Here is a 72089-nt window from a genome sequence, read left to right on the forward strand (position 1 = left end):
GGTAGGCAGTGGCTGAGTGGTTAGCGTGCGGGCCTAGCATTCACGGTGTCATGGACAACGTCGGTTCGAATCCCCACGCTACCACCTGGTATTTTTCATTCGCTGTCGATTGGCCTAAGACTACCCACATGCTGTCCAGAAGACCACACATCAACCCGGACTCTAGAAGATACCGTCCAAGTGAATCAAGAATGAGTTCAGGGGAGCAGCATGAGCCAAGCATAACTGCTGCCACTATAAAAAATTGCCTGCGCCATGAGGGGCTTGGGATGACCACTAGGCCCAAGAAGAAAGCCTAACGGCGCTACAGGCCGAGATGCAAAAAAAAAAAGTGCTATTTTTTTATTACCTAAATCTTTAACACATCCGCATCCGCATCCATGAGGATGTCATAATTTGATATCCGCATCCGCATCCGCAAACTATATAAATATGATATCCGCATACACATCCGCATCCGCGGACCTCTAAAATTTGACATTCGATACATGACTAACACACACACACACACACACACACACACAGGCCGGATTATTTCCGTTGATCAGGAGTGATTACTGTCCCCCCGTGAGCAAGGGGGATGGAGTGTGTGGTGTGTGAGGTCCTGGCAGTACCCAGAGATCGACAAAATGAGCACTTGCTCACGTCGTGAGGGTACCTGCTGGCGAAAGCGAGTCTAACTCGTGATCAGGCCGTGGTGAATTACACACAACACTCAAACAAGTAAGACATACTTGAGATCAATGATGATTCTTCCTCCTTTTTATCTTTCATTCTTTCGTTTACCTCCGTCACCTCTTATCTGATTTTTTCTGCACAGTTCTCTTCTACTCTCCTTTCTTCCCCCTCTCATCCTTTTTTCTTTACCTTGCCTCGCCTCGCCCCTGCACACCTCCCCATTTGATTCTTTCCTTTTCCCCCTTCCCTTCTTTCCCCATCCTTTCTGACCCTTCACCTTCCTTTCATCCTTCACACACCTCTTTCTCACCTCTGCTCCTCTGGTCATTTCCTCGCCTCCCCTTTCATTTCCTTCATTCAGTTTGTATCCTCTTCCTTCCATTTTTCATTCATTTTTCTATTGTCTTATCTTCCTCTCTCCCACCTTCCCTTCTTTTCCCTTCCCTCTCCTTCCCCTCCACCCTCCCTAAGTGAAGGGCTCACATTCAACAGTACATAACTACAAGTTGTAGCGAGGTGATGACAGTAACAGCGTAGAGCGACGAGAAACAGAGAGAGAGAGAGAGAGAGAGAGAGAGAGAGAGAGAGAGAGAGAGAGAGAGAGAGAGAGAGAGAGATTGTCAACACTAAATTGTATATGATAAACAGCTAGTGACAAACAATTTACTAAAATGTCGGATTACGTAACACTTTGATCAACAGAATAAATTAGATAAATATTTTCGAATATTCCTCGCTCTGACGTGAAGAAGCAGCGTGTTGCGGTGTGTTTCAATGCATGTCTGGCCCTCCGTCTGTTTCCCTGACCGTAGCATAGCATTAAGATACCCAGTACAACACAAGGGCTGTTAACGCTGGTAGTTGGTTGAAAAAGGGAATCGCGGTCCCAAATGTTGCAGTACTTAGGTTTGCATTTCAAGAAGTATTGGGATCGTATCGTTTTATTTATTTATTTATTTATTTTTTAAATGAATTTTTGTATATGAATTGTCAACATATGGGTATGGGAGGGACGATATTATTTCATTGCAAATCGCTTAAGAAATGTCAAATTACAGCAATATATTGTAATACTAGAACTTGTACGTCACAGCACATGCAGTAAATAAGTTTTGTATGCACATGCTATAAGACAAAATAATAATTAACTGGAAGATAATAGAAGGTTATATAAAAATCATGTTTTAATCCAGTAAATTTGACCAGAGAAACGTGGAGGAAAATGACACCAATTGTAAACACAGAGTGATGTGGAGTGAGAGTTGGAAGTAGCAGGATTGATTGTGCTGAGAGGGAGTGCCAGAATAGGGAGAGATGGAGACACTTCTGCCGCAGTCGCCCCCTGGAGGGAAGTTCCCATGAGGGAGCAGGGAGACGTAGATATAGATAGTTAATTGTTTTTTTTTAGGGGGGGTGGGGGTGGGGGAGGGGTTGCAAACCCCTCCCCCAAACCAACCCAGATCAGGGGCTGGTCTGACTGCTTACCATAGGGCAGGGATGCAGGACCCCTAGGAGGATAGATCCCCCTCCTTTCACAATGTATCATGAAAATTGGGTCTGTGTGGGCATGACCACCTCCCGCCCCGCCCTGGGCCGGAACGCCGCCAGAGGCGGACTTTTTCCAAATGGTCAACCTGTCATTGATATCTTTGTTTTAACATTCACTCGCCATCATTCAGTAAATTTTTGTTTAACGTTTCGCAAAATTACGGAGTTCCTTCTTGATTAATACTACACATTCCTAAGAAGCTTCATGAAAATTGGGCAGGCAGTTTCTATGTAATCCTGCAAACCGACAGACAAACAAACAAACAAATAGCCGCAAAAACTCAACCTCCATACTGGAAGTAATAAAAACACGTCTTATGTTGTATGAAAAACAAAATGTAAACTTTCTCAAGTATAGAGTATAATCTATTGTTCACGTCTCGTTAGTCAAAAGGATCAAACTTATGAAACTTATTTTAAAATATTATCAAATATTCTTCATGGCCTATTTATCTACCTTTTGTTAATTCCCAGTGAGATCTGTTTATATACGTGGAAATAACAATTTCTTTGTTGCGATAAAACAAATATTTGCGGAAGTCATAGACGAGTGGCTTTTCATAATTATGAACGTTATAACTAAATCAACAAAGTGTTTCACGGAAAAGCTGAATCATGTGTAGAAAATATGTAAAAAAAAATAAAAATAGGATTCTTAACTTATAACTTTTCCTTCAAGTTTGTAAGAGACAAAACAACACTAACACTTTCATAATGAACATGCTGCCTGAAAAGTATATCCACATATCAGTCTATCAATAAGACTCTTTTTCTATCTATATATACATCCATCGCTTCCTTAATTAGGGCTCCATAGCCAATAACTTTTGGCAGTCTTCACTCAGCTATGCACACTTTTCACTTGCTCCTTGCCACGCTCGCCTCTCTTCTCCACTACTCCTCCGTTTAGCACCTTAAGCTCCGCCTGTTAATCATCATTTACCTCAATCAATCAATCAATCTCTCTCTCTCTCTCTCTCTCTCACACACACACACACACACACACATACACACACACACACACACTACCATATACCAAGGCCGGACCTTTAAATAAACTGCAGGTGATAAGGAAAAATAGCTCATATTAGGAGGAAACACTAATGATGTGGTATAAGATTTCCCAACCTCCTTTCTCTGTGTGTGTGTGTGTGTGTGTGTGTGTGTGTGTGTGTATGTGTTTAATAATAATAATAATAATAATAATAATAATAATAATAATAATAATAATAATAATAATCGGTTTATTAAGTGATTGCAGCTGTTAAGCTGAAAATATACACGTTAATAATACAATGTTGAAATATAATACAAAAAGGGAAAAGCACAATATGAAAGGGTATAGGGGGCCTGTGGTTTACATTGTAGGAAAGTTGTGATGAAATAGAAGAGGGGGGGGGGGGGTGAGGTGGTGGAATACAGTGCGTTGGTGCGGTAGGAGGCGGTGTGGTCTTCCGGGTGGCGGGTCAGGTGATAAGCCCTAGGTCAAAAAGGGTCAGGTCGCAGCTGATGGCGGGGGTGCAGGTAGAGGCGCTATCGGGCATCACTCAGCTTATGGGCTTAGCGTTGAACTGCTAATCCATGCAGCCGGCCTCCTCGCTCGACCCTCCCTCCCACACTTGTTCCTCACCTTCCCTTTCCGCCTCCTCCTCCCACTCCTCGTCCGTTCCTCCCTCACCCTCCTCACCCTTCCTTTCTCCTCCTCCTCCCCAACATCCTCCTCTTCCTCTCCCTCTTCCTTCTCCTCCTCCTCCTCCTCCTCGCCTTCCTCTTCCGTCCCCCCTCTTCCCTCTTCCCACCCCCACTCCTCCTCCGCCTTCTCCTCCTCTCCCTCTTTCTCCTCGTCCTCCGCCTCCTCGTTCGTCCCTCCCTCCCACACCTGTCCCTCACCTTCCCTTTCCCCCTCTTCCTCCTCCCTCTCCTCGTCCGTTCTTCCCTCCCCCCCCTCACCCTCCCTTTCTCTTCCTCCTCCTTCCTCTTCCTCCTCCTTCCTCTTCCTTCTCCTCCTCCTCCTCCTCCCCATCCTATTCCTCCTCCTCCCCAAAAATCCTCCTCTTCCTCTCCCTCTTCCTTCTTCTCCTCCTCCTCCTCCTCCTCCTCCTCCTCTCCACCTTCCACGTCTTCCACAATTTCTCCTCGTTCTTCACAGCAGGTCCCTCCCCTCACTTCCCGCTCTCCCCTCCCACGTTCACCCACCCCTCCTTCTGGCCCCTCTCCTGGTCGCCGGGTGCTTGTCATTGGTGATAGTCAGGTTCGTTATGTTGACAGGTATTTTTGCTCCAAGGATAAGAAGAGGACGAGGGTGTGTTTCCCAGGGGCAGGGGTGAGCCATATATCAGACAGGATAGAGGCGTTTATGGCAAGTGAGGGATCGAACCCCATTGTCTTTCTCAGCTGTGGCGAAAACGACGTTTCCCGTGTGCCAAGCGAGGACCTTCTTCGGCGTTTTAGGGAATTGTTAGGTAGGATAAGAGATGCTGGTGGATCGCCAGCAGTGTGTGGCGTCCTGCCAAGGAGTGGCGTTGGCGATGGATGGCTGTCCAGGACGATAGCAGTGAACAACAGACTTGCTGAGCACTGTCAGCGCAATGGGTGGCTGTTCGTCAACAATTGGGACCTCTTCTTTGGCAACGACGCCCTCTACGCCCGTGACGGGATACACTTGACGTTCAAGGGTGTTGAGGCTCTCTCAGACTCCCTTGAGCGAGCACTTGATACCCTGAGGGATTTTTTAGTATAGGCGAGGGGGGGAGGAGTAATGAGAGAGGACATCTAGCTCATAATACAACCAGGCAACTTAGAAGTAATTATAGGGGAGTAACAGAGGGCGAGCTAAGAATCTTCTATACTAACAGCAGGAGCCTCAGAGACAAAATAAACGTACTAAGGGGTGAAGCTTGTTCAGAAAATTTTGACATACTAGCGATCACTGAGACATGGATAGACACTGCCAATAGAAAGTTTATATCGGAAATTGAAATAACGGGTTATCAGATGTTTCACAAAGACAGAATGGGCAGATAGGGTGGTGGAGTTTCGCTATATGTTAAAGACTCACTTAAATGTTTAGTTAACAATTCAGTCAAAACTAACATGGATTCAGAATCAGTTTGGGTGGACGTTTACAAAGGGAAAGAAAAACTAACTCTAGGAGTTATGTACAGGCCACCCAACCTTAACAGGCGGGACACGAGTATATTACTACAGGAGATTGGCAGGGCGAGGAGGAGTAAAAATATCTGCGTAATGGGGGACTTTGATTATAGGAAAATAGACTGGGAAGACCTAGTGGGTGACCTGGAAGCCGAGGATTTTCTTGAAGTTATACAAGATAATTTCCTTAAGCAGGTAGTTACTGAGCCTACTAGAGGAGATAACATATTATACTTGGTCATAACTAATAATGGAAACTTGGTACATGAGCTGGAGGTAGGCGGAGAGTTAGGAAATAGTGACCACAGAACGGTTCGTTTTAGCTTAGACTGGGCGGTAACCCGCGAACCAAACCCAGTGTTAGTGCCAGATTTTAGAAGAGCAAATTACGAGAGGCTTCGAAGACATCTTGAAGGGGTAAACTGGGATAATTTAGGGATTCATGAGGTCAAGAACTGTGGGTTGGAGAGTCAGGAGAACCAGGTAGAAATGTCTTACAATATTTTAGTTAGAGTAATAGTAGAGGGGCAAGGACAGCATATGCCACAGCGAACACTAAGAAAAGACAACAATGACCCTAAGTGGATGACTCGTGGACTAAAATACAGAAACAATGGGTTCGTTTTCCTCCTCCTCCTTCTTCTTCTCTAGTCAGCCAGTCAGCCTACAAATGGCAGCACGTGAGAACTATTAGTATATGCTTCTCAGGAGAATCAATTTTCTTTTTATAAAACATGCAGGAGAGAGAGAGAGAGAGAGAGAGTGTAGGAAGTTTTTTTTTTCTTACATCAAAGGGCACGGCTCAAGGGCAACAAAAAGAGTACAAAAAAAGCCCGCTACTCGCCGCTCCCATAATAAATTACAGTAAAGAGTAGCCAAAAGAGAGGTCAATTTCGGGTGGAGAGGTGTCTCGATATACTCTTCTTGAAAGAGGTTAAGTCATAGGCAGGAGGAAAAACAGATAATGGAAGGGTGTTCCAGAGTTTACCAGTGAAGGGGATGAACGAATGGAGATGCAGGTTAACTCTTGCATTAGGGGGTTGGACAGTATAGGGATGCGCATGAGTAGAAAGTCGTGTGCAGCGGGGCCGCGGGAGGAGGGGAGGCATGCAGTTAGCAAGTTCAGAAGACCAGTTTGCATGAAAATAACGATAGAAGATAGAAAAAGAAGCAACATAGCGGCGGATTTTAAGAGGTAGAAAACTATCAGTGAGAGGAGGACAGCTGATGAGACAAAGAGCCTTCGACTCCACTCTGTCCAGGAGAGCTGTGTGAGTGGAGCCCGCCCACAAGTGAGATGCATATGTATTCCATACGAGGGCGGACAAGGCCCCTATAAATGGAAAGCATCTGTGCGGGGGAGAAGAACTGGCGGAGAGGATACAGAACGCCCAACCTCGAAGAAGCTGATTTAGTAGGAGAGGAAATGTGAAGTTTCCAGTTGATTTTTTGAGCTGAGGATAGACCGAGGATATTTGTGTTGAAGAAGGTGATAGCTGAGTGTTATCAAAGGATAGGGGATAGGTGTTTGGAAAATTATGTCGAGTTGATAGGTGGAAAAATTGGGTTTTTGAGGCATTGAAGGACACAAGGTTACTTCTACCCCAATCGGAAATGATAGCAAGGTCTGAGGTTAAGTATTATGCAGCCTCCACTCTGGAGTCTTGTAATTCCTGTTGAGAAGGTCTTCTGTTGAAAGAAGTTGAATAATGCAGAGTGGAGTCGTCAGCGTATGAATGAATAGGACAGTGTGTTATGGAAAGAAGATTATTGATGAATAACAGGAAGAGAGTGGGTGATAGGACAGAGCCCTATGGAACACCACTGTTGATAGGTTTAGGGGAAGAACAATGACCATCTGCCACAGCGGAGATAGAACGGCCGGAAAGGAAGCTGGAGATAAAGGTGCAGATGAAATGATAGAAACCGTAAGAGGGTAGTTTAGAAAGCAAAGACTTGTGCCAGACTCTATATCTCTCTATCTCTATCTCTAGCGCAACTGAGAAAGTTTCACCGAAACGGCTATGAGAGGATGGCCAAGAGTCAGTAAGAGAGCAAGAAGATCGCCAGTAGAACGCCCCTTGCGGAACCAATATTGGCGATCAGATAAAAGGTCAGAAGTGGAAAGGTGCTTTTGAATCTTCCGGTTAAGGATTGATTCAAAAGCATTGGATAGACAGGAAAGTAAAGCTATAGGGTGGTAGTTTGAAGGATTGGAGCGGTCAACCTTCTTAGGCACAGGTTGTATGAAAGCGTACTACCAGCAGGAAGGAAAGATAAATGTTGATAGGCAGAGACGAAAGAGTTTGACCAGGCAGGGTGTCAGCACGGAGGCACATTTTTTAAGGACAATAGGAGGCACTCCATCAGGTCCATAAGCCTTCTGAGAGATGAGGCCAGAGAGGGCATAGAAAACATTGTCCTTAAGAATCTTAATAACAGGCATAAAGGAGTCAGAGAGGGGATGAGTAGGAAGAATATGCCCAGAATCGCCCAGAGTGGAGTTTTTATAGAAAGTTTGAGAGAAGAGTTCAGCCTTAGAGATAGATGAGACGGCGGTGCTGCCGTCAGGGTTAAGGAGAGGAAGGAAAAAGGAAGAAGTGAAACTGGAGGATATATTTTTGGCTAGGTGCCAGAAGTCACGGGAAGAATTAGAAAATGCAAGGATTTGACATTTTCTATTTATGAAAGATGTTTTGGTAAGGCTGTGGTACCTTTTGTGTGCTGCCTCAAAGAATGAAAACGGCATGGTCATGGTAAACTAATAACGGTTGAATGTGAAAAGTAATTCAGTGATATGAAGAGAATGACTAGGGAACTGACCCCTGTCGGAAAAAAAAATACATATCTATTACTTGAACTTCTATCATTATTATTATTATTATTATTATTATTATTATTATTATTATTATTATTATTATTATTAATATAAGTAGTAATAGTAGTAGTATTGCATTAGAAAGTGTTATATATCACTAATACTAAAAAAAAATGTAACAATGGATTAAAATTATGTATCACTACAACGATAGCCACAACCAAACAATAATCATGCCAGCAATAACATCCACCACAACACTCACCGCAGTCCTCGCCCTCGTCGTCCCCGTCTAGACAGCCCTCGCTCCTGTTCGAGACACGCCTTCGCCGGGGGAGCCGCAGGGGACCCAGGTGACAGGACACATTCCTAGGGGATGCGATAAGAGGGACGGTGAGGAAGAGGGAGAGGTGAGGAGAGGTGGGAGGAGGAGGAGGTCAAGAAGGGTCATGAAGGATTTTTTTTTTTTTTTTTAACATACACACCAATCTGAAATCAATCCCATTTTTGCTTTGCAAATGATAACATGAATTACCACCACGCACGTTAGCGATATAGAAGAGTATTTTCTGCCCTGTGCTTCGCCAGTTCTCGTCGACAGTCCGACTTGGTCGGCTAGACTACGGTCGGCCAAAAAGAGTCGGTCTGTCGGCACCCTGCTACGGGCCGCCTTCGGCCAAGGCCCGTGCTCCCCTCTATAGGGAGGGAGTAATAAAATAAAATAAAATAATATATATATATATATATATATATATATATATATATATATATATATATATATATATATATATATATATATATATATATATATACTTCGCCAGTTTGAAGCCGCAAGTGAGGCGCTGAAAGTTTTGGTGTAAACAGTTAACTGCCAATGGAGTCTTGGGTGGCCGTGGCCCCGCTAAGTGAAGAAGTAAAGCCCCGTTCACACTGTGCCGACTCTGAGCCACGACAACTCAACGACTTTCCCATTTTACAAGTTGGTTCCCACGCTCCAAGAAGGAAGGGAGGTTGGAGGTTTTATTGGGGTCTTGGTGTCTTGCCGACATGTCGTGGTAACCCTCACGACTCCAGACTCCCGTCACGACGTCGGCGCAGCATTCGGCAACAGTCTCAAGACCTCTTTCAAGACATGCCCGACCCTTTCACATCAGCACCCAAGACCTCGTGTACCCTAGAGTCGTGAGTAGTCGTGGCTCAGAGTCGGCACAGTGAGAACGGGGCTTAACACACACACACACACACACACACACACACACACACACACACACACACACACACACACACGAGAGCCAACAGGGACTATTAAAGCCCCGTTCACACTGTTCCGACTCTGGGCGACGACAACCCAGCGACTTCTGATTTTGACAAGTCGGTTCCCACGCTCCAATAATTTTTTGGCGTCTTGGTGTCGGATACCATGATTGCCGACTGTCTGGGACATTCGGGCAACTAGTTGGCAGAATGTCTACGTCATGCTGCCCCCATGTCTATGACAACCACGAATCTGCCGACCGATTGGCCGACAGTCGCAGACGGTCTTGACAACAGTCTTCCAGATTGTCTGTCAACTGGTTGGCCGAATAGCTGGCCGACAGTTGCCAAGGAGTTGACCGACGGTCTTCCTGACGGTCTTCGCGACTGTCTTGGCGACTGTCTTGGTGGCAGCCTTGCCGTTCCTTAAAATACGGAGTCGCTTTGTATTCGAGAATGAAATGTATTGTTCCGTTTTGAATCAATACGGAACGGCATTTGTTCCGTACGGTATTTCGTTATCTGAATGGTCAGATAAAATTCAGTATCTTAAAAGTGTAGTGAGCGCATTTTTCGGTTAATCACAAAAAAAAAACCAGCTCGTAAAATTTGTCAAAGGTTTGTCCTAAAATACGTGAACGCCCCCCCCCCCCCCTCCCTCTTGCTTCCACCATGCGGCTGTCACTCATTGCATCCTCGAGAAATTTTAGGGTTGCCACCCGTTCCTTTAAATATGGATCCATTCCGTATTGGAGAGTGAGATGTTGCATTCCACATTTTTCTGACCTCACGGTGACAACCCTAGTTGTGTCATTCAACACAAGAGAGATCGAGGCAAAAGGAGTGCGTGGGTACTGTGCGGCTCCCAAGTTTATGCATCCGAACCGTAACCATGCCCATAAGTTGTTATTGTGCTTGTGATTGCAAAATAAATAAAAAAAATATTGATGGCGGCAGTGTTAGCCAATATTTCTGAGCCGACAGTCGTCACGAACGTCCTTCATTAGGCGAAGAATGTCGTCACGACAGTCCCTCAGCATTCTTAAGTAGTCGGCACATACGACTGTGCCGACAGGAAACGGTAATGTGGGGTTCTTGAAAGGTCAGGACTTCCTAAAATCCCGTAAATTCTCAGCAATAAAAAATATAAAATAAAATATCTGAAAATCGAGTTCTCAGACTCACAGCCCCTCTAGTCACTTATTATTATTTATTTGATCAGTCACACTACCATAGGTTAAGAAAAGACCGGATGAACCAGCTCTTAAGTTTATTTAGGCAACAAAGAAACTCGCAACCAGCAACCTAGCTATCTATCTTAAAACATCCTATGCAAATAGATTACTTAACTGGAAATGGGCGAAGCGGGAGCCACACCTGATCTACCTCATGGTCTGGAGCCCTGCCAGCCTGGGCCTGTATCCTCGACAACTATTAATACTAAACTTGGTATTAACTTCCGACTTTAGTATTAACTTCACTCTCAAAGTGTATCCTCAACAACTATTAGCTTAACTTGGCCCGCGTAGAAGCCAGGCATGCTGACCACTAGACCACGGAGGCGTATTGTAGCCCAATCTCAAGTGAACTCACTCACAATGGCACACAATTTTTTTTCTGGTAATTGTGTGCTTTGAATGAATTTGCTAGCCATTTCTGTCGAAAAACAGCAGATATTATTTTTCACCCCTTCCACCCTAACCTCCTCAGTAATAAAAAAAAGTGACAAAATCATAACCTTGAGGCAGTAATATTCAGCCCCAGCATCAAAAAATTATACTGCTGCCCTATGAAAGGCATCTCTTAACTCCGATGAAGTAGGTGGTGACTGTGGTGGAGCAGCTTCATTGTCATCCCTTGCAGTGGCAGGTGTCATTGGGCCAGCAGATGATGAAGCAGTGGCTGGTGTCACAGGGCCAGCATATGTTGAAGCAGTGGCTGTTGCCGGAGCAGCTGATGGTATCTTTTCCACATGTAATGGACAATGTGCTGGGATGGTCTCTAGCAATACAGCAGCGGGGCTGAAAAAAAGCGTCATATATTAGTCATGATTAATGCATGTAATTTAACCCCTTAACTGCGGATTTCCTACAAGAAAACATCACCAAACTACAGAAATGGAACAAATAGTGGCTGCTACAAGTCAGTGAAGAAAATGTAGTCCTACACCTTGGGAGGAGATATCCAGCATATCAATACCACATGGGAAACACTCCACTATCCACCGCAGAGGCAGAGAAAGACCTGGGACTATTATGTTACCAGGCTACCAGTGAAAGCCAAATCCACAATCGTAGCGGATGGGTTAAATAGGTACGTAGTTGAAGTAAAAGGGTCTTAAAGGTGAAATATTTCTTATTAACATAAATATTCCACTATTTGTTATTGGTTGTAAAATAATTGACTGATAAAGTGTGTATCTACAAAGAATATGAACTTAAGAGTGATTAGTAAATTGTTTTAATGAGAATATAAAAGTTTTTGCCAAAAACATATCTGTGGGTCAGAGAAAAAAAACGCCAACTACACTTTTCGAAGATTTTCAGATTTCGTTGCCGCCATGTTCTCCAACGTTTTCGCAGACTGTATAACCGTCAGTGGCGTTTCAGAAGCGGAAGGGGAAGGCTGTGTCGCATTTATGCTGAAACGCCAACTTCGCATGTTCAGGGAAATCTTTGGTTTGAAAAAAGCCAACTACGTTTAATGAGGTGAGTTCGGTTCGATTTTATATGAAAAACGCCAACTACCTAATAAATAAAAGTCTTTTGCTTTGAAAAGCGCCAACTGCGCCAAAGCTTTGTGAATCCGGAGAAAGATGCACAATGTTTTAGTGATTAGGACTACAACCACTGTCCAATCGAATTCCCATCAAACATTATCATTCTTTATTTCTTTTATTTCAGCCCTCATCCTTCCACTCAGTCAAACAATCCGACAACTAGCGGAATCCTACTCCAGCTTTGCTAGCTCTGCCAAAGGAGAAGTAAGAACTCTAGCTTTCGTAACGTTCTATCTACTATGGTCGTAAAAATACATAGATATTTCTGAATGTTCTGCTCTTTGAAAAAATGCTGAATGAAATAACATTAAAAGATTAATTATCTAACAAAAATTGGGTCTATTCCATTTCATGGCAAGCACTATTTTAAGCATTATTTTTTTTTCCCAACTCTCTTTCATTTCTCCACAACATGAATGTTATATTCTTGTTTAGCACAAAAATCTGCATTTCTGGCGAAAATTTGGTGCAAAAATAGTGCTTGCCATGAAACGGAAAAGATCCCCAAAATTCATATGCTTGATTGTTTTTTTCCAGTGTGATCATCCTCTCAAACTTTTTCTCCTCTCATCTAGGCTCCACATGACTTCCCGAGCTCACAAGATGGTGGCCCTAGCTCGGGCCAAGATCAAAGAAGGAGCAGTCCCCTGGTCATCTACTACGAACCCTGAGTCTTCCAACATGGATGACGTTCCTGGGACATGTCACCTATTCCTCCACCACCATCAGCAACTGAAGCAATCGAAGAAGACCTTGCGTTTGATGCTAACCCTGCTTTAGAAATTGCAGTCCTGGAAACGATGGAACCGAAGACTGGTCCGGAACTTGCATCCCAGTCTTCCAACATGGATGACGTTCCCTGGGACATGTCACCTATTCCTCCACCACCATCAGCAACTGAAGCAATCGAAGAAGACCTTGCGTTTGATGCTAACCCTGCTTTAGAAATTGCAGTCCTGGAAACGATGGAACCGAAGACTGGTCCGGAACTTGCATCCCAACGACTGGAAGCAGAGCCCCTTCCTCATCAACAGCATGCTGTTAGCACATCCAGCATCCCAGCGGAGACCTTGAACGACGTTCCAGGAGCGGATCAAAACAAGGAATCGTCAGAAAGCTTAAGAAGTGAATCGGCATCGGGCAGCGATTCTTCATCCGAAAGCAGCTCGAGCAGTGGTTCGTCAACCAGCAGGAGCCCCTCGTCATTGTCTTCCAGCTCATCGTCAGAATCATCCGACGATGACAATGCTGATTCTGCTACCGGAACGACCAAAGGTGGAAGCGTTTACGTAGGCAGGAAAAGGTCAAAACCAAAGCCACATCAATGGAAGAAGGAGAAATTGAAGAAACTAGTTCGAAGTGGGAAATCCCACAAAACAAGGGGTGGAAACGTCATTCAGAAGAACGTCCCACGTCCGGCAGCCTGTGACAAATGTCGGATGAAGTGCCAAGATCGGTTTTCCGAGAAAGACCGTCGACAGATCAACGCCACCTTTTGGGCTCTTGGTAACACTACCACACAAAAGCAATACATCAAAGGTTCAGTTGAACTTCATACTCCAAATCGCCAAGAAGGAGCAGAAAAGCGGCGAACCTTCAGTCGAAAGTACTTTTTAAAGAAAGGCTCCGAAAACCTTCCGGTTTGCAGGGATTTTTTCCTGCGAACCCTTCATGTAAGCAACACGTTCGTGGACATGAGTTTGTCTCCCGTACTCCATGGAGCAGTCGACCCAACAGAAAAGCGTGGCTGGCAGGCGGGAAAAGCCAAAAAGTACGGTGCTGATGTGGTGGAAAACATCAAGCGTCATATCGAGAGCTTCCCGGTGACTGAATCTCACTACAACAGAGAGCGCGGACATCGAGACCTGGATTCCAACTTGTCAATGCACCAGATGTACCTGATGTATCTCGATCTACCTGACGACGTAATCAAGGCAAAGGAATGGAAATATCGCGAAGTATTCGACACCTACAAAATCAAGTTCGGTCTTCCTACCATTGACACCTGTGATACGTGCGCTGTTCTACAGGGGGGTGAGAAAGAAGCCCACGAAAAAGCTTTTAAGGAAGCCATCACTACAATGCAAAAAGACATCGAGCTTGCAAAAAACAACCCAGATGTGATGACGGTTACTTTTGACCTCCAGCAAGTCCTTCCTTGTCCTCTCTATCCATCCAAGGAGTGGTTCTACAAGCGGAAGCTGAACGTTTACAACCTCACGGTATACCCAGCAAGGGGTCAATGCCGATGCTACACATGGCACGAAGGACAAGCAAGACGAGGAGCGTTGGAGGTAGCCAGTGCATTGCGGCTCTTCATCAAAGACCACCCAGCAGTAAAGCGATGGATTCTGTGGTCTGATAGCTGTGGGGGACAAAACCGAAATCGGTTTTTCGTGGCCGCAATGCTGCATTTATTCTCTTTGGGTGGGATCTCCAGCATCGAGCTGAAGTACCTGATACCTGGCCACACGATGATGGACGCTGACAAGGCCCACGCTCGAATCGAAAGAGCCAAGAGGAAAGACATGATCATTCTCTACCCAACAGACTGGAACATGTTCATCCGGTCTGTTCCCTCACGGCGAGAGTCGACGAGGCTCGTCGTTGTACCCATGAACAAAGAGGACATCCACGACGTTAAGGGACTCTTCGAGACGAAAGGACCTCTGGTTCACCGTAAAAAAAACCCAAAAGCTCGACAGAAATCAACTGGCTGGAAACACGCTGGATCTTCATTCGAAACACCACCTCCTTCAGCTTCAAATACGATTTCGATGAAGGGCCAATGAACCAGATGAGCTGGGAGCGCCGAGGAGTTACGGCATTCCCAACGGCTCTGCCCGTCGCTTACCCCGAAGGCAATCCGATTTCTTCAGCAAAGAAACACGACATTCTTTCTCTGTGCCAACGATTTGGAAGTGACGTTCGTGCCTTCTACATGAACCTCAAAACCAACGATGCGGAGGATTTAGATACTGATGAATAGGATTGAAAAAGTGCTTGTTTGAGTCCCGGTTGGTATTACTCATTAAGTTTCTGTTCCATAAAGTTCAAAATATGCTTTTCTCTTTGGTTCTGGTGTGTACCTATTTTAAATTCTTGTGTTTGATGAATATACTGAAGCTTTCTAGGTATAAGTTCAGGAAGTTTCCAATTTACGAGAAACTAGCTTTCAGTGTGTGTCATGATTTTTTTTTTCTTGGGATTATATTTTTCGAGGAAAACAATAAAAATTATAGGATTTAGAAAATACATTTCTGTTCCATAAAGTTTAATAAAAGATGCTTTTCTCTTTGGTTCCGGTGTTTACTTCAAATTCCTTGTGTTCGATGAATATACTGAAGCTTTCCAGAAATAAGTTCAGGAAGTTTCCGTCTTTCAGAGTCGTCTAGTCAGGTCTTTGAGTCGCGGTTGAGATTGCTCGCTACGTTTCTCGAGCAGTAATCCAAGTTGGCGCATTTCTTAGCAGATAAAGTTATGCTCACTGGCGAATTCTGCAGTTAACGTTTTTCATACCAAAGGAAAAAAAACGCCAACTACAAAACTTTTCGTAACTTAAATATGCTTTAATTTTTTGAATAAAAAACTATCGTATCATGCAAGATAGACTTTATACCAACTTCAGAAACCGTCGGTAGACAGAAATAACTATTCAGACTAGATTAAGTTCGGATTTAAGACAAACGAAAAAAATAATCGACCTGCATTAAGCTAATATAAGATTTTGGCATGTTAGTTTCTCACTAGATATCAATAAAAATCATAAAATCCCATTCATTTTAACTATTCCTTATATAAAGACTATCGCGGTGGTAGTTTAATTTTTTATCTTGACGCCCGAAAAAATGCGGGAGAGGGGGGGTGGGGGGGGTCGCAGATGTGTCCCGCCGAATACCATTCCACAGCTTTCACAGAGTTTTTCTGCATTGTTAGCTCGTGGTGAAGAACACTCATGGACGGAAGGAGAGATGTGAAACGTCTCCCACAATGTTTAAACAATGTAATAATAATAATAATAATAATAATAATAATAAACGGTTTATTTCATGAAGTACCAGGCAGCCCTAGAGCTGAAAATATACATCAATGGAAGATGAAATGAAATGAATGAGACAGATGAACAAAGTAGTATGATCGAAAATAAAAAGGAAAATAGAAATAACAATAATAGCAATAATCATAGTAAAGATAATAATAATAATCACGATAATAATAATGATAATAATAATAGTAATCATAATAATAATAATAATAATCATAATAACAACAACAATAAGTCCTAATGAAAAATATTTACAAAACATACAAATTGTGCTGCTCTTAGTTTGCATTGTTGATATATTTGACCATCACGGGCACTGCGCTGTTCTTATAGCGGTCAGTCCGTGCCCGTATCGGGGCAATAATGTTGTGGTGTCGCACTGATTGCTGAGGGCGGTTCACTGCGGGTGGGAGGATGTGTCTGTGTCTGGGCTGGTTGAGAAGCTTGGTTGCGAACCGGTGTAGTAGGGTCTCGTGACGGTGTTGTAGGCTGGTGAGATGGAGGGAGTCGAGGGCGTCCTGATAGCTGGTGTAGTGAGGGCCCAGGATGATTTTGCAGGCTCGCTTCTGGACGCGTTCAAGTTGGCGGCTCTGCGTGATGTTGATGGAGGAAGACCACGCTGGGGACGCGTATGTCAGTTTGGGGAGGATGAACGAGGAGTACACGCTCGCCAGCGCACACTCAGGGGCCCCCAGCGTTTTGAGTCTCCTCAGCAGGTACAGTTTATAGGTGGCAGATCTGGTGAGCTGGGAGACGTGCTCCTTCCATGTGAGTTTGTTGTCCAGGGTGACTCCAAGTAGTTTTGCTGATGTAACTACCCGGAGGGGAGTGTCGTTGATGGACACCACTGGGGGGGCAACAGGGGCAGAGGAGGTGTTGATGTGTAGGAGTGTAGTTTTGGTGTCGTTGATGGTGACCATGTTTTGTGTTGTCCATGTGTGTAGGTTGTGTAGTGTTTCCTGGAGGTGGGAATAATCTGGGTTGCTGTTGTCAACTGTTACTGCCACTGTGGTGTCGTCCACGTACTTCCAGCGGTGGGGTGTGTGGCTCAGGGCGTCATTAATTAGGATAAGGAAGCACAAAGGGCCCATTTTGGACCCCTGAGGTACCCCGCAAGTAAGGTGTAGAGGAGGGGAGGCCACTCCCTGAAATCTCACCACCTGTTTACGCTGGTGCAGGAAATCAGCCAGCCAGGAGACCAGGTTAGGGTGAAGCCCTAGGTTTATTGCTTTGTTGATGACTGTGGTGTGGTGAACTAGGTCAAAAGCCTTTCGGAAATCAATAAAAGCGAGAGAAACTGATGTTTTGCGTTTTTCAAGATTTCTGTAGGCAAAGTCCAGGAGATTAATTAGGCAGTGTGTGGTGGAGGTTGACTTGATATTGCCGTACTGTTGTGGGTCTATGAGGGGAGCAAGATGAGTGTAAGTCCACTTGAAAATGAAGGCTTCACACAGGAGGCTGGGAATGGGGGTGATAGAAATAGGCCTCAAGTCACTCGGTGATTGAGGGGTGGTGGTCTTGGGAATCGGAGTGACATATGCTGTTTTCCAGTCAGCAGGACACTGACTTTGACGGAAGGAAGCGTTAAAAATAGAGGCGAGGGTGGCCAGCCTGGGGCAAACTCCTGGTACAGTTTGATGGGGAGATCAGTGGGCGTGGTGGACCGCTTTGTTTTAAGTTGTCTTAGTGACCTGGCGACCTCATAGGCCTCAACCGTGGGGAGTGGTGATGGGGCGGGCAGGTAAGCTGGGAGTGAGGTCAGGTCCAGGCTGGGGAGGGACTGACAGATTGCCGAGAAGTGGAGATTGATGGCCTCGGCTGCTTCAGGTGGCGGGAGGTGAGATACGCCCGGGATGGAGGGGGCGCTGTTGTTGAGGCCACACAAGGCCTTAATTTTTGAAAACCATTTCCCAATGTTAGCTTGCTTAAGGCTGTGGATCTTTTGGGGGTAGTATGTGGCCTTGGCTCGTTTGATTTCCCGGATAACTTTGTTGCGGAGGGGCTTGTAGAGTGTAGGGTTGGTGTGGAAGGCGTCATTTCTCTGTGTCATCTCCACAGCGGTCACTGTCGACACACGACCGACACGATCCACTAAACGACTTTCGTCTCCCACACTGTTTAGACAGAGCATTGCTTCTCATTCTCACGAGAAATATACCATCATCCCGCAACAGAGACGAGTCAACACCGTGACGTTAAGCCATTCCCCACCAGGGGTCAGCTTTGTTCGCCTAACGAGGGAGAGTGGGGTGTGGGGGTGGGTGGGGGGTACAGGTGTGTTTTGTCCAATGACTTTTTTGCAGGCCGGGAGAGGAAACTGGGAATGGGGGGGGGGGGGGGAAGCGGGTGTGTAACGAGTTTTACGTAACGACTTTCCCATCATCGCCATCTTCCATAGTATATTTCCAACTGTGATAGTGTTTGCGCGTGCTACAAAAAAGTCAACACCCCGTCATTCATATACTGTATAATTTATCCTTCTTCCTTTCTCTTTGTCCTTTTTCATCTTCGTCTTCTCTCTCTCTCTCTCTCTCTCTCTCTCTCTCTCTCTCTCTCTCTCTCTCTCTCTCTCCTTTTCTTCTCTTCCTTTCCTTTTCTCCTCGCTCTTCCTCTCCTTTTCTCTTCTCTTTCTCTCTCTCCTTTTCTCTTCTCTTTCTCTCTCTCCTTTTCTTCTCTTCCTTTCTTTTTCTCCTCTCTCTTCCTCTCCTTTTCTCCTCTCTCTTCCTCTCCTTTTCTCCTCTTTTTCTCTCTCTCCCTTCCTCTTCTCTTTCTCTCTCTCCTTTTATCCTCTCTTTCTCCTTTTCTCTTCTCTTTCTCCTTTTCTCTTCTCTCTTCCTCTCCTTTTCTCCTCTTTTTCTCTCTCTCCTTTTCTTCTCTTCCTTTCCTTTTCTCCTCTTCCTTTCCTTTTCTCCTCACTCTTCCTCTCCTTTTCTCTTCTCATTCTCTCTCTCCTTTTCTCTTCTCTTTCTCTCTCTTCTTTTCTTCTCTTCCTTTCTTTTTCTCCTCTTTCTTCCTCTCCTTTTCTCCTCTCTCTTCCTCTCCTTTCCTCCTCTTTTTCTCTCTCTCCCTTCCTCTTTTCTTTCTCTCTCTCTCCTTTTATCGTCTCTCTCCTTTTCTCTTCTCTTTCTCATTTTCTCTTCTCTCTTCCTCTCCTTTTCTCCTCTTTTTCTCTCTCTCCTTTTCTTCTCTTTCTCTCCTTTTCTCCTCTCTTCCTCTCCTTTTCTCCTCTCTTCCTCTCCTTTTCTCTTCTCTCTTCCTCTCCTTTCCTCCTCTCTTTCTCTCCTTTTCTCTTCTCTCTTCCTCTCCTTTCCTCCTCTCTCTCTCTCTCTCTCTCTCTCTCTCTCTCTCTCTCTCTCTCTCTCTCTCTCTCTCTCTCTCTCTCTCTTCACCTTGGACAAGGCCGAACCACATTCCAATCTTACCCAAACCCGCCACCCCATCCCTCACCGCGATGAAGATTTCAAGCGAAAACATCCCCACCATTACCCGGAAACGTCATCCACGCCGTGTGATTTAGAAGACAAGAGACAGGACACCCCATACAAGCAACTGCACTTCACTGATACGGAGATCTTTGTGACGCCGGACGATACCATGAAGGACCTCAAGAATGACACTGGTAGAGTGACGGTTGACTTAACGACTTCGCTTCCTGCTGCCTCGGAGAACAAGCAAGAAGGGGAGAGGACTCCCAGCAGTAGCAGCAGCAGCGGCAGCTAGAAGTTAGGGGGGTACTCAACAGAACTTTGCGTTTTTTGTGTACTTAACGTGTATGCTTAACCTCAAACTCTATGTTTAACATGTGTTATACATCATCTTCCCCAAATAAAAATATACAGTTACTATACTTTCTTTCTCAAAGACAGAGTTTTAATATACTCAACATAACTTTGTGTACTTGATTAATCTCAAACTCTTATTTACCATGTGTGTGTGTGTGTGTGTGTGTGTGTGTGTGTGTGTGTGTGTGTGTATGCAAAGCTAACAGGTAACAAAGGTGTAACTGTTAAGTATAGCGTCTCAGCATGGCGTCACTACTTCACCCTACACGCTCCCTCTAAGACAGAACGAGGCATGGCGCCGCCCATGTCTCGCCTCTCCCAGACTCGTCGCCCCACCAACCGCATCTACACGGCATGCCATAGCCGATCCCTAAAATGATGAGCTATGTCATGCCCGCCACACAGCCCGAGCGGATGGAGGGAGCTGGGGGAGGAGCGAGACAGGCAGGTGATCAGCTATGGCGTACAACACCGAGCGGAAGGATAGCAAAGCGAGACGGGGAGCGGAGCGGAACAGTCCTCAACATGGCATGCCACTGTTGATCCCCCAAAATAATCAGCTATGGCGCGATATACCTCATTCCTCTCCCGCTATGGCGTACACCGCCGAGCGGAGGAATAGCAAAGCGAGACGGGGAGTGGAGCGGGACGACCCTCTCCATGGCATGTCACTGCCGATCTCCAAAATAATCAGCTATGGCGCACCATAGCGCATCCCTCGCTCCCGCTGTGGCGTACACCACCGAGCGGAGGGATAGCAAAGCGAGACGGGGAGCGGAGCGGGACAGTCCTCGCCATGGCATGCCACTGCTGATCCCCCAAAATAATCAGCTATGGCGCGCCATAGCTCATCCCTCTCTCCCGCTATGGCGTACACCACCGAGCGGAAGGATAGCAAAGCGAGACGGGGAGTGGAAAGATACAAGCCTCGCCATGGCATGCCACTGCTGATCCCCAAAATAATCAGCTATGGCCTGCCATAGCTCATCCCTCTCTCCCGCTATGGCGTACACCACCGAGCGGAAGGATAGCAAAGCGAGACGGGGAGTGGAAAGGGACAAGCCTCGCCATGGCATGCCACTGCTGATCCCCAAAATAATCAGCTATGGCGCGCCATACCTCATTCCTCTCCCGCTATGGCGTACACCGCCGAGCGGAGGAATAGCAAAGCGAGACGGGGAGCGGAGCGGGACAGTCCTCGCCATGGCATGCCACTGCTGATCCCCAAAAATGATGAGCTATTGCGTGCCATAGCGCATCCCTCTCCCCCTCACCATAGCCTGCCACTGCTCATCACTCTCCACCCCCCTCAGAAAGACTAGCTATGGCATTTTTATATCTAATTTTCGCTTAACCTACCCCTTCACTTTTTGTCCTATTCTCTTCCCATTTTCTCCATTCGTCCACACCCACGACGCAATCCTACCATCCGGACTCCTTCTCTGTCTGGCCGCCTTCCGTTCCCTCCTTTTCCCATCCACCACTCACTTCGTCTCCTCTTTTCCATTCGTTGCTTCCATCACCTCTCGCTCAACCCAAGACTCCTCCCCTTCTTCCTCGCGCCTCCTCCTTCGCAAGTAATTGAAGGATGGACGTTAAGATGAAGGTGTACAGTGAAGGGGAGAGAGAGAGAGAGAGAGAGAGAGAGAGAGAGAGAGAGAGAGAGAGAGAGAGAGAGAATAAAGAAAGACAGACAGACAAATGAACGGACTTTAAACAGTTAGAAAGAAAGTTAAAGAATTTCATTAATTAACGAACATCTGCTAATAATATCTTCCCTCCCAAATCATAACATAAATAAGTAAAATAAAATGACGTCAAACAAAACTCAATATTGAAAAGCTATAAAACCCTGGCACTAGTGAATCAAGTGTGACTAGAAGACTGATTAATACTTATAACCGCGGCAATTCCATTACCCGTTACTTTGGAATGACATTATAAAAAAGTGGACTGTAATTGTCTAATTTATGACGTATGGACGAGTTAATGCAATTATGTGTTTGTTGCAGTGTGCCTCCCGTGAGACTGTGTGTGCGTGCGTGCTTGCGTGCGTGCGTGCGTACGTTTATGTGAGTGTTTGGGGGGGGGGTCTGTATGTGTGTTAATTTTATATGTGTGGCTGAGGGGAAAGGTGAAGATGCGGTTTGAGCAAGGAAGATGTAAAGAGCTACTAAAGGAAATGGAAGGTACTGAAGGCGTTGAGATAATTAGGAAGGCAAACACGGAAAGGTGAGGAAGGCGAGGGAAAAAAAGTGAGAAGATAGTGGAGGAATTAAAGGAAAGGAGGAAGATATTAAGTAATGGTGAGGAGGAGGAAGCAGAGGAAAGATTAAGAAATGTGAGACGGGGGAGTATAGGGTTATCAGGGAGGGGAACTGGGGATCACGGAAGCGGAAAATGGTGGAGAGAAGGTCGTAAAGGTGTAAAGAGGGGAGAGGGAAAGTGTGCAGTGGTGGGGAGGGTGGGAGATTGAGGGGGGAAAATTGGGATGGGGTGGGGAAGGGGGGAGTGAAGGGGGGTATTGGAAAACACGATGCCGCCACTACTTAATTAAGACAAGCTGCAGGTGTGTCTCGACAGGTGTGTTGGTGTCAACTCTCTCTCTCTCTCTCTCTCTCTCTCTCTCTCTCTCTCTCTCTCTCTCTCTCTCTCTGTCATTGACCCCCTCACCCCCATCAAATGTCTCATGTCCTTCCCGACAACCTCCTTCCCGTCATCCATTTTGAAAACTGAATCAATGTCACTCTTCATAGTTAACCCTTCATCTTTACCACTTACTCCTTCTCCCCAAAAGCCTCTCCAGTTAATTTCTCCTCTCCTTTCAAATTATCTTTCCTTCCTTGTTTTCCTTTCTTTCTACCTTCATTCTTACTTCTCCCAACATACTGCTCCAATTTCTCTTCTTCCTGCCTCCGAGTTTCCTTTTCCCTTCATTTTTCATCCTTTTATCTGCCTTTATGGTCGTCCGCCTATTTTGAACTTTTGGGTTATCTTTCCAGCTCTTTTTCAAATTTTATACGTTCCTTATCTCTCATTTTCCCTCTTCTTTTCTCCCTTTCTTCTACGTCCAATTACAGTCTTTACTTGTCCCTCCCACCTATTTATTTCCATATTTCTTGCTTTCCTTCTCTTTTACCCCTTTCCTTTTCCTTGTATACCTCTGTCCATTTTTTCTCCCTTTTTATTCCCTTCTCCCACCCTGATGTCTTTTTTGTCACTCCTCGAACCACTACTTTTCCCCTGTCTTCTCTTTCTGTTTACTCTTCCTCTGCATCTCTTCTACCCACCCCCCCTCCCCTCTCGTATCCCCAAGAATGAAGCAGGACATGTTAGCCAGACTCAAATATTCCACTAAAAATCTCTCCTTTCATTTCTTTTCTCTCTCTCTCTCTCTCTCTCTCTCTCTCTCTCTCTCTCTCTCTCTCTCTCTCTCTCTCTCTCTCTCTCTCTCTCTTGCATACACATTTACTCATCACATTAACAATAATAGTGGTCGTTATTGCTGCTCGTGTTACTTCCTGAGAATCGCGCGCGCGCGCGCGCGCGTGTGTGTGTGTGTGTGTGTGTGTGTGTGTGTGTGTGTGTGTGTGAGAGAGAGTGTGTGTATGGAGTGGGGGTGGGTGGAGCATCACTAAGATGTGCTGACAGTCTGAAACTCAGGAATACTCATCAAAATTTAATTAAATATCCGTGTGCTCGTCTGACCTGACATTACCTGCCATCAGTTAGTCTGGCCCCGGCGCCTTCTCTTCACCTGCAGGAACACCTGATGGCCAGTGTGAGCAGTGGCGGTGGTGACGGTGCGGCCCTCGCCACCACCACCATGGCCCGGCGGTGATGTGGTGACTGGTGATGGATGTGGCGACTGGTGATGGTGGTGGTAATGGAGGTGGTGATGGTGGTGGTGGTGGTGATTGTAGAGGTGGTGATGACGGTGCGGTCCTCGCCACGACCACACTAACCCGGCGGTGTTGTGACGACTGGTGATGGTGGTGGTGATGATTGTGGTGGTGATGACGGTGCGGCCCTCGTCACGATCACCATTACCTGGTGGTGTTGTGAAGACTGGTCATGGTGGTGGTGATGGTGGTGGTGGTGGTGATGATAGTAGTGGTGGTAGTTGTTAGGGTGATGGTAGTGGTGGTAATAGTGGTGATGTCCCTTTACTTCCACCATTACTTGGTGGTGTTGTGACGAACGGTGATTCTTGTGGTGGAGGTGATGATAGTGGTGGCGATGGTAGTGAGGGTGATGGTAGAGGTCGTGATAGTGGTGATGTGCCCTTTACTTCCGCGAAGGCAGTGATGGTTAGGGAAGTGGTTGGGGCGACAGTACGACTATCATCACCACCACTATTACATGGCGGTGTTATGATGACTCAAGGTGATTGGCTGATTGGTTAAAATATCACCCTAACAACATGTTTCATATCACCATTCCGACCAGTCATCACCACACCGCCAGGTAATGAAGGTGGTGTTGATGGTACATTCATCATATACATCATAACCTAGTAATAGTGTGATAACTGGTGATGGTGGTGGTGGTAATAGTTAGTGGTGATAGTGGTGGTAGTGATAGTAGTGGTGATGAACTAATGGTGTTTCGATACCTGATGGTGATAGTGATGCTAATAACGATAGTGATGAAAGTGATGGTTGCAATAGTTGCGGTGATGGTAAGGATTACTGTGATGATTATAATAGTAGCGATACGAACAAAATCTAATTGAAATGATAGGCATTGTTGATATTCTTTGTCCACTACATCCTCTTCTCTTCTTCCATCAACTCCCCTTCTCCGCCTCCTTCCTACCTGCCTCTCTTCCTGCTCACCTTTACCATCACCTTTTCCAGCTTGCCCTTTACGTTTTTGCCCTTACTCTCATGTCGCCTCCTCACTTTCTAACAAAACCAAAAGAAGAAAAAAACAAATACAATTATAAGGGAGAGAAACATGGGAGCAAAGAAAGAAGGGAAACTTAAATGTATCTCATAAATCTTAATGTAATTAATTTCAGCTATTCATGAAAAGAGCGGAAGATATAAAAACAATTATTAGAAAAGAATTTCGACAAATTAAAAGACACAGGATAATTAATGCGATATAAAGTAATTGCGAGAAAACTTTACAGTCGGACCAGACAACCATGTGGGACGACAGTTTTAATGCCAACACACACACACACACACACACACACACACACACACACACACACACACACACACCTCAAGATTTACCCATAAAGTTTTATCAGGAGTTTTCCTATGAACTTGCTACCCCCATTGCCTCCATCATAAGTGCATCCCTCACTCAGAGCAAATGCCCCACAGATTGGAAAACCTCATTCGTCACTCCCATCCCCAAAGTAACCAACCCCACGTCACTTAATGAACTAAGACCCATTGCCATCACTCCAATCCCGAGCCTGCTTTGTGAAGACTTTGTATTTACCTGGGCATATGATACTATTCATTACAAAATTGATCAGAGGCAGTTCGGCAACGTTAGAGCCTCCTCCACAACACATTGCCTCATTAGTTTCCTTGACTTCATTCTAAAAAACCTGGAAACCAAAAAAAAACTTCCTCTGCCCTCTCCTTTACTGACTTTCGGAAAGCCTTCGACCTGGTTGACCACACCACTGTCATCACCAAGGCCATAAACATCGGCCTGCCCTCCCACCTGATATCCTGGCTGGCGGACTTCCTGACGCACCGGCACCAAGCTGTGCGTCATCAGGGCTGCACCTCCACTTTCCAGCCTCTCTCTGCTGGGGTGCCACAAGGGACGCGCATGGGGCCTCTTTGTTTCCTTATTCTGATCAACAATGCACTGTTAGACGCCCCTCATCACTGGAAGTACGTGGATGATTCTACAGTGGGCATTTCGATCAACACACGCCCCTACAACACATTCTGGACCGGCTGCAGAGCTGGACGCAAGATAACTACGTCACCATCAACACCAACAAGACGGTGGTGATGCATTTTCACACCTCCACCACTGCCATCCCACCGCCACCCCTGGAGGTTGGCCCTCACCAGCTGCAGGTGGTTGAATCCACCAAACTACTTGGAGTCACCCTGGACAGCAAGCTGAGCTGGGGTAAGCACGTCACCACCATTATCAGGGAGGCTTCCTACAAACTTTTCATGCTGAGGCGCATGAAGGCACTGGGAGCCTCCCAAAGGACGCTCAAGGACCTGTACACCACCCTCATCCTCCCCAGACTCCTCTATGCCTCTCCTGCTTGGGCTTCCTCCATCAACAAGACCCAGCAACGCCAATTAGAGAGAGTGCAAAGGCGTGCATGCAGACAGATTATGGGCAGTCCTTACACTAACTACGAGCATGCACTCACCCAGCTGAATATGCCCACCCTAGAGGACCGATACCAGACAAACCTAACCAAATTCTGCAAGTCCCTCCTCCACAACCCCCGTCATAGAGATCTACTCCCACCCGCCCTCCCTTCCCCCCACTAGACCCACAAGACACCACAATATTCTCGGACGGACAGATATCGGCTTAGTGCGATACCGACGCCTGTGAGGGTCATTAACACCTTCATGATCACATGACCCCTCCACCCCAACACACACACACACACACACACACACACACACACACACACACACACACACACACACCACCCTTCCCCATTTCCCCCATTACTCACCACATGAAACTCATTGTATGGTATTTTTGTGTATTTTCAGCTTATGGCTGCCTACAAATGAATAAACCATTTATTATATATATATATATATATATATATATATATATATATATATATATATATATATATATATATATATATATATATATATATATATATATATATATATATATATATATATATATATATATATATATATATATATATATATATTAATGTTTGTGTAGCCACGAAGTAAATTATCTTTTAGGTAGACGAGATAGGGCCGTATTCTTAAATCAGACTTCTGTAACCACAGTCCCCACACATCCGACAATGATATTCTTAAACAACCATCGTGCCCGTGGCTACCGTAGTTCCGACAGTCACGAAGGGTGTATTCTTATACGCCACCTTTGGGACCGTGGTACCGATCAAAGTACCAAACTGTCGGGAGACTTTGTCGGGTCCGTCACCCCTTCTCACAAATTTTATGGGGTGTGTTATTTTGTGCCTGATTTGCATGTTCACAACATCTTTGAGGATACTAAACGTTCAGAACACTTCTGCTACTCTCCCCGAAGTGTTATGTGCAAGTTGAGTATAAAGCAGTGCCTCATATTCATTAATACAAGCAAAGAAGAGAGATCGTCTTCGCTGCACCACCAGAGGGCGCAAACCCTCCTGGACCTGGGTGCGAGGCTATACTGGTTTGCGGCAGTTTGCGGGCCTCGTTGCCATGACAACCCTCGCCTCGCCTTGCTTTTTGTGTGACTGTTGTTGTTGTTAATATTTAATCCCTAGAGGAAGCACGGGCTTTGGGGGAGCCCGTCTGAGAAGGCTTGCTGGATGGATTTTCTTACGGTGGCGGGTATGAATGTACGAGATTTGCTATCTCCGAGTCAGGAGTGCTGGCCACACGTTCAGCAGCCAGCTGCCGAGCCATGACTTCTTCTAAAGGGGCAGTAGACCGGGGGGATGAATGAGCTCTGTCACTGGGCATTCAAGAATGTAATGAATCAGCGGTTACTGTTACGAGTCGAGGCAGAGAGGGCAGGGGTCAGGTTCTCTATTGCTAATTTCAGCGAGTGTTGGAAATCCGAAGCGAAGGCGGCGCATCCGAGTTACTATGGCGTTCGGAGTGGAAGGTGGGACGTTGAGAGGTTGGTAGTTGGTAGCGGTCCTATACCAGGAGGCTGAGCTGGATCCTTGGTTTATGAGTAGTCCAGTCAAACTAAGGATATACCCACCACTAATTGCAATAGTTTTTTTCTCTATTTTTTTATAATATGTGCTCATATGAAAGTAACATATTAAAAGTCTAGAAAAAACTAATTATGGGAACATAGATTTTAAGGGGGGGTTCTAAGCGATATACGGTGATTTGGGGGAAAACTATTAAAATTGCTCTATTGACTTTATTTATTGTCCGATTATTATCAAACTTGCACAGTTTATGTAAAGTTGGCAAATGAACAACTTTTACTCTTGATATTTTTTTTATTTTATTGGTAGTTTTTGAGAAAATGTAATATATTTCGCAAAATACGTTACTTTTTCTCAAATAGTTCTCAAATTATAGTATTTTTTTCAAAAACTATCAATGAAACAAAAAAAAATATCAGGAGTAAAAGTTGTTTATTTGCCAATTTTACATAAACTGTGCGTCTGATAACAAACGGACAATAATTAAAGTCAACAGAACCATTTTAACAGTTTTTCCCCAATTTAGTATATTTATATATTTTACATATTTTGTGCATTTTTCCTCTTCTCAGCAACATTCATTGGTTATTTGATTGTTAATGTGAATTTTGTCCTAACCTTAAACATTTTTTCAGCAAATTTTCTAACATAAAACTTAGGTTTACCGTAGGAATTGAGCAACATGTTGCATAAAAATCTGATTTATCTGCATATTTACATATGCATTTTCTTTTAATATCAGATCAGTGACTGACTAGTGACTACCATGGAAAAGTGTGTGTTCTGTAAGCAGCCTCTTGATGAGAGTGAAAAGACTGTCCAGTTAACTCAAAAAGGATGTGATAGTATCTTGAAGGCCATTACTCTGCGTCAGGATTCTATGTCCGTATCTGTTGGTCAGATAGTTCACGTGAAATGTCGCAAGTATTACACAAACCCTAACGTCATTGAAAAAGAGAAAAGAAAATCAGATCATGAGAAAGATTGTCACCAGGGTTCTGGCAGCCTCCGTTCTTCAGCACCAGGATTTGTTTACAAAGAACATTGTTTCTTCTGTGGTTGTGGGGACAGTTCAGGTGGTCGACAAGATGTCAGAAGACTCATTCTGGTTCGATCAATGGACATGCAGAAGAAGATTCTTCAAGCATGTGAAAAGTATGAAGGTTCATGGGTAGATGTAGTCAGAGATCGTGTATTGTTTGTTAACGATTTGCATGCTGCAGATGCAGTATATCATAATCTATGTTCGACCAACTTCAGGACAGGGAAGCAGATTCCAAAAATATTTCATATGAGTGAAAGAAAACCACTGAAGCGGTTTAAAAAGAGTGAGAGTGCTGGGAGACCAAAGCAGCTAACAGCACACGAAGCCTTCTTGAAAGTTGCAGAATACTTTCAGCAAAATGATGATGAACAGAAAACTATAGGTGACTTAATTGAAAAAATGAAAGAATATTGTGAGGACAAGGGTGCTGTGTATGGCTTCACTCACATGAAAAACGAGTTGCAAAAACATTTTGGTGATCAGATAATCATCACAGAAATTGCTGGGAAGTCCAATGTTGTCACTCTGAAAAGTACTGCAACTCAAATATTGCATGATTTTCATTTGAAATCAGAAGAAGAAGATTGTGACAAGCACCAAGAAATAATCAAGGCAGCAGCTAAACTAATAAAACATGATATCAAAGAAATAAACCAGCCCAGTGATGTCTATCCAGCAATCAGTGGCATTTCATCAATTGACGATAACTTAAATTTCATTCCAAACTCATTATACACCTTTCTTACATTACTCTTTGTAGGTGCTCAGCCTCGAAAGATAGCATCGATAGGTCAGGCCATCATTCAAGCAACCCGTCCAAGAGCACTTATGGCTCCTCTGCAAATTGGTCTTGGAGTTCAAATGCACGACCAATTTGATTCAAGATTCCTCATTGATTCCTTGCATACCCATGGTTTCTGCTGTTCATATGCTGAAGTTCAGAAATTCCAACGATGTGCTGTAGCTGTTCAAGGGACAAGCTTTCCAGAGTACTTCCCTGGCCATTTCCATCAGTACGTGGGTGACAATGTAGACCATGATATTGCCACTCTAGATGGAAAGAATACGTTTCATGGAATGGGTATAATTGCAGCGGTGACACCTTCTTTAAAAGCAGAAAGACAAATTCCCAGAAAAGACATCCCTTTGAAAGATATCATTACTTTAGGAAAGATAAACATACACCCATATCCATCACAGAGAGAAGCTATTTACAACATGTCTTACGCTGTCTTGGAAAATATAGACATGAAAGAGCCGTATCTTCAATCTGATTTGCTGTGGAAAACTTCCTCCATTGCTCAAATATCAAGACCCCTTTGGAATGGATATATGCAAATGATTACCAGAGGACAACACTCAGGGAAGGCCTCTGTAGTATTCATGCCCATGATAGACATGAATCCGAATGATCTTACTTGCATATACTCAACATTAGTATTTGTATCATCACATGCAAAGAAGTACAATACTACCCCCGTGATCACTTTTGATCAGCCTCTCTGGTGGAAGGCTTACACCATTGTGGAGAGTGAACCACCTAACAGCATCCTTCGCTCCACTGTCGTGCGTCTTGGAGCATTTCATACCCAAATGAGCTTCTTGGGTTGTATAGGACGCTTAATGTCTGGATCTGGACTTCATGAGCTGCTTGAAGTGGTCTACGCTCCAAACTCAGTCAGTCACATGCTGTCTGGTAAAGCAGTATCAAGATCAGTACGAGGACATCTCTTAGTCGATTCTGCTCTCAACATCCTCTTGACAGCAAAAGCATACCAAACAGACATAACTCCCCTGATAGATGAGACCAAAGGGGTTGAGGAGTCAAGTGAAGTGAGTTCAAGTCCTGAAAATTCTGAAGGCCAAAGCTGCAGCAAAGAAAGCAAACATGAAATACTACTGCACAAAGATCTCCAGACTCTAGGAACCCTTATGAAAGAAGTGCTTGCTGGAAAAATAAATGCTCAAAACCTTGAAAGCAATGATGTTCTACAAAGATTAGCTTCACAATTGAGATCTGAGGTAGATGTTATGAAAGAAAACAGAACTTCAGCTCTTTGGATACAGTACATGACAATGATCGACATATTGAGAAGCTTCATTAAGGCTGAAAGAACTGGTAATTGGTGGCTGCATTTGCAAACTTTGCAAAAAATGTTGCCGTATCTTGCTGCATCTGGGCACAATTTGTACACAAAATCAGTCTATACATATCTACAAAATATGACTTCACTTCCAACTGAAAAGCCAGATGTCTACCAGCACTTCATGAATGGTCTACATGTCATTAGACGGTCAGATCGTTTTTGGGCCGGACTGTCTACAGACCTTGTTATTGAACAGGTACGATTTAATTTTACCAAAAAAAATAGTTCCTAGTATCAATTAGCTTTGTAGTACAGATACATGTATAAAATGTCTCTTTTCTTTTGCAGGTTTTCATGCGGAACTTGAAGTCTTCTGGTGGCATGACGAGAGGACGTGGCATGACAGAGGCACAGAGATCTTTGTGGGTCCTATCAGCTCCATCATGTGCAGAAATCAATGATGCCATGCAACAATATACATCAGTACAGTACATAAGCAGTGATCAACACAAGGATGTTACTCAAGCCAGAATTGTCAAAGACACAAATGACACAAAAGCCATGGTTCAGTTCCTTCAGGCAAGGAACCCTTTTGATGATCTAAAGGATTTGAGAAACATTACCACTGGTTGCACTGTCCCAGCCACAGTAAATGCTGATTCAGCAGAGAAGGTGGGTTCTGCCATACTACAGTCCATGGAAGGGAAAAGGATAATCGATTTTGTCTTTAAGAAGAAAGCACAAGCCATCACCATGGATGTCAAAGAATCAGTGAAAGTTTGTTCTGAAGACATTCACATTGATGCTAATCTCCTGTTCCAGAGGCTTATAACTGTGGGTACTCGATGCAGCGATCTGCGACAATTGATGTCTTATGAGCTCTCGTCTTATCCTACTGCCATGTTTGATTCCAAAACGATGATGAAGACAGCAAACAAGGCAACTTTGGCTGATGCAATGTGGTCTGAGGATTTAGACAGTCCTGCTCCAACAGGCGATATCCATTACATTCTAGACGGCGGTGCTCTGCTACATCGTATTCCATGGACACGAGGACATACCTGGGATAGGATTCTGCAGGACTACTGTAGATATGTTTCCAGCAGGTATGGACGAGCTACAGTTGTCTTTGATGGATACACAGATTCTTCATCAACCAAAGATTGTGCTCAGATCAGACGAAACAATGGAATCGTTGGTGTTCGTGTTCATTTTGCTGTTGACATGAAGCTGGAAATTAAGAAAGAGGTCTTCCTGGCCAACAAAGAAAATAAACAACATTTCCTGCATCTACTTGGGGAACGCCTGGAAAGAACAGGTTGTCATGTCATCCATGCAAAAGGAGATGCTGATTTACCAATCGTCCAAGCAGCAGTGGAATCTGCTGCAAGATGTGACAGTATACTGGTTGGAGATGACACAGATTTACTTGTTCTGCTCTGCTATCATGGGAAGAATACTTCAAACCAACTATTCTTCAAGCCAGAGCCGAAATCACATGCAAAGAAGAGGCCAAGAACATGGAACATTCAGACAACAAGGGCAGCCCTTGGCAATGCAGTCTGTGAAAACATACTCTTCATTCATGCTATACTTGGATGCGATACTACATCACGACTCATGGCCTTGGAAAGAGCCTCTCTCTAACACGCATAAAAAATGATGTCTTCTACAAACAAGCCCAAGTCTTCATGAAACCAGAGATGACTGCTGAGAGTATAATTGCTGCTGGAGAAATTGCAGTTGTGTTATTGTACAATGCTGCAGCTCTTGAAGGGGAAACCATCGATGAGCTGAGGTACAAACGTTTCTGTGAAAAGGCAACATCCAGCACAACAAGTGTGCAACCGCACGTTCTACCTCCGACCTCTGCAGCATTGAGAAATCACAGTCTCAGAGTATATCATCAAGTACAAATGTGGTGTGGTGTAGATAATCTGCATCCAGAAGATTGGGGATGGAAAATTATCATTGGACGAATGCTTCCCTTAACATCCAGCAAAGATCCAGCTCCTCAGGAACTTCTTAAAGTCATCAGGTGCAGCTGCAAGACTGGTTGTCAAACTTTACGATGCACATGTCACAAAAATGGACTTGATTGCACTACTGCATGTGGTGAATGCCGTGGTATCTGTGCAAATATGTTAATAGAACAATTAGAGGAATTAAACGAAGATGAATTGAACATTGATAGCAATGAACATTGATAGCTAATATGCAATAAAAAAAGAATTACCATGTACAATAAATAGCATTTAGTCACAGATCATGTCATGTAAAATATTGTTTACTTATTTTGTTTCTTATGTAAAATCGTGTTTTTTGCTTGCAAAATCGATATTATTCTACATTTTCAGGCTAGAACGAAATAAAAATAGGGAGTTTAGGAAAGAGAAATTCAATATCTTTTAATTATTATGGTGTTTTTTTTATTTTCTACATTTTTTGTCGATAGCCAGCTGATACACAAAAACTTACATTTGTGAAACATATTTTGATTTTTTATTACTTTTACTATATAAAAAAGTAAAAAATGCAAAATAGGAGAGTGATCGTTTGTAGATATTGATTTTCCTTTTCCAAAAATCTATTTACTTTTGATCTAGCATGAAAACTGTAGGAGATCGATTTGGAACTCTTAGTAAAATATGCAAAAATACCTCATTTACCCTTGAAAAGTCTCTTATATCGAAATCTATGAAGAAAATGGGAAAAAGTACAGGAATAAAATGTGTTCTAAATTCAATTTCACCTACTATGAAGCTCTTAGTTTTGTCGTATAATGGAAAACAATGTGTACATATAACTTTTTATATGATTTATTCGCATATAAAATTGACACTTTTTTTCTTAGGGTGTGTATATTTATCACAAATTTAAAACATGTTCCCATAATTAGATTTTTCTACTTTTGATATGTTATTGTATTGATAATTTACTTTTATAAGCATTTATCAGACAAACTATTGCAATTTGTGGTGGGTTGAGCTCGGCGCCATATTCAGAGTGATGTTAGGCAAGGTCCGTGCAAGATTGGCCGCCCGGTCCGCCTTCTCGTTCCCTGCCAGTCCGACATGACTTGGTATCCAGTGCAGTAAAATATGCTTGCCCTGGGATGCAAGTCTCCCAGCTTGTAGGAAGATAGATGTTAGGAGTCGTTTATTGTCAGTGATACTGACATTTTGGAGCACCTGGAGGGCAGATAGTGAGTCGGAGTTTATGACAATGTTGGTGTAGGGCTGGCGTGTGGCGTGGAATAGTGCTCCGAGTATGGCTGCCCATTCGGCTTGCAGGATTGATGTCCCTTGGGAGAGACGTCTGAGCTCGCTATGTTCTTTGTAGGTGAAGGCTGCTCCTACAGAGCCGTCGTCACCAACAGAGCCATCTGTATAGTAAAAGGCTGTGGAAGGGGCATCTAAAGAGTCAAGTCTGTGTAGAGCCTCCTGGCGAAGCAGAGCGGGAAAGGAGGGCCTGCGCGGCACTCCGCTTGGTAGTTCGAATTCCAAGGTCGGGGGTGTCCAAGGTGGTGGAGAAGTGTACTGCGGGTGGGGAAGGTCTTGGCAGTCGAGTACGAGGGCTTGTGATCTTAGGCACTGTATAGTCACAGCAGCGTCGTGCACCCAGTCTCCATCAGCTGCTTCGTTCTGTGGCCGCCGTAAGGCCTGAACCAGCTGGGTGGAAATGGATAGATCGGGGCGAATTCGTATTAATTTGGCTGCAGTGCACGCCGTCCTGGCCAATATTTGGTGTTGGAGAGAAGGTAGGCCGCTCTCTGCCCGAAGGTTTGCCACACGACACCAGTTAGGTGCGCCCATTATGACGCGCAAAGCATCGTTTTGGGCAACCTCGAGCTTAGTCAGGAGTTGAGGGGAGAGGGAGCACAGGCATGGTGCACTGTAGTCGATAACAGATCGTATGGCATGGACGTAGAAGGCCCGCAATACTCGGTATGAAGCCCCAGCACTGCGACTTGATAGCGCCCGTAGAATGTTAGTACGGGCTGCGGCTCTCTCACGCAAGTATGGCCACAAACTCCCCTTGCCGCTCTCGCTCTCGCTAGCTTTCTCGCTCCCTGTGTGGCCGCGGCCTCATCAGCCAGTGGCATTGTAGAGTGATGCTATAGTTTCCCAAGCCTCCTTTTTCTTTTTTATCATTGCATAATCCGCTCTTCTGTCAAGTACTACTACTCGGTGTCTCTACAAACTCCAGAAGTAGAGCAACTTCATTTTGGGATGAATATCGCTTAATTTCCTCCATTGTTGACTTGAACACAGCGCGCAGGGTACCAGGTGCAGTCGGTGTTTTGACTGTCAGAACGACGAGATGGACAAAACAACAATGGACATTGTTACCAATTAAATTTTCTCGCGCCGCCAATGTTACCAAATCCCACCCGACAAATCCAAGTGTTTTAGAATATGCAAATTGTGACAATCCGAACATTAGTGTGCGTGGGGACTGTCGTTGTCGTTGCCGATTTGGTGAGATTTAAGAATACGGCCCCAAAGGCTACTGCTATTTCTGCATTATTCAGACTCTGCTGAGTTTTCTCTATTTGTCTAATCAAATCTCTCCTGAGCGGCAAGAGCTCCTAGGAGCTATCCAAAAGAAAGATTGCTGTCCACGACGTTTCGATCCATTCATTGGATCAAGGCGAAGTTGTTATTTTGTTGTCTAAAAATTGACCCCTCCCCCGGACCTTTGCCAATTTATGGCGGCCCGTAGTAGGGTGCCGACAGACCGACTCCATCGGCTGACGTCAAACAAGCCGACCAAGTCATTCTGTCGACGAGGACTGGCGTGTCCAGGCGAAGTTGTTGTTGTTTTTCAAAAATTTCTTCCTCCCTATAGGGGCCAATGGCGGCCCGTATCAGAGTGCCTACAGACCGATTCTATCTGCTGACGTCAGCCGACGAAGTCGGTCTGTCGATGAGGACTTGTGTGTCTCTTGAGGAGGCGAAGTGTGGTCTGTGGGTCCTTATATTCGCGGGTGCTGTGCGCTGATTGGTCAATAGACTGCGCAGACTGATCGCTTCCTCATTAGGTGGGAGGCGGCGGGGCTGGGTGTGGTGCGTTTTTATTTTATTTATTTATTTATTTATTTATTTATTTTTTTACTGTAGGTAATAGTTGTAAATCCTGTGACTGTGTGTTCATTTCCGGTGATGAATTACTGATGTGTAATGCCTCGAGGTAAAGGAGACCGCGTGGATCTCTTTTTCTGTCGATGATTTTAGTTTTTTCATTCAGGTTACGGGGAGTCACGGTGGTTCTGTGTTTAGTAATGTAGTGTGTTTTTATAGCTCCATTCTCTAGGTGGCAGGTAAGGCGACTCGACAGTGTGGTCCTTGTCATCCCGATGCATTTTTGAGGTCCACAGCCCTCAATAGCGCAAGTGTGTTAGTACATGACGTGGCTTTCCTGCAGAGCTCCTGGTGTTTGCGTTTAGTTGTTCTTGACGAGAAGGTTTGAGGTATTCATAGTTTTGTTGTATATTGTAAGTTGTAGCTTCTTCTCTGGGTCTGAAGGTTTGAAATTACGGTAGACTGTGTCTTTTATGGCTCGTTCTTGTCTTGTATGCTGGGAACATGTGATTTCTGTAGTAGAGTTTGATGGTGTTTTCGTTGGCTGTGTTGTCTGCTGGCTGTTTAAACCACTTGTTTACTGAGCGATTTATGGCTGCTTTGATGTCAGCGTTTGCGTGTCCGTTGTTTACAAGGACCTGTGTGAGCCTTTTCATTTATGTGCGTAGGTTCTTCCACGTGGAACAGTAATAGGAAAACGGTGGAGGAAAAACTGAGAAAGCAGACAAAAGGCGAAGGGAGGAGGAGGATTCGGAGGAGGAGGAGGAAGATTCGGAGGAAAAGGAGGAGAAGGAGGAGGAAACATGGAAACATGAACATGCAGGCAACAGAAAGCCTATTGGCTCATTACGAGGTTGCCCGTTTGGGTGATTTAATCTGCTCGACAGCCACTTGGGGTCTGTGAGGCAGATGAAAGCACCTCGATATTGAGGAGCAAATGAAAGCACCTCGATATTCAGTTTACTCCCGACGCAGCGAAGTGACGGTTGATGGTATTCGCATTTACTACTTCTGAAGGAAGATTGTTCCAGTGGCGGATGTCTCGGTTTGAAAAGAAACTCCTTCCGATGTCTGTGTTACATCGACTAGACTGAATGAGTAAACCGTTATTTCTAGTTCCTAGGTTGGTTTGCAGTTCAAAGAATTTGGAGTAATCGACATTACTGATTTTTTTCAGATACTTGAAGACTTGAATCATATTCCCTCGTAGGCGTCTTTTCTCCAATATAAAGAGATTGACTCGCTTGAGTCGTTCCTCGTACGGTTGAGCCCTTAACGTTGGTAGCATCTTCGTGGCGCGTCGTTGAATCCTTTCCAGTAAATCAATGTCCTTTCTGTAATTAGGAGACCAGAACTGTACTGCATACTCGAGGTGCGGTCTTACCATGGAATTATACAAGGATAGCTTCACGTCTGGCATTTTACAGTCGAAGTTCCTCGCTATGAATCCGAGCATAGTGTTGGCTTAGTTGTATGTTTTTTTTACAGTGATTCGCGTGTTTCAGGTCATTGCTGATAGTGACTCCAAGAACCTTTTCCTCCTGCATTGCTTTTTTTTTTTTTTACAGCTTAGGAGACAGTTCAAGGGCGTAAAGATAAGAAGAAAAAAAAGCCCACTACTCACTGCTTCTGAAGAGAGGTCAAAGGAGTGTCCAAAGAGAGAGGTCAATTTCGGGAGGAGAGGTATCCTGATACCCTCGTCTAGAAAGAGTTCAAGTCGTAGGCAGGAGGAAATACAGATGAAGGAAGATTGTTCCAAAGTTTACCAGCGTGAGGGATGAAAGAGTGAAGATGCTGGTTGACTCTTGCATAAGGAGTTTGGACGGTATAGGGATGAGCATGAGTAGAAAGTCGTGTGCAGCGGGGCCGCGGGAGGGGGGGAGGCATGCAGTTAGTAAGTTCAGAAGAGCAGTCAGCATGAAACTATCGATAGAAGATAGAAAGAAAGGCAACATGGCGGCGGAATTTGAGAGGTAGAAGACTATCAGTATGAGGAGGAGAGCTGATGAGTCGAAGAGCCTTTGACTCCACTCTGTCAAGGAGAGCTATGTGAGTGAATCCCCCCCACACATGAGATGCACACTCCATACGTGGGCGGACAAGGCTCCTGTAAATGGATAGCAATTGTGCGGGGGAGAAAAAACTGGCGGAGACGGTACAGAACGCCCAGTCTAGAGGAAGCTGATTTAGTAAGAGATGAGATATGAAGTTTCCAGTTGAGATTTTGAGTTAAGGATAGACCGAGGATGTTTAGTGTTGAAGAAGGTGATAGCTGGGTGTTGTCAAAGAGTAGGGGGTAGTTGTTTGGAAGATTGTGTCGAGTGGATAGGTGGAGAAACGGTGTTTTTGAGGCGTTGAAGGACACCAGGTTCCTCTTGCCCCAATGGGAAATAATAGTAAGGTCTGAGGCTAAGCGTACTGTTGCCTCCAGCCTTGAATCGTTAAGTTCCTGTAGAGTGGGTCTTCTATTAAAAGAAGTTGAGTAATGAAGTGTGGGGTCATCGGCGTAAGAATGGATAGGACAGTTCGTTTTGGAAAGAAGATCATCAATGAACAACAGAAAGAGAGTGGGAGATAGGACAGAACCCTGTGGGACACCACTGTTAATAGGTTTAGGGGAAGAACAGTGACCGTCCACCACAGCAGAAATAGAACGGTCAGAAAGGAAACTGGAGATAAGGATAGAAACCGTAGGAGGGTAGTTTGGAAAGCAAAGATTTGTGCCAGACCCTATCAAAAGCTTTTGATATGTCCAGCGCAATAGCAAAGGTTTCACCGAAACGGCTACGAGAGGATGACCAAGAGTCAGTTAGGAATGCAAGATCACCAGTAGAACGCCCCTTGCAGAATCCATACTGGCGATCAGATAGAAGGTTAGAAGTGTAAAGGTACTTTTGAATCTTCCGGTTAAGGATTGATTCAAAAGCCTTAGATAGACAGGAAAGTAAAGCTATAGGGCGGTAGTTTGAGGGATTGGAACGGTCACCCTTCTTAGGCACAGGCTGTACAAAGGCATACTTCCAGCAGGAAGGAAAGGTAGATGTTGATAGGCAGAGACGAAAGAGTTTGACCAGGCAGGGTGTCAGCACGGAAGCACAGTTTTTAAGGAAAAAAAGAGGTACTCCATCAGGTCCATAAGCCTTCTGAGAGTTGAGGCCAGAGAGGGCATAGAAAACATAATTTGGAAGAATTTTAATAACAGGCATAAAGGAGTCAGAGGGGGGATGGGTAGGAGGAATATGCCCAGAATCGTCCAGGGTGTAGTTCTTACAGAATGTTTGAGCGAAGAGTTCAGCCTTAGAGACAGATGAGACGGCAGTGCTGCCGTCAGGGTTAAGGAGAGGAGGGAAAGAGGAAGAAGTAAAATTGGAGGAGATATTTTTCGCTAGATGCCAGAAGTCACGGGAAGAATTAGAAGAAGCAAGATGTTGACATTTTCTGTTGATAAAAATAAGTTTTGGTAAGTCGGAGAATAGATTTGGCACAATTCCGGGCTGAAATGTGTAGGTCAAAGTTAGCGGGTGTTCGAAGGCTCTGGAACCTTTTGTGAGCTGCCTCTCTATCTTTAATAGCATGAGAACAAGCATGATTAAACCAAGAACGTGGAATGTATGACTCCATTCCAGAGACAATCACCTCTGTGATGCGCTGGGCACACACTGAGGGGTCTTTCTCCTGGAAGCAGTAATCATTCCACGGGAAATCGGAAAAGTACATCCTCAGGTCGTCCCACCGAGCTGAAGCAAAATGCCAGAAGCATAGCCTCTTTGGTGGGTCCAGAGGATGTACAGGAGCGATAGGACAGGATACAGAAATAAGGTTATGGTCGGAGGAGCCCAACGGAGAGAACAGTTTGACAGAGTAAGCAGAAGGATTAGAGGTAAGGAAGAGGTCTAGAATGTTGGGCCTGTCTCCAAGACGGTCGGGAATACGAGTAGGGTGCTGAACCAACTGCTTTAGGTCGTTGAGGAGAGCAAAGTTGTAGGCTTGTTCACCAGGCTGGTCAGTGATAGAGGATGAAAGCCAAAGCTGGTGGTGAACATTGAAATCTCCTAAGATGGAAATTTCAGCGAAGGGAGAGTGAGTCAAGATGTGCTCCAGTTTAGAGTTCAAATAGTCTAAGAATTTGACATAGTTAGTAAAGTTAGGTGAGAGATAAACAGCACAGATGTATTTAGTAATAGAATGACAATGAAGTCTTGGCCAGATGGTAGAAAATTCAAAAGAGTCAAGGTCGTGGGCACGAGAGCAAGTGATGTCGTTGCGCACGTAGGCACAACATCCAGCTTTGGATTGAAATTTAAGATAGAGATAGGAGGAGGGAACAGAGTAGAGGTTGCTGGCAGTAGCCTCAGAAACCTGTGTTTCGGTGAGGAAGAAAAGGTGAGGTTTAGAGGAGGAGAGATAGTGTTTCACAGAATGAAAATTAGAACGAAGACCGCAAATGTTGCAGAAATTGATAAGGAGAAGGTTCGAGGAGTCATCAGACACCACTCAAGTCGGCAGCCAGAAGGGGAGTCCTCCCTGGGGGAATTTATGGTCCCCCCCCCCCCCCCCCCAGGCGGGGACTCCGATGCTCTGTAATTTTTCGCCATTTTGAATTTTGAATTTTGGGAAAAGATGTGTATGTTGTGTGATTGTAGTGTGGTGTAGAAAGAGAGAGGAACTGTTTTTAGAGAGCATGGTGAACTGCTCTCTGGTGTTGATGAGACAAAAGGGAAACGGTTAGTGAGGACATAGGAAGGGTCTTTTTAAGGGCTTCAGCACCCTCCTCGCTTCCAATATATCCTCACCGGAAATAGCTCACTCCCGTTCGGTAGGTGTCTTCCTACCTACTCATACCTCCTACCAACTCATACCAATGCTTGCAGAGGTCTCCCATTCATGATATATGTGTGGTTACTATTTCTGGATCCAATGTGCATGACTTTGCATTTGTCAACAGTAAAGGACATTTGCCATTTGTCAGACCATTCGAAAATGTGATTGAGGTCTTACTGAATGATTTCTCAGTCGGTCTTTGTGAGGGTTTTTCCACCCACCTTGGTGTCATCAGCAAATTTCGATATTGTGGATTTCAGTCCTGATTCCAGGTCAATCGGAAGGCTGTCCGTTGAGTAGTACTCGTTGTTATCTGTCAGTGAGCCAATCTCTTATCCACGCGATCAGATTGGCTCCAATGCCCGCCGAGTGCAGTTTCTTAAGGAGTCGCTCGTGCGGTACCCTGTCGAAGGCTTTCTGAAAATCCAGGTATATAACATCACTGGGGATGTGGGCATCCCAGTTCTTATATATACCGTTGAAGAAGTCTAATAAATTAGTTAGGCAGGAACGCTTGTTTCTGAAACCATGCTGGGTGTCGGAGATTACATTATTGTCTTCTAGAAACTTAACGAGTCTGTCTCTAATAATCTTTTCGAGTATTTTTCCTGCCACTGATGTCAAACTTATGGGCCTGTAGTTTAATGCAACGCTTTTGTCTCCTTTTTTGAAAATCGGTGTTACGTTCGCCATCTTCCAGTCTTCCGGGACCTTGTTCAATTGAACAGACTGGTTGAATATGTTAGTGAGTGGCTAAAGTATTTGTTGTTTAAGCTCTTTTAATAACCGCGGAGACAAACCGTCAGGTCCTGTTGACTTGCTCGTGTCGAGTTTGTCCAAATACTTTTTCACTTCTTGGTCGCATATTGAGTCAATTTCAAGGGGCGTGGTCCCCCCCGGCTGGTCAGGGCTCTCGGGAATGGTTTCGATGTCCTCGACTGTGAATACGGATGCGAAGTTACTGTTGAGGATCTGACCATCTGTTTACTGTCCTGAGTTACAGATCCAGTCTCGTCTGTCAGGGACCAATATTGGATTTTACTTTCTTTTTCGATCTTATGTATGTGAAAAAAAAAAAACAGTTTGTCTTGATGTCACGCGCTATTTGTTTTTCGTAGTTGCGTTTACTTCTCCGAATAAGGGTGCAACAAGCTCTGAGGCTGGTGTGGTACTGTGTACGGGCTTCGGCCGTGTCATTCTCTTTCATTAGGTTATAATTTATTTTTTTCAAATTTACCGCCCTTTTTATTTCTCTGGTTATCCGCGGTGGATCTACGGCACCATTTACTCGCCTGGGTTTCGTAGGCACTAGCCTTTTCTACTCCCAAAAGCTTATCTTTGAAGTTGCTCCACACGTTGTCGATTGTATTGTCGGTTAGATTAAGTTGGTCCCAGGTCGCAGAGGGAAGCAGCTCACGGGCTAAGTTGAAATTTGCTTTTTTGTACTCTGGTATCACTGACGGATTGTCTACGAGTTTGTGACTTATGTTGACATTGAAACGGATTAAGTGGCGATTGCAACCATTAATTTTTTCACCAACTTCACAGTCGCGAATGAGGTCGGGGTCGCTTGCTTGATAATACCAGATCTAGCAGATTGTTTTCTCTTGTCGGTTGAGTTACAACTTGAGTGAGGAACGAATCCTCCACCATTTCTATAAGCCTGTTACCCTCTTGATCTCCAGTCAATTGTCCCCAATCAATGTTAATTAAAGTCCACAATTATTATTGCTTTTTTGCTTTGTGTTAAAGAGTGAAGCTCTTCGTACAGGGCAGTGTCGTCTGCTGCCTGTTGTTTTGGAGGCCTGTATACGGTCGTAAGTGTTAGTTTTTTATTATTCGCGGTTATTTCCACACAGACGGAGTTGTAATTCTCTGCGTCCTGTTTGTCTATTTTTATGGCAGGAAGCGTACTTTTTACGTAGCAAATTACTCCTCCTCCTTTCTTGTGCATTCGATTTCTTGGGAAGCTTTTATACCCGGGAAATGATAGTTCAGATACTAACTAGATGAGCAGGGTTGGCCCAAGTCTCTGTGATGGCTACACATCTGGTTTCTCAGTTGCAATATTCGCCATGATTTCGTCCTTTTTGGGTAATAGACTTTGTGCATTTGTGTACAAAATGGATATGTGACTCCTGGTTTGGCCGCGTAGTATTGTATGAATTCGCTTGTCGGAGGCGTCGTTGGTTACACAGTTTCTTGCAAGCCGGAGGAGGAGGAGGAGGAGGAGGAGGAACTCAACTAAACCAGAGCAGCGTTTACCAGACTTTTTTGTTGCTGTTTTTGTGTTTTGCCTTCGAACTTCCTCCCTTGCCGATATAAAAAGACGATAGGGAGAAGATGGAGGAAGGGAAAATTTAGGTAGATGGGGAAAAAATGAGAAAGCGGAGAAAAGAGGAGGAGGAGGAGGAACTTAACGACTCAAGGCTGGCGACTGCAGAACGCTTAGCCTCAGACCTTACTATTATTTCCGATTGGGGCAAGAAGAACCTGGTGTCCTTCAACGCCTCAAAAACACAGTTTCTCCACCTATCCACTCGACACAATCTTCCAAACAACTATCCCCTATTCTTTGACAACACCCAGCTATCACCTTCCTCAACACTAAACATTCTCGGTCTATCCTTAACTCAAAATCTCAACTGGAAACTTCATATCTCATCTCTTACTAAATCAGCTTCCTCGAGGCTGGGCGTTTTGTACCGTCTCCGCCAGTTCTTCTCCCCTGCACAGTTGCTGTCCATATACAGGGGCCTTGTCCGCCCTCGTATGGAGTATGCATCTCATGTGTGGGGGGGCTCCACTCACACAGCTCTTCTGGACAGAGTGGAGGCTAAGGCTCTTCGTCTCATCAGCTCTCCTCCTCATACTGATAGTCTTCTACCTCTTAAATTCCGCCGCAATGTTGCCTCTCTTTCTATCTTCTATCGATATTTCCACGCTGACTGCTCTTCTGAACTTGCTAACTGCATGCCTCCCCCCCTCCCGCGGCCCCGCTGCACTCGACTTTCTACTCATGCTCATCCCTATACTGTCCAAACCCCTTATGCAAGAGTTAACCAGCATCTTCACTCTTTCATCCCTCACGCTGGTAAACTCTGGAACAATCTTCCTTCATCTGTATTTCCTCCTGCCTACGACTTAAACTCTTTCAAGAGGAGGGTATCAGGACACCTCTCCTCCCGAAACTGACCTATCTTTCGGCCACCTCTTTGGATTCTTTTTAGGAGCAGTGAGTAGCGGGCTTTTTTTTTATTAATGTTTGCTTTTTGTGTGCCCTTGAACTGTCTCCTTTGCTGTAAAAAAAAAAAAAAAAAAAATAGGAACACAAAGAAAGTACAAACAACAGCATGCCTGATGGTCCTTACGAGGCTGTTTGTGACAAGCTACACTAACTATCTCATCAAAGGTGGAAGATGAAGGACAGCAAAGGCGAAGGCTCCTCCCCGCCCCCCCATCCCTCCAGCCAAAGCTGACAGGAAAGGAAAAAGAACCATGCAGCATGGAAAAACTGCATGGAAATTATGTAGGAAAGAGGAAAGAACTATCATTACTGCCACAACTAACCGGGCGACAAAAAACGGACAAGGACACCAGTATTCGAAAGAACTTAACGTTATTACGATAATGAGTAATATCTTAGTTGCTGGTTGGATTAAAAATACTTGTCTAATCTATTCTTGAAGGCCGTAACCGCTGTACTATCAACGACATCACAGGGTAGAGAATTCCAAACATTAATGACTCGATTGAAGAATAAATGTTTGGCTTCGTGCGACGAGAATCCTTTACCACTTATCTTGAAATTGTTATTTCTTCTTGTTCTATTTGATCGATCAATTGAAAAGTAATCTTCCCCATTAATATTACTGATTTTTTTAAAGATTTCAAACACTTCTATTAGATCGCCTCGCATTCCTCGTTTTGATAAGCTGAATAAATTTACTTTGTCCATAAGATAAATTTATCAACCTAGGAGGAGGAGGAGTAGGTAGACTACTCGGTTTATCATTTTATGTGAAGAGGAACGTAGTAATGATATGAAAGGATAAAAAAGTCGAATAAAAAGAAGGAAGAAGTAAATGTTCAAACAGAAAATAGCAGCCAAGGTATCCAAAGCCGTTTTAATGATTTTTTTTTAATATATCATTCCCCCCAAAAAGCATATCGTCCACACCAATAAAAACATCAGCAATAAACTTTCCACTTCCGTCACCACCGACCACATGAGGATGCTTATTCCCATTACTATATTTTGACACCACAATTTTTCTTGCTGGACACCCTAATTACTCTGTTTCTTTACAGGTGTATTTGATTTATATTTCTTCTTGTAAGCCTATTTTTTTTTACATCGCAGCCTATTGCGCCGTTCGTCTTCCTCAGTGGTGGGGTCTGATGGTCGGCCGAGCCCGTTGTGGCGCAGACGAGTGTTTATAGTGGCGCCATCTTGCATTGGCTCATACTGCCCTCCCGGAGCTCATCTTTGAGCCTCTCCTTGGAGAGGTTATCTAGCGTCCGGGTTGATAGGTGGTCTTCAGGGAAGCATATGGGTAGTCTTAGGCCATTCTGCGGTGACTGAAAGATCCCAGCTGTGTACCGGCCAGGATTCGAACCGACGTCCCTCCTGGATCTCCAGAACGCGACGCCGGCACGCTACCACTCAGCCACCGCCTACTTCGTAAACAAATTCCTGACTAATAAACCTCTTCTGTCATTCGTTTTTTTCCGCTGGCTCGTAACTTTATTAAAACCATTTATGTGCGTCATGATTTGAAATACAAATGCTCAGTCTTTGGCTTTGAACACATTTTTTTTTTCGCTAATTATTCGTTTGTCGTCAACTTTTTTCTTTACCTAATGATGAATATTTGAGTTGTGCGTCTTCCAAAAGTAAAAAAAAAAAAAAAGTGGCGATCACAAAAGCTTTCCAATTAAGCAGATCACATCAACAAGGGTGGAGAGAGAGAGAGAGAGAGAGAGAGAGAGAGAGATTTACATAGATATGCAGACCACACAGACCGAATGGTCCAGACTAGGTGGTCTATCCTTAAACCTAGTGATTCTACATTAATCAGATAGCTATAGAACTTTGCATTTCTAGTTTAGCAAATATTAAGTTGAAGGAAGTGTTGGTTCGCTTAATTAATCTTTGATTAATGAGTGGCTTTGAAGGTAACTCACAGTTTTGTCTCTAATTATGCTCTCGAGTAGCTTACCTACAACTGAAGTTAGATTACTGGGTCTATAAATGGCTGGTATTTTTTAGTCTTTACTTAAAAATCGTTAGCCTTTTTTTTCCAATCCGAAGGGACGATGCCTTCTCGTAAAGATATATTGAATACGGTTGTTGGAAAGGAGAGTATTTCGCTCTCTGTTTCTCTAAGTTGTACAGGATATACATTGTTAGGTCCTGTAACTTTGTTTTAAGGGATTGGAGAGCATTTATGACTTCATCGGTAGGCATTACACAGTTAGGAAATGCATGAATGGGATTTACGTTAGTACTATTGTCGTCGCTGGTGTTGGTGGTATTGGTGGGAAGACTACTAGTATTAAATGCCGAGGAAAATAATTGTTTAAGAAGTTCGCAACGTGTTGGTTTTGTCACTAATTAACCGTCACTGTTAGTTAGGGGTTCAATTCCACTTCTGATCGCCTTCCTATTGTTTATATCAGGGGTTCTCAAAGTGTGGTCCGCGGACCCAGGGGTCCGTGGCACTTTGATAGGGGGTCCGCGAAATTTTGCAAATTTAGCGGTAGATGCAGCCGATTTTCGTGAGAGCCATCTGGCAATACTGGTTGAATGTCAACCACCGGCAGTGTACGTACATCCAGCACCCGCCAGGAGTGTATATATCATGAGTCTTCGGGTAAAAAAAAGACTTAATTATGAATTCCGCCCAGCTCATCGCGCTCGTTCGTTATCCATGGGATGGACACATTGTTGAGGATTTTTTGTTTTGTAAAAAGATACCTGGACGAACAGGTGAGGAGATATTCAATATACTTGATAATTTCATGACCGAAACAAAGCTGAAATGGGAAAACTGCGTTGCTGTCTGTTCCGACAGCGCAGCTGCATCCTATGACTGGCCGCAAGAGTGGGGTGGTTGCGAGGATAAAGGCGATCAATCCGCAGATTGTAGCCACACACTGCATGCTGCATAGGCAGGCTCTCGCCTCGAAGGACATAGCCTCTGACCTGCACTCTGTTCTTAGTACTGTTGTGTATGACGTGGTTAACTATGTGAAGTCAAGGCCACTACAGTCTCGGCTGTTCCCTCAGCTCTGCAATGAAATGGGTGCAGGACATGACACTACTGTTCCACTCTGAGGTACGATGGCTCTCCCGTGGGAAAGTTTTACAGCGGGTGTTTGAACTGTGCACTGAGCTATGTGAGTTTCTGAAGATGCCAAGCCCACCACTGCAACGCTTTTCGTGAACCAAAGTGGGTAGCCCAGCTCGCCTATCGGATGGCTAGAGGACGCCGTCTGTTTGCCGTCAGGTAGTAGGGGGTCGCTGATGTTCGCCGTTCACTTTCATTTGTCATTGGCCGTAGTCGACGTCCGGCCTTCCACCACGCGGCGAGTTGTGCGGCGACCAGTGGTAGGTCTAACCACCCTTGACCGGAAATAAGATACGTTCCTGAGCAGTGACGTCCCACGCCCCTCAGCCCGTCCAAGCTCCGTCCCGACTCATCCTGCTCCACAGATCAACACACAGCCAAATGTGAATGGATCACCTCTGCTTAACGAAAATAAAGTACTGCAGGACATGATGTACATAGCAAAAACTATTAGAATCTGTGGAACTAATGGCTTTTATCCATTTCAGAAAGGAATGTTAATTTCATCTTCTCTGCCCAGGTTGATGGAAATGCTTCAGAACGAATATAATGTAACAAGCATACTAATACACAGGTTAAACCAAGATTGCTTGGAACATTTTTTGCATGTCAGCGGCACATGGGAGGGTGTCACAAACATCCGTCTTTTTCTGCAGTGGAGCACATAATACTTTCATTACCTTTATAATTAATTATTTTTTCACAAATAATTTACAGAAATAAGAAAGTGAAATGTGTAATATAACTTGATGATAATATTAGTGTAACAACTGGTAATAACGTGTGAACGGAAAATTCTCCTAGTGTATGACAGTGCAGAGAACGTCAGCAGCAGGTCGTTAAGGGAGGTCGCCGTCCTTATTACGAAAAGACGCGTACTGGTCCTTGCCTGTCGGTCACCGGTCGGCGTAAGGGGTGTCTTAGCCTGACTCCAGGTGTGAGGTCAAGGTGTGAATCTTACCATGGTCGCCGTCCGGCCACCCATTGGACGGACACTGGACGGACACTAAACGACCGCCGGTAGCCGTTCGGTCGCACGACTACTCTGCCACCTACGTTGTCGGGAAGCGGTGGGTGTGAATCGCAGCATTTTGGGGTCGCGGGTCTTCGTTAGCAGGTCGTAAAGTCAGTGTAAACGCCCAGTCACACTGGCTTTACGACCTACTGACGACCTCCAGCGACCTGCAGGTCGCGGAAGGTCTCACATGGGCGTGCGGTTGATCGTCATGTGTCTCACTCTGCCCTGCGACCGATGGAGGTTTTAGCTCCAGCTCTAAAACCTCCAGTCGACCTCTCAGGTCGCTGCCGGTCGTAAAAAAGGTTGCCCTCTGGTAGCCGAATGGACTGCGCCTGGACGGCAAGCAGACTGCCACCGGTGGTTGACAGGTGACCATTAACTGTTGGTGCTGGTGATGTACTCAGTGACCCACTAACCGATATCTTTAAGATGTCGGTAAATACTGGCTATGTGCCAAGCCTATGGAAAGTAGCTAATGTGACACCGATTTTTAAAAAAGGGGACAGGTCAGTTGCTTCAAACTATCGCCCAATTAGCTTAACATCGGTTGTAGCCAAGATGCTGGAGTCTATAATAGCCAGGAACATTCGGGAGCATTTAGAGAAACATAGCTTAATTCACAACTCGCAGCATGGGTTCACAAAAAGGTAGGTCATGCCTCACCAATCTCTTGCCCTTCTACAATAAAGTATTTGAGGCGGTTGACAGAGATGAAAATTATGATGTAATCTATCTTGATTTTAGTAAAGCGTTTGACAAAGTTCCTCACCAACGACTGTTGCTTAAATTACAGGCTCACGGAGTAGAGGGTAAAGTTTTGAACTGGGTCAAGGCGTGGCTTAGCAATATGAAGCAAAGAGTGCAAATCAATGGTAAAAGATCTGACTGGGGATGTGTTACGAGTGGGGTCCCACAAGGTTGGGTATTAGGTCCACTTTTGTTTATTATTTATATCAATGACTTAGATACAGGAATTAGTAGTGATGTTAGTAAATTTGCAGATGATACCAAGATCGGTAGAGTAATTGAGTCGGATCGGGACGCTAGTATTCTCCAAGGTGAACTCAACAGATTGTATGACTGGGCGGATAAATGGCAGATGGAGTTCAATGTAAGGAAGTGCAGTATTCTGAGTGTAGGTAGGAACAACCCCTCACATAACTATTGCTTAAATGACACTCTCATAAGCAGGTCTGGGTGCGAGAGGGATTTAGGGGTATTAGTGAGCTCTGATCTCCGTCCAAGGGCACAATGCATTCAAGCTAGAAATTGAGCTAATAGGGTACTGGGATTTATTTCAAGGAGCGTAAGCAACAGAAGCTCCGAAGTCTTCCTCAAACTATATTTAGCATTAGTTAGACCTCATCTTGACTATGCGGTTCAGTTCTGGTCACCTTACTATAGAATGGATATCAAAATGTTAGAATCGGTGCAGAGGAGGATGACTAAGATGATTCAGGGGTTGAGAAACTTGCCGTACGAGGAAAGACTCAAACAGTTAAACTTGCATTCTCTAGAAAGGTGAAGGGTGCGTGGAGACATGATCGAGGTTTATAAATGGATGAAGGGCTTTAATAAGGGAGATATTCATAAGGTTTTGTTGGTAAGAGAACCGGGTAGGACACGAAGTAATGGGTTTAAACTGGATAAATTCAGATTCAACAGGGACATAGGCAAAACTTGGTTTACTAACAGGGTGGTGGATGAGTGGAATAGGCTTAGCAGTCATGTGGTGAGTGCCAATACAATTGTCACATTCAAATATAGACTAGATAAATTCATGGACAGCGATATTAGGTGGGGTTAGATACACGGGAACTTAGGGTCAAAGGAGCTGCCTCGTACAGGCCTACCGGCCTCTTGTAGACTCCTGCGTTCTTATGTTGAACGGCGACCGGATGGCAAGCGGACGCCGACGGCGGACCAGACGGCGTCACGCCGTCTGGTTGCCGTCAGATAGTAGGAGGTCGCTGATGTTCGCCGTCCACTTTTCATCAGTCATTGGCCGTGGTCGACGTCTGGCCTTCTACCACACGACGAGTTGTGCGGCGACCGGTGGAAGATCAAACCACCCTTGCCCGGAAATGAGGTACATTCCTGAGCAGTGACGTCCCACGTCCCTCAGCCCGTTCAAGCTCCGTCCCGACTCAACCTGATCCTCAGGTCAAGCACACGGGCAAATGTGTATGGGTCACCTCTGCCTAAGCAAAATACATTACTGCAGGATATGATGTAAACACCAGTAACAATGATGGTCTATAGAGTTAATAGCTTTTATCCATTTAAAACAAATGTTAATTTCATCTTATGTTCTGCCTAGGGTGATGGAAATGCTTTGGAACGAATACATACATACACACATACTAACAACAGGTTAAACCAAGATTGCTTGGAGTATTTTTTTGCATGTCTGCGGCACATTGGGGAGGGGGGGGGGGAGCGGGGGCTCACAAATATCCGTCTTTTGCTGCAGTGAAGCACATAATACTTTCATTTCATTCATTAAAAATAAGAATGAAAAATGTGTAATATAACTGGGTAATAATATTATATACTGTAACACGTCAGCAACAGGTCGTTAAGGGCGGTCGCCGTCCTCATTGTGACAGGACGCGTACTGGTCCTTGCCTGTCGGTCACCGGTCGGTGTGTGGGGGGCGTCTTGGCCTGACTCCAAGTGTGAAGTCAAGGTGTGAATCTTACCATGGTCGCCGTCCGGCCATCCACTGGGCGGACACTGGACGGACAATAAACGACCGCCGGTAGCCGTTCGGTCGCACGACTACTTTGCCACCTATGTGGTCGGGGAGCGGTGGGTGTGAATCGCAGCATTTTGGGGTCGCGGGTGGTCGTTAACAGGCCGTAAAGTCAGTGTGACTGTAGCTTATCTATAGCTTTTGGTGCAGCACCCAAAACCTCCAGCCGACCTTTTCGGTCGCACGGTGGACGGAGACACATGACGATCGCACGCACAATCATGTGAGACCTACGGCGACCTGCAGGTTGCGGGAGCGCGGGAGGTCGTCATTAGGGCGTAAAGTCAGTGTGACGGGGCCTTTAACAACCCATTCCTTCATTTCTCCTATTCCTCCTCCTCCTCCTTCTCCTCCGCCGCCGCCGCCGCCTCCGCCTCCGCCTCCGTTTCCGCCTCCCTTTCCTCCAGCTCCTCCTCCTTCTAATCATCCAACTTATTCCTGCTTCCTGTCTCGTAACCTTCATTTTATATGACCTTCTCTCTCTCTCTCTCTCTCTCTCTCTCTCTCTCTCTCTCTCTCTCTCTATATATATCTATATATATATATATATATATATATATATATATATAAATATATATATATAAAAATATATATATATATATATATATATATATATATATATATATATATATATATATATATATATATATATATATATATATATATATATATATATATATATATATATATATATTGGTGTTTGTTTGTTTACCGGCGTCCCTCAAGCCGTCAGGTAAAGCCCCTGATTTGAGGGACTTACCTGAGCAGAGGAACAGAGTACAAGGTAAAGACGCCCACTGGAGTAAGGGTGAGGATGCAAGAAAGGGCAATGGTGACAACACTCGTGATAACAAAACTGATAAATAATAAATGGGATAAACAAATAGAGAAAAGCATTGATATAACATTAGTTTTGACCTACAAAGAAAAGAAAACGGAAATAGTAAACAAAATATATTTAAAGCTAAGTAAAATTTAATTACTGTACTACCGACACTGAAAGCTTAACACATGAAGAAAAAAACACCAGTTGTATGACAATATGTGTGACCAAGTAAAATTACACACACACACACACACACACACACACACACACACACACACACACGGTCACTGACAATATATATCTTGTCGATAAAGGAATATTGAAACCCGATGGAAGAAAACAATAACCAATGCGGGACGTGATACAGACTGACCTTCTGACCTGTTGACCTTACAATAATCTAAATTAATGACCTCACTCAACGCCGACTTCTCCATTACCTTTGTATACTATTCCCTAAGTTTCTTTTCTTCCTTCTTTCTATATTTTCTGTACTATTTTGTTCATTGGACTAAACTACTGTCCAACCGTTTATTTTTCTCTCCACTTACATCTCTTATTGTTCGCCTTTTCTTTCCACCCCTTTCCATTCTCCTAAACCACTCACCTTCCCCTTCGTTACATCCCTTCCCATCCTCCATCCCTTTTCCCCAAAATCCCCATCCATCATACTCGCAACACCTGTATCACAAATTACCTGACGCGTAACACAACCCTTCCTCCTACATTTCTTTTACCTTGATGTAACCTTCCCTTTCCTTAAATTCACCCCTACCACTTCCCTTCCCCCTCCTTTCTTTTCAAAGGCTATCACTCAAAAAAAATATCTTTACTCTTCATTCCTCTCCTTCCCATTCCTTCCCTTCCCTTCCTATTCGTTCCCTTTCATCCCTATTCCTCTCCTTCTCTAACCTCCCCTCGCTCTCCTAACTTTTCACTTCCATCCCTTTCCCTTCTTTCAATATCCCTACTTACCTTTTACTTACCTTCTTTAGCTTACTTTACTCTTCCTCTATCCCCTCCCTTCCCATCTCTTTTTCATTACAACTATACCCTTTAATGATCTTTCGTAACCTCTCCGTCTCTTCCTTTTCCAACCCATGCCCTTATCTTCGTTTTCCTTCCCTTCCCGATCTCTATTTTATATTTTGTTTGTTTCTCTTTAACCGAACATTTCAATGTCTTATATTTTTTTTCTCCTTTTCTCCCTCTCCTTTCCTTCCTTTGCCAGCTTTACCATACCCAACCCTACCTTTCTTTACCTTTTGTGTGGCTTTTCTTTTCTCCGAATATACTTGCTCTCCTTGATTTACTCTTCTCTTCCCATTCCTTTCCATTGCTTCCCATTCCCTCCCTTCCCAAACCAGCCCAGCCCTTCCCTTTTCCTGTCTTTCCTCCCTTTCCCTTCCCATACCTTCCCTGCCCTTTTTTTATCTTTCCTCCTCGTCCCTCTCCCCCTTTCCTTCCCTTTATACGTACTCACTATCAAGATGCACAGGCTGAAGACGCGCGGCCGAGGTGGAGTAGAACCGGAGGACAATGGCGAGGAAGAGGAGTAGGAGGTAGCTGTGAAGGCAGAGGAAGTAAGGTGAACCGCCGGCCTCCCTCATCCCCACCCCGGCGATCCTCATGGGGGGCCAATTCACTCTGGTGGGGAGAGAGTGAAGTGAGTTGCGACGCGGAGGAGAGGGGTGAGAAAAATGGGGGATAATTTAGGGGAGGAAAGAAGAGGAGCTCATGAGAGGAGAAAAGATAGGGGATAAAGGAGAATGGAGGAGCTGGTAGGGAAAGACGGAAAAGGAGTTAATGGGATAGTGAGGAAGAGAGGGGGGGTGAAGGCAATGGGAGAAATTAATGGAGGCAGATGGAGAGGAAGAGGGAAAGGAAAGAGAGGTGAGGGAATAGAAAGATGTTCAAGGTAGGGAGGGAACAAGAGGAAGAGTGGACGATGGGGAAGGGAAGAAGAGGGAAAGTGGAGAGGGGTTGAAAGGGAGGAGTGGATGGTGTAGGAGATAGGATGAGGAGTGCGGGGATGGAAAGGGAAGAAGGAAGGGAAGGAGTGGACGGTTGAGGAGGGAGGAAGTTGGGGGAATGGATAGTGAGAGAGGAAGGAAGAAGTGGATGGTGGAAGAAGGAGCAAGGTGAGAAGTCGATGGAAGTGGAGGAAAGAAAGAGGAGACAAGGATAGCGGGGTAGGAAGGAAATACGGGATTTTAAGGTGAAGGTTGATGGCAGAGGAAGGTGGATAGATGTGGAGGAAAAAAGGTAACATTTGATAATAGTGAAGGGTAGAAGGAGGGGGGTGAGGGGTAAAGCCATGCAGCTTTGTAGCAGCTCCAAGAGCACTAGATCTGACAAGAGCTCAGGTGTGTGTGTGTGTGTGGATATATGATTTTTTTTTTTTTTTTTTTTTTTTTTTTACATAGCAGCCTATTGCGCCGGTAGGCTTCTTCCCGGTGGATCCTGATGGTCGGTCCAAGGCTTCTTTCCGGTAGGTCCTGATGGTCGGCCCAGCCCGTTCTGGCGCAGGCGAGTGTTTATAGTGGCGCCATCTTGCATTGGCTCATGCTGCCCTCCCAGAGCTCATCTTTGATCCTAGAATCTAGAGTCCGGGTTGACAGGTGGTCTTCTGGACAGCATGTGGGTAGTTTTAAGCCACTCGGCGGCGGCTGAAAAATCCCAGCTTGGTGGCACCGGGCTGGGATTGAACTCGCGTCCTCCTGAACACGAGGCCGTTACTTTGACGCGCGCGTGTGCGCGCGCTTATTAACTAGCGTGGTGTGCTTCTGAAATATAACTTCACGACTAATGTAATTTTAATGGTTTGTCATTTATAGTGCGCAGATAACTTATTGGTGCCAGGCTGTTGGGACCCAGAATATGGACAAACAGAAGACGACCATAGCAGCACAGCTAATTAATAGTGACCCCAATCAGAGGCAAATACCGAGTGGAGATATGGAGACAAGAATTGTAAATATGATAGGAGAGGGAAGGAAAGCAATTAGTCAGATATACAAAGTTGTAAACATCTGATAAGCACTAACACTACTGAGAGGTTATGGAAAATACCCAGACCCACATACAGAAAGCAGATACCCAGTAGGCGTGGTCAGGAAGTGTGGATAACCATTCAAGAGGACTCTAACATGTCACGTGCGGTGTGACGAAATGCTATAAGCGAATAACTGAAAAGAGAAGTCACTGTGGGAGTGTCTTAAGAGTGAAATAACAAATAGTAGGAGAAGTAAACAATATAACATAATGAGCGAGCCAATGGTTGTTGACAGGAAGTATTGGCTACTGGTTATGTAGAAAATGAAGGCGTGTCAAAGATGTAGTTCCGCCTCAAGCAAGGAAAAATGTGACCTAGACAACAGTGATATGGCCAGACCGAGCCTTGCACTCGCTTCAAGCAGACTTGCTACTCACTCAGCTGAGAATGGCTGTTGTGATCTTAATCGTGAGTAGAAATTCGAGAATCTAAGGGAAACCGACTGTATTGTCCTGGAGATTATAATGTAGGAGATGTGAAGTAGGATTGTGAGTGGGACAGGATTGTGATTATTTGTTTGCGATGCAAAGCAAAGGTAGAAAGCACTGGGTGTGGTATAATTTGGTGCTTCCGTGAAATTGTAGTAGATTATACTATAGGAATGTGTAATCAGGATGTGAGGAGAGTATTTAAATATTGTGATGCAAGCAGAGAGAAACAAACCACTGCTTGTGGAATGACGAGTGTTATTATTATTGGCAACAACTGAGCATAAATTGTAGTATTATGTTTAAAGACATGTCGTTTGTCATATGTTGTATCCATTGCTGAATATGCCAGCGTTATGATCGTCTGAGCATAGAATATTGCGTAAGGCAATTACTTTCATTTCATTTTAAATAAATGTATATTTTCTTTTTCCCTTGTTTATCCCCGAACACCAATCTCCAATAACAACTTAAGCCGGATCACGCTACCAGGGATACGAGACGGTGAGATCATTTATGGAGTAATTAATGAGTGATAAAAGAGTTGATTTAATACAAGAAAAGAAGGGTCCAAAACTGGCGGCAGCGGTATAGGGATAAATAGGGACATGTGCTTACAGTGCTTTTGTTTAATTTACTCTGACGAGAAAACGCCTCTTATTTTCATTAAGCTTTGCTCGTTTTAAGTGGCGGAAATAATAGTGACGATTTAATTATATAATTAATGGTTCTTCCGGAGGACATGGACTTTGACGATATGGTAATGGAAACTCTGGCCAACCACTGTTGTTCTGTAGTGCAATGGGTAGCACACGCGACTCAACCGAGAATTCATGAGTTCCTTCCCGGGCGGAGTGGAAAGGGATGGGCAGTCTCTCCACCCGCGCCGCGATCCATTCATCAGTGAGAGGGTGTCAGGTGACAGGCAGCGGCAGCGTCCGCCTCTCAGGTTTGTTTGTTTTAGGATTGTTACCCCAGGATGGAGGGGAACACGGGCTCTACGCCTCACAGGGTGGTGGTGTGCCGCGGCGGACATGCAGCCATAGAGTGACATTATAAAGGCCTAACCCGCGTCCCCAGGTAGGAAGTGTAGAGTATGATCTAGAAAAAATGTGAAATACTAAGAAAAGTGTGAGGTATGGATAAAAAGTCATGAATAAAAAAATAAAAAAAAATGAAGCATATGGACAATAGTGTGAAGTATTAAGATAAATGTGTGAAGTAAGAGAATCAGAGGAAGAGGAGGCCAGGGTAGTGCCCCCCTCAGTTATCTACTACAAATAACATTAAATAAACAAATGAAAATAAATAAATAAATAAATAAATATGCACACTTGCAGTGGAAAAAACGGAAAATGAGCGAAGAACAAAACAGGGAGTAACCTTTAATATAATAAGATGAAGGCTATAACGAATAAGGGAGTAACCTTTAATATAATAAGATAAAGGCTATAACGAAGAAGGGAGTAACCTTTAATATAATAAGATGAAAGCTATAACGAAGAAGGGAGTAACCTTTAATATAATAAGATGAAGGCTATAACGAAGAAGGGAGTAACCTTTAATATAATAAGATGAAAGCTATAACGAATAAGGGAGTAACCTTTAATATAATAAGATGAAGGCTATAACGAACAAGGGAGTAACCTTTAATATAATAAGATGAAGGCTATAACGAACAAGGGAGTAACCGCCTCACATAAATATAAGGAAAAGAAGGCTATAACAAACAAGGGAGTGACCTTAAAAATAATGAAAAGAAGGCTATAATTAACATAACTCAAGAGTAACTTTGTTAGGCAGATCGCACTACTCATGATAATACATATGCAAAAGTGGCAGCACTCCTAGAACCAGGAGCGTGTGTGAGTTTTTAACGGATGAATTTGTTAAAGAATTAGGGCTCGCAGTAAATGACTGTGAAGCGAAACCCGTGAATATTGTCTCTGTGCAAAGATACCATATTGAAAATGACGGTAAAAGACAAGTTAATATGGAAGGAAAAAGTAGTTTCCAAGACTTATTGATAACACGCGATGTAGATTTGCCGACTCATATTATGTTGAGTACTGATTTGTCGTGTAGCACGAGATTATTTTAAAAACATTGAAACTAAATGAGGAACAAAAGAACGAAGCTTAAAACTGATAATAGAAGGGGAAACCATACAATTATGCCAGGAAAAATATGTCTTATATCTAGAGGTGAAGGATCTTAGCTAAATGTAGATGGAAATAAAGAAGGTCTCACTGAAAATAAGGCCGTACATTGCCAAGCAGCGGAACCTTTGCAACTGCATGCATCTGTTGCAGGTTACATAACGCTAGTGACGCAACTACAGGCAACTGAAGCTTTATTTGAGCCTTGTGTTAGTACTCCTCAGGCTAGAGTCTTGTGCTCAGGGATAGTTAAGTTAACCCCTTCATCTGACAATCAAAGATCTTATGTCACTGTGCCGTATTTGAATATTGAAAGTGAGTGTAAAGATAGATGATAATACAACGTTAGGATTTGTGAAGCCTGTCACTCATGAGCTATACGCTGATCTGCCACAAGTATCTAGTGTACAGACCGCTGACACAGCTAAAACAGACTTGAAGCCCGCAGAGCTTGAAGTAAGGAAGAAAAGCCTCTATCAAATTGTTGACGCTAAATTCCCAAGTGAAGAGAGAGAATCAGGTTTTAAAGTCCTTAATAGATAAATATATAACAGTGTTTTCCACAGAACAAGAACCATTAACAGTAACGCCCTATTTTTTAAGCACCATCAAGCAAAACACTGATGAAGTAGTGTACAGGCGTCCATATAACATTCCTATCAGTTATCATGACAGAGTAAATGAACAACTTATATCGCTCCAGCAACAGGGTGTGATTCGCCCTTCGCGATCACCCTATAATGCCCCACTTATCCCAGTGCCCCCAAAAGATGGAGTACTACGACTTTGTCTGGACTTCCGGGCACTTAATAAAACACTACGGGACGACCGGTACCCACTCCCTAATATAACTACCATACTCAATCAATTGGGAGATAGTAAGTTTTTTTTTCATGCCTAGACATGAAACAGGGTTACCATCAAATCCCCCAAGATGAAATCAGCAGAGAAAAGACGGCATTTTCTTCTCCAGCAGGACATTGGGAATTTACTTCCCTCCCCTTTGGCCTTAAAACAGCCCCGTCCTGCTGCAAGAAAATAATAAACACTGTCCTTACAGGGCTATTAAGCAACAAGGTTCAGGTGTACCTTGATGACATAATTATCCTGGGCGATATATTTTCATCACGCAGATAACTTAGAACAAATTCTGGATCGCTTAAAGGAAGCCAAACTGACTCTTAAGATGGAGAAGTGTAACTTTTTTAAGGACAAAGTAGATTACCTGGGCCATGCCATCCGCTCAGAGGGAATAAGACCTCAGTCTAGCAAGCTGGAGGCCATACAAAACGTCCCGGCCCCCAAAACTGTTCATGATTTACAGTCATTTCTTGGATTGACTAATTATTATCGCAAATTTATTGCAAATTATTCACAAATTGTTGCTCCTTTTCTAAAGATTTACAAAAAGAAGAAAGGTACACTAAAAGAATAAATAAAAATAAAATACAACTCCACTCATATGGACGGATGAAACAAAAATTGCGTTCTCAACCCTTAAGGATAGAATGCTTGGTACAGTCACTCTACGCGTCCTACTACAATACTGGTGGAGTATTGCAATAACAGGATAATGATGATAAACTAAGACCTGTATCTTTTTTTGTGAGAAATTGAATACGGCAGAACAGCGGTACAGTATAGTTGAACGAGAGGCTTTAACTGTAATTTATGGGTTACACGTAAACCGCCCATTAATACTGGGTTACCCTGTTGAGATCCACACGGATCACAGACCTTTAGTATGGTTGTTACAGGTAGCTAGTCCCAACGGCAGGATAGCTAGATGGCAGACTCTCATGAGTGAGTATGGTTTCACAATCAATCATTTGCCTGGCAAGGAAAATATAGTAGCAGATTTTTTTATCAAGGATGAAGGCTCAACAGGACACTGAGATTGAATTATAAGGACACGCGCGATAATGTTTGTGGATGGGGAACAACAAAAACCGTGGAACACGTGGATAATGAGGGGCAAGGTATTGCACTAGTGCAGAAAAAAAAAAGAAACAGGCGCCGAAAAATGAGAAAATAAAATATATGATATGTATGGACCTGAATAGTGAGTGTATTGGCCACACTTGACTGGAGTATTCAGGAGATTAGTGAGCTGCATGATGAGCAGCCAGCATATAAGTATGCTAAAAGAAGGAAGCCCCATGAATGAGATTGAGCAAAGACTCAGAGAAAAAAGGCATAATGTGAGATGCCGCCCCTGTTAGAGGTACAGGTGGAAATTATGTTATATTGTGTTGAAGATGGGCATAATGTGAGATGCCGCCCCTGTCAGAGTTACAGGTGGAAATAAATGATGTGTTTTAGTGAGTCCGTACGGAGAAGCCACTAAGGTGGTGATTCTACCCCCCAAGTATTTCCAAGGCGATAACTCTGGCTCATTCGTCGCCACTGCAGGGCACGGAGGAACCAAAGTTACGTTATGTCGGTGTAGAAAGTTCGCTTTCTGGCCTGGAATGAAACGGGATGTAGAAAATTATGTAAGGAAGTGCGTCATGGTAGTCGTTTTAAAAGTGAGTTGGGAACTTGCACCCTGCTCCTTGGCGGCAATATCCAGACGTCACCGCTCCTTTTGGAAGAATACACATGGACCTTGTGGGTCCCATGGGTGTATCGGACAATGGGGTTCGATACGTAATGCCCATAGTTGATGTTTTTAAAAGGTATTTGTTTATAGTACCCTTACGGAGTAAGGAAGCCCGCGAAATGGCAAGGGCGTTGTACGTGGATGTTGTTTGTGTACACGGTGTTCCTCAGACAGTTGTTACAGGTCAAGGTTCAGAGTTCGTTAATTCCGTGATGCAGGAGATAAATTAGAAGCAACCTGTGCGACATGCGAATAACGGCTTACCATACAAATGGAAATGGAATAATAAAGCGCGAAAATTATACTGTTGTTAACATTTTGAGGAGAATGTTCTAGGAAATGTGTCCGTTTGGGATATAATGCTACTTATAGACATCTTGGCCTATAATGCTGCGTATTATCGCACCATAAAGGAGTCCCCATTTTATCGAGAGACAGAGAGAGAATTTTTAGAGATCCTCCTGTACCCTACACTATGTTAGAAAAAAATTCAGCAGCCCTGGTATGATATTTACTCCTATAAAGAGGAAATGACTGCAATCGCAAGGAAAGTTTATGATATATACTCCTATAAAGAGGAAATGGTTGTAATTGCAAGGAAAGTTTATGATATTTACTCCTATAAAGAGGAAATGGCTGCAATTGCAAGGAAAGTTTATGATATTTACTCCTATAAAGAGGAAATGGCTGCAATTGCAAATAAAGTTTATGATAGATGCCAGGTTTACATTGAAAAAGGTAGAGAAGAAATAGAAAAGAAATACAAAGCTTCAAAATCAAAACTATCAACGTTGGAGACAGTGTTCCTCAAACGAGACCACAGAAAAAAGTAAATAAAAAGTTGTAACTTATTTTTGATGGACCCTACAGGGTAACAGAGAAGATCAGTGATATAATGGTAAAAATTATAAACCTCAGGACTAGTAAGGTTTCAACGGTCCCCACAGCTAGAGTAAAAGTCCTTCATGAAGATTGCATCGACGTGCAGCAATGTCCAACGATTAGGCGAGCATACCCTTTAAATCCAGAGACAGACACTGATCTATTCTTTGCATTGCTCAACCCTGAAATCGCTGAGAAAAATTTTACCGAAAATAATAACTCGTAGCGGAGAGGTGACTGCTACTCATGACACATTAAATAATGTTCGTTCTACAACAGCAATAAACAGCTGATGCACAGGCCCTACCTTCTCAGGTTACTCCCAAACTTTCAGAGCCACCTCGGCATAGATAAAGCCTTCGCTCTTCGACGGTACAAGAGTTGCCTAATGTAATGTCAAAACTATTACGATAGAGAACAGGAATAATGCATAAGGATGAAAATGCAATAATTGAGCGGAAATATGACGAAATAAACCACATATTGATTTGACTGTTTCAGTGTACGACTCACTGACACAACAGGAGTCCCCAACACGTGCTGGACAAAGTTTCACACCAACATACTATCTATATTATAGTCCTCACAGACAGAGACTATAGTACCGTTTAGCCTCACAGAAGATGTTTTAGCTGCATTATATAAAGCACGGATTTTAACTGCTTCGTTACTTGAAATATTATTCAAATGTCACCTGAGTATCCAGCTGTAAAAGCAATAAAATACTTATTGGTGCCAGGCTCGAGTGAAGGTTGAACACGCCTCGGTAATTAGGACACCTGGCTGGAAGGCTTACCTGACATGTGTCTGGCCCTGACACATGTCGCGGGTTGTTGATGTTGTCGTTAGCCTGCTAGTTATTAATTGAAGGGTTTAGGATTAATGAAACAAAATGAAAGCTAATAAAAAGAATGTAAATTATAGCCGTAATAATTTTTGTCCCGTTATTTTTTTTCTTATTCTAGTCGTTATATTTTCCTCGTTCTTCAAATAGCTTATTTTCCTCCCTCACCTTACATTCCGTAAGGTAAGGGAGGAAAATATGCTAGTTGAGGAACGAAGAAGAAATTACTTAACTAGAATAAATAAAATAAAGTGACAAAAAATATTCCGGCTATCATTTATATTCTTCACTTCACCGCTACGTTTTACCTTTAAGCTGTGAGGGAAATGATTAACAAAGTCTTCAGGTTGTAGTCGTACTGCAGTGTGTCTGGAACATACGAAAAAGGTTCAGTAAAATCCTATATCCCTGAAGTACTTATCCAATGAAGACTTGAAGCTATTGATACTCTGTGCGCTAACTACTGACAGTGGGAGCCTATTCCGGTGATCGACGACTCTATTATTGAAATAACTTCTGCGCGCCAATGTGTTACATATGTTTCCCTTTAACTTCATACCGTTACTGCGTGTTATTGAGTTGGCGTCTCTCTGAAATAGACTATCAGGTTTAATGTTTTCGAATCTATTAAGGATTTTGAACACCTCGATTGAGGGGGGGGGGGGGTTGTAAAATCTCAAATCCCATGTTTAAAGTCCTTACGTTCTAAGTGTACCTCCTCCCTTATTGGTGGACCGATGTCTCTCGTATAAAAAGCATTTTAATCAGGAAGGATAGGAGATTAAAGGCTACTCTCTTTTTGTTTTATACATTAGTAAAAAAAAAAAATTAAAGTTCGATGAAATAATACAAACTATTTTGACATATAAATATTTCTCAAAAATCAAAATCAACTTCAAACAATAGTTTCGAGAGTAGCCTTTATTCCTTACACATACTTTCATAAGCTGCAGTGGAAGATATGTGTATAACAAGAAATGCAAAGGAGGAGATATTTTTTAAAATGCAAAATCATGGTTTTGAGATATCAAGCGATGAAGTTTAGATATTTTTTTTTAATTTTCCCTATTCCACCTAGGGACTTGATATCCACAGGATATATACATCAGGATATGAAGAAAAAGCAGACATGGTTTCCCTTACTTAATTTCATTGACTGTGTAAACAGGCTGCATTGTTTACCCAAGGTTACATCATTTTTACAGGGTCATAAATCCAAGTACTCGAATTTTACCATATTTCGCCATATTTCAAAGTAAAAACTAGTGTTCTACTGTGTAAAATCAATAAAATATAATGAAAAAAGACATTTGAGGCGGATACATAGAGTATTTTGTTGGATTTATGAAAAAAAAATTGTTATGGATAAATATATAAATATAATAGTGAGTTCTAAATTTTCCATTTTTTTGGCCAGTGATGAGAGAGAACCTAAGAGTTTCTTATAATTAAAAAAGGGAGAAAACATGGATTGTAGCCCGTAGCGCCGCGCGGAAACACAGTGCAGCACTTTGCATTGCATGTTGCATACCACTGTATTTTTTTTTTCAGATTCATCCATATACCAAAAGAAAGATAAAAATTCACAGAATTTTATAAGCCAAAAAGAACAACAACAACAAAAAAAAGAAAAAAAAATTCAGGCCGACCATTTACAATCCCACCTGAAGTCCCCTCTTACCCTTCGCTTTTTTTAAGGAAAAAATATCCAATCGCTTTAAACGTTCGTCATACGGCAAGTTACGGAGCGCTGGAATTTGTTTGGTTGCTCGTCTCTGTATCTTTTCTAGCAAAACTTGGTCTTTGATATAATTCGGTGACCAGAACTGAACAGCGTACTCTAGGTGTGGTCTTACAAATGCTGAATATAATCTCTTCATAAGTTCGGGTGATTTATAATCAAAGTTTCTTGAGATTAATCCTAACATCATACTGGCTTTTTTACTCGCCGCAATACATTGATCGCTCATTTTAAGTGTTACTGATAATGACACCAATATTTTTTTTTCTTGTTTTACTTCGCTGAGCTCATGTCCTTGAATCTCATATTTAAAGTTAGGTTTCTTTTCACCTATGTGCGTTACTTTGCAGTTATCTACGTTGAAACACATTTGCCATTTTTCGCTCCAGTCGGCAAGTCTTATTAAATCTGATTGAATATTCTCGCATTTTTTACTGTTCGTTACCGTACCTCCTAATATGGTGAGTTGGATACTTTTGATAGGATATCAGTCTCTAAATCGTTCACGTAAATTATGAATAGTGTTGGTCCCAGGACCGAACCTTGGGGCACGCCGCTGGTTACGGGTTGCCAATCGGATGCTTCACCATTATGAACTACACGCTATTGTCTGTCTGTGAGCCAGTCATGAATCCACGCACAGATGTCCATTTATACCGTGGGAACGCAGTTTTGAAATAAGCCTAACGTGGGGAACTTTATCAAACACTTTATGAAAGTCTAGGTAAATATTATTACGTCATATGGGGCTTGGGTGTCTAAACTTGAATAAACGTTGTTGAAAATAGTTAATAAGTTGATAAGGCAAGATCGATTTCTCCGAAATCCGTGATTATCAGTTATCAAATCATTTGTTTCGAGGAACGTGATCACTTTATCCCTGATTATTTTTTCGAACAGTATAATTAGGACAGACGTAAGGATGATAGGACGATAATTACTGGCTTGTTTTTTATCTTTTTTTTTTTTAAGATCAGGGGGCACGGGCACGGGCACGCTTGCCTGTGCTAATGACTTGCTGAACATCAACGTTATGGGTAATTCTAGCTGTCGACTGCATTCTCTTAACACGCAAGGAGATAAATTGTCGGGACCCGGAGATTTATTTGGATTTTTTTTTTTCTTTTCAAGTACGCACGCACTCCACTGATATCAATTTCGGTCAACGCAAGCTGATGTTCTTCAGGGCCTTGGTAAATATACCTCAGGGCGGAAATCGATGTCAAGTTCTCTTTTGTGAATACGCTACTAAAGGTGTTGCCGCCTCTGCCTCTCACCTGCCGGTGGTGCTGCCTCTGCCCCCCACCTGTGGTGTTGCCGCCTCTGGCCTCCACCTGCCGGTGTTGCCGCCTCTGGCCTCCACCTGCCGGTGTTGCCGCCTCTGGCCTCCAACTGCCGGTGTTGCCGCCTCTGCCCCCCACCTGCCGGTGTTGCTGCCTCTGCCCCCCACCTGTGGTGTTGCTGCCTCTGCCCCCCACCTGTGGTGTTGCCGCCTGTGCCCCCCACCTGCCGGTGTTGCCGCCTCTGGCCTCCACCTGCCGGCGTTGCCGCCTCTGCCCCCCACCTGCCGGTGCTGCAGCCTCTGGCTTCCACCTGCCGGTGTTGTCGCCTCTGCCCCCCACCTGGCAGTGTTGCTGTCTCTGCCCCCCACCTGCCGGTGTTGTTGTCTCTGCCCCCCACCTGCTGGTGTTGCCGCCTCTGGCCCCCACCTGCCGGTGTTGCCGCCTCTGGCCCCCACCTGCCGGTGTTGCCGCCTCTGGCCTCCACTTGCCGGTGTTGCCGCCTCTACCCCCACCTGCCGGCGTTGCTGCCTCTGGCTTCCACCTACCGGTGTTGCCGCCTCTGCCCCCCACCTGCCAGTGTTGTCGCCTCTGTCCCCCACCTGCCAGTGTTGCTGCCTCTGCCCCCCACCTGCCGGTGTTGCTGCCTCTGCCCCCCACCTGCCTGTGTTGTCGCCTCTGGCCTCCACCTGCCGGTGTTGCCGCCTCTGCCCCCCACCTGCCTGTGTTGCCGCCTCTGGCCTCCACCTGCCGGTGTTGCCGCCTCTGTCCCCCACCTACCGGTGTTGCTGCTCTGCCCCCCACCTGTGGTGTTGCCGGCTCTGGCTTCACTGGCAATTTTAGGAGATCGCGGAGGTGCGTATATCAGAAATGGGGTAGCGATTGTAGTTGCCAGATGCTAATTGGCCAAATTTGAACACACAAAATGTGAAACTTTGCTGGCCTGTATTTTTCTTCTTCATTACTGTTACACATAAAGTACATTATTAACCTGGTAGCAGCGGGATCATGTTTCTTAATGGTCCCTATAAGGGAGAAAAATGAGAAAAAAATCACCCCTCAACAAACCATTTCATAATACATATCAAAGCATTTGTGATCAGATTATGTATCATCTTTTTTGGGGGGTTTATATCATGGCACAAATTTGGCCCGTCGCTGCTACACGGTAAAGCCACATATTTGGCCCGTCGCTGCTACCGGGTTAACACCATCCCCACCAACGTCACAATCATTACCAAGATCATCACCATCACCAGCCCAACCATCATCACCACCCCCACCTCCGCCAACCAACATTCCACTACCCCCACCATCACCACCACCACAACGCCCCTTAACCCCTCACCCACCACCACCTCGACCATCACCTCCCCCCCCCCCCACCTACTCACCACATGTTGCTTCTGGGTGTTGCAATCGGACAGGAAAGGAAGTGGGATTTTTTATGTGTCAAAGTGAGAGAGAGAGAGAGAGAGAGAGAGAGAGAGAGAGAGAGAGAGAGAGAGAGAGAGAGAGAGAGAGAGAGAGACAGACAGACAGACAGACAGACAGACAGACAGACAGACAGACAGAGAGAGAGAGAGAGAGAGAGAGAGAGAGAGAGAGAGAGAGAGAGAGAGAGAGAGAGAGACAGACAGACAGACAGACAGACAGACAGACAGACAGACAGACAGACAGAGACAGACAGACAGACAGACAGAGAGAGAGAGAGAGAGACCCGTGTAACTCTGAGCCTCTTTCTTGTAATATATTGTATTATATTATTTAAATAAAAAAATGTCATTTCCCAATGACTACATTATTTTGTAGTCCTTATTTTCAAATATGTCTACATTTATTGTTGCTTGGTTATATGCTGAAAAATGGATCATAATCTCTTATTAGGCTTTATTTGATCATATTTGGAGAGAAAATTTGGAATTGGCATAGTTATCCATAGACCTAATTGCACCTGGAAAACATTATCTTCACCAGTTTTCTTTTAGTCTCCCACGCACTCTTGTTCAAACCTGTCTTGAAATAGCAGTAAGAGCCTCCCGCGCCTAATATTCGGTCAATCACAAGTCAAAGGCCACAGGGAGAGGAAACGCAGGATGGATCATCCATTACCCCTACATGCTTTGCATAAGGTGAGTGTAAAGTTTTAAGTCTCCATATGTAGTCACTGGGATTATTCCTAGTAACGCCGGCCCATTACTCATGGCTCTCTTGATATACAATATATTTTTTTTTTATCAACAAGTGAATAAAGGGTGTGAACAGTATAACTTGTGAGTAACTGATGAATAGAAAATCAATTTATAATATATATATATATATATATATATATATATATATATATATATATATATATATATATATATATATATTTATATATATATATATATATATATATATATATATAATCTTTTACATGATTCAGAAATGGAAAAACAAATGTTTTATGGACAAGGCATTACTTATCATCGGTTCTTGAAGGACGCTGCACTTTTCACTGAAGATTTGAAAGATGTTAATATTGTCATTACTGGCCCAGTAGCTGGTGGTGATGGGAGTAACATTGAACATCTAGATGACGATAACTTAGTAAATGAAAATACGATGTCAAAAGAGATTGCAAGTGAAGTTGATGTATTTTATGAGGAGCCATCATAAAATTGCAGTGCAACAAGTAAAAAACATAAAAAGATCACCCAAAGTGGTAATGTAGCCGTATTTCTCCTCACCCAGACCTAATCCATGACAAAAAGGAAGTGCAAAACAACTCTTACTAGAAATAAATCCAGAACTTACTGGCATGTCTGAGTGGTCTGTTTCTGAAAAAGTGTTTCAGAACATGCTTATCCATCCTGTCGATGAGATAAATAGGTATGCTAATAGAGATTGCAACATCCCAAGTTTCAAAATAACACCAGAAGAAATGTACAACTTTATTGGATTATTACTGCTTTCTGGTTATAACCTTTGCACAAGCGAAAAGGATTACTGGAGTAAGTCTCTTGACCTCTCCTTCTAAATGCAGTAAACACTGCAGTAGTTTACAGCTGGAGAGTTTATCAGCTGTGCACAAATGATCAAGTAAAGCAAAAAGAATTCTGCCGAAGCTTGGTTACAGTAATGGTAAAAGAGTCAGAGCCAAGGCCACGAGCCGAATCAATACCAGGTCCTTCCTATTCTGTCCCTGTAGAAGTCAGAACTGACAACCTAAATCACTACCCTCAGAGTTGTCCAGTAAGAGCATGCGATAAGAATTGTAGGATTCAATGCACGAAATGCAAGAAATCAATGCACTTGAACAACTGCTTTCAAATCTACCATGAGAAGTAGGTGTCTGATACCATAACAGTAGGAAATATATCCTTTAACATGAGGTAGTAATGTTTCCATGCATGTATATTCTCATTTTTTTAAATTATATATTTTGCTAAAATGCTAAATAAACTCTTTTGAAAAATAAAGCTGAAGGATAACAAAACATGATTACAATGTGAATGTGATAATTTTTTGGTGAATAATAAACTGATAATTTCATTATTCAATTTATTTTGTCACTTTATTATCAGGCCAATTCAGTAATCCAACCAGGAAATTACAGTGATATGAGCTTCAACGAGAGCCATATATACTAGATTTGCCGAAAGAAATACGGAGAAATGCCGAGCAAATAATGTGTGCAGCAAAAGAGCCTCACCAGTGGCACTTAATCCCAATGACTACATATGAAGATTTTTGACGAGCTAAAGCAATATATCATCGAAATAGGATAATATATTGCTTAGTAGTATGATTAATAAGTGTAACATAATCAAATATGAATGATTTGTGAAAATATTAAAGCCCCTTGGGTTTTACTGGGTTAAGGTGCATTGATTCATCTAATTAACTTGCAATTAAGTTTGCGTAAATGTATTTCGATAATAATGATGATGATAAAGATGATAATTATGTAAATGAGTAAAAGGGAAGGAATGTGGCTGTGGTGAGGAACAGTCGTTTCTGGAGAATGTTGAGGCTAACAAAAGAAGTGATTAAAGCGAAATAAATAAAAGAAAAAAAAAAAACAAAGACAGATAAATGAACAGACATTTACTGACATTCAAGGGGAGTAGGTTGTCTCATTTATCACATTTACTGACATACAAGGGGCGTAGGTTGTCTCATTTATCACATTTACTGACATACAGGGGGCGTAGGCTGTCTCATTTATCACATTTACTGACATACAAGGGGCGTAGGTTGTCTCATTTATCACATTTACTGACATACAAGGGGTGTAGGTTACCTCATTTATCACATTTACTGACATATAAAGGGTGTAGGTCATCTAATGTATCACTTTAAAAAAGATAAAAAATAAACTTAGGCGGGACGTTTCATGATAGGCAGTCAACAAAAGACATAGCTCATCCACCCTCTGTTTGTAAACAAAGCCTCGCATGCACAGCTCAGGATGGGATGGCTTATTATAGCGGCTGTCTCATGACACCACACCGTCAATAAGGCCCCTCAAGAAAGCTACCGGCGCTACAGGCAGGACAAAAAAAAAAAAAAAAAAAAAAGGAAAGGAAAAGGGATGATTGAAAGACCAAATGTGATACAATGACAACTAGATTCATCTAAAGTAGAGCTCCTTTGAACATCGTAACGTTCTCTCTCTCTCTCTCTCTCTCTCTCTCTCTCTCTCTCTCTCTCTCTCTCTCTCTCTCTCTCTCGCTTGCCTTCCCTCTTTCCCTCTTTTCCCCCTCTTGTCCTTGCCTTTCTCTCCTTAAAATATATGGCTATCTGACCTTGAAAGGGGATGAGGGGAAAGAAGAGAAGAACAGACGAAAAAAAAGTAAATCTCAATGTGAAGAGAGAGAGAGAGAGAGAGAGAGAGAGAGAGAGAGAGAGAGAGAGAGAGAGAGAGAGAGAGAGAGAAGAGTCCACCTAATTGACTTCCCACAGAAATGTCATTTCGAAGTCTAAACTATAAAGTCAAGAAACAACAAGTGAATGGAAGACAAAAGATTCAAAATCAAACTACATATTGTCTTTCCAGGCAGAGAAATACAACAAATAATAGAGTAGAGAATAGGAAACAAAACTAATCTTGTAAGAACTTAACGGAACATAACAAAATGTATAACAATTGCTAAACTAAAGGTAGGCGGTGGCTGAACTGGTAGCGTACTGGGCCCACATTCACCGCGTGATGGACGACGCAGGTTCGAATCCCCACGCTACCACCTCGGACTTTTCAGTCCGCCAAGTGGCTTGTTAGCCTTTTTGTTAGCTGTTTTTTGTGTTTTTGATTAAGGCGCGAACTGTTATCTCAGGTCAGGTCCGGTGTACCGTTGCCTGCTTTCTGCAGTTGACAGAAGTCGTGAGACAACACAATAGCCTTTTAGTTAAGTGATGTGGGTTATGTGTTGGCCGAGCGGAGCCGTTAAGTTCACTTTGAGTTCACTTAATTTACTCTCTATCTCTCTGGTTGATTAAATGGTTGTATTGCTTTTTAAATATATTCACAGAATAGTTGCAGTATTTTGTGGACGAGTCGTAAGTCGTACGCACACTCCGAGAAGTCCTGTGCTCTCGCCCGCCGCCCGCTCTCTTCTCCTGGCGTCTCCCGGGACAGGAGCGGCCAGCGGCACCATGCTTGCTGAATCAACACCGTTCCCACGGCAAGGAGCACCTCCTAAGCACAACGTAGCGTCTGTGTGTAACGTCCTGGCGCCGCTGGGCCATGGCGATACGACATACATTCACACATTCACATGTATGATATAATATACACATTACATCGTTCGGTCACGGAAAAAGTCGCGACCTCGCGGCTCACCCGACCCTTAAAATCAGTGTACCTACCCATGTTACAGTCGCACAATGTGTACTAGTTAAACGAGGGCCTATTATGGTTGCATGTAAAAAAAAATATATACAAGTCAGAGCCCGCCTAACGATACAACATCGGGAAATGTCAATGACAATAAAAATAATCATGGAAGTAACAATAAATGGGCAAAGTACATACAGGGCGAGGTAAACAGGGCTAGAGTCGTGGACGTGGAAGCTCAGCACTATTCCGAGAAAACAAAATAATAGCTCGAATAGTTATTTACAAGATACATCCTAGAAATATAAATTGACTAAATTGTCATTAGGATACATGGTAATGGAGCTATTTGGAATAGTAATAAGAAAAGGAAAAAAAAACCTTCAAGAAGATTTGATACAAACTGAGTCTTCGAGTCACGATGCGTACGAACTCAGCGCGGTAGGGCAACTCTTGCCTGAAGATGGTTGTACAAAGTCAGAGCCCGCTTAACAAGGCAGAACAGGGGGATGACAATGATGATAAAAAGAACCACCGGTAAGATCAGTGATGGGTAATGTACATTTGGGGCAAGGTAAACCAGTAGAGAATCATGGACAGCTGACTCCAATTTCGAGAAATTTGAGAAGGTTAGCTCGGAAAGGCTATTTGTTACATACTTCATCCTATAAAAGGTGAGATTCACTAAACTGTCAATAGGATAGATTGGGATGGCATTTGTGGCCGCAAATCCATGATGGAGCTTCTCCGGAAAGGTCGTCAAATTGACAGAACGTAGGGAACAAGCAGCCCGTACCGCCAGGTGACCTGCAGCCTCTCTATAAGTTGAACCTTCAGGACAGACCACTGTCACAAACACTGGTAGTGTGAAAAAGAAGTAGTGAAATCCGGAGAACCTCCTGTGGAAAAGCGATTTAGGGACGACGTGACGATAGGGGCAAGTCTCTAGAGCTTTAGAAGCATCCGACTGGGTCAGCACCACCTCGCAGATACCACCTGTCAACGGGAGGAATGCAAAGAGTGACGCTGAGCAAAAATAGAGATTGTGATACTCTGTTTTGCAGGACCCTAGGTCCGACGTTTGGCCCGTTGCATAAAGCGATAGATCATTACGAATTAAGACCACTGTGGCAGGTAAGTCAAGCACCATCACCGAGTTATTGACTGAGAAAGGGAAAGGTTCCAGCTGATAAACCTCAAACACATCCTTTGACCTGAAGGGAACGTGAATCACTATAGCTTCCGACGTCAGGAATGACTCAAGCAAGGGATAGTAGTGGTGTATGGCATGCATGTCAAACAGAGGTGTTAGTTGGTGGTCCTCTACTCCTATTTTCAAAGCCTTTTGCAAATCCCTGACAGGA

General features: G+C 43.8%; 1 protein-coding gene and 1 long non-coding RNA gene across 2 annotated transcripts; both read left to right on the forward strand.

Annotated features, from left to right (window-relative positions):
- The first annotated feature begins 11947 nt into the window (after positions 1-11947).
- LOC127003123 (uncharacterized) lies at positions 11948-12925 on the forward strand. Its single transcript, XR_007756975.1, has 3 exons — positions 11948-12159; positions 12355-12434; positions 12806-12925. It is a non-coding gene; the product is annotated as an uncharacterized LOC127003123 (long non-coding RNA).
- A 150-nt stretch (positions 12926-13075) lies between these two features.
- On the forward strand, positions 13076-19995 carry LOC127003106 (zinc finger CCHC domain-containing protein 10-like). Its single transcript, XM_050869520.1, has 2 exons — positions 13076-13519; positions 19807-19995. Exons 1-2 carry the CDS (start codon positions 13076-13078, stop codon positions 19993-19995), a joined length of 633 nt encoding a protein of 210 aa, XP_050725477.1.
- Positions 19996-72089: the final 52094 nt, after the last annotated feature.

This window comes from Eriocheir sinensis, chromosome 24, assembly GCF_024679095.1.
Source record: "Eriocheir sinensis breed Jianghai 21 chromosome 24, ASM2467909v1, whole genome shotgun sequence".
In the NCBI taxonomy this organism is placed as follows: Eukaryota; Metazoa; Arthropoda; class Malacostraca; order Decapoda; family Varunidae; genus Eriocheir; species Eriocheir sinensis.

Bases quoted from the DNA above. Each gene is read 5' to 3' on its own strand.
- LOC127003106 (XM_050869520.1), top strand. From the start codon at position 13,076: ATGGATGACGTTCCCTGGGACATGTCACCTATTCCTCCACCACCATCA. The intron at 13,520-19,806 runs GTAGGCAGGAAA...GACAAGAGACAG, and splicing joins CCAAAGGTGGAAGCGTTTAC to GACACCCCATACAAGCAACT.